The following is a 72,089-nucleotide window of genomic DNA, read 5'->3' as shown; positions in this document are numbered from 1 at the left end:
AACGCGCCGCTCTTCTTTGGATCTTCTCTATCTCCTCCGTCAACCCGATCTGGTACGGATCCCACACTGATGAGCAATACTCAAGTACAGGTCGAGCGAGTGTTTTGTAAGCCACTACTACTATCTACTAGGTCATTTATATATATTGTGAAAAGCAATGGTCCCATAACACTCCCCTGTGGCACGCCAGAGGTTACTTTAACGTCTGTAGACGTCTCTCCATTGATAACAACATGCTGTGTTCTGTTTGCTAAAAACTCTTCAATCCAGCCACACAGCTGGTCTGATATTCCGTAGGCTCTTACTTTGTTTATCAGGCGACAGTGCGGAACTGTATCGAACGCCTTCCGGAAGTTAAGAAAAATCGCATCTACCTGGGAGCCTGTATCTAATATTTTCTGGGTCTCATGAACAAATAAAGCGAGTTTGGTCTCACACGATCGCTATTTCCGGAATCCATGTTGATTCCTACATAGTAGATTCTGGGTTTCCAAAAACGACATGATACTCGAGCAAAAGACATGTTCTAAAATTCTACGACAGATCGACGTCAGAGATGTAGGTCTATAGTTTTGCGCATCTGCTCGGCGACCCTTCTTGAAGACTGGGACTACCTGTGCTCTTTTCCAATCATTTGGAACCTTCCGTTCCTCTAGAGACTTGCGGTACGCAGCTGTTAGAAGGGGGGCAAGTTCTTTCGCGTACTCTGTGTAGAATCGAATTGGTATGCCGTCAGGTCCAGTGGACTTTCCTCTGTTGAGTGATTCCAGTTGCTTTTCTATTCCTTGGACACTTATTTCGATGTCAGCCATTTTTTCGTTTGTGCGAGGATTTAGACAAGGAACTGCAGTGCGGTCTTCCTCTGTGAAACAGCTTTGGAAAAAGGTGTTTAGTATTTCAGCTTTACGCGTGTCATCCTCTGTTTCCATGCCATCATCATCCCGGAGTGTCTGGATATGCTGTTTCGAGCCACTTACTGATTTAACGTAAGACCAGAACTTCCTAGGATTTTCTGTCAAGTCGGTACATAGAATTTTACTTTCGAATTCACTGAACGCTTCACGCATATCCCTCCTTACGCTAACTTTGACATCGTTTAGCTTCTGTTTGTCTGAGAGGTTTTGGCTGCGTTTAAACTTAGAGTGAAGCTCTCTTTGCTTTCGCAGTAGTTTCCTAACTTTGTTGTTGTACCACGGTGGGTTTTTCCCGTCCCTCACAGTTTTACTCGGCACGTACCTGTCTAAAACGCATTTTACGATTGCCTTGAACTTTTTCCATAAACACTCAACTTTGTCAGTGTCGGAACAGAAATTTTCGTTTTGATCCGTTAGGTAGTCTGAAATCTGCCTTCTATTACTCTTGCTAAACAGATAAACATTACTCCCTTTTTTTTTGTTCCTACTAACTTCCATGTTCAGGGATGCTGCAACGGCCCTATGATCACTGATTCCCTGTTCTGTACATACAGAGTCGAAAAGTTGGGGTCTGTTTGTTATCAGTAGGTCCAAGATGTTATCTCCACGAGTCGGTTCTCTGTTTAATTGCTCGAGGTAATTTTCGGATAGTGCACTTGTATAATGTCACTCGATGCTCTGTCCCTATCACCCGTCCTAAACATCTGAGTGTCCCAGTCTATATCTGGTAAATTGAAATCTCCACCTAAGACTATAACATGCTGAGAAAATTTATATGAAATGTATTCCAAATTTTCTCTCAGTTGTTCTGCCACTAATGCTGCTGAGTCGGGAGGTCGGTAAAAGGAGCCAATTATTAACCTAGCTCGGTTGTTGAGCGTAACCTCCACCCATAATAATTCACAGGAAAGAAAAAAACAGGTAAGGCGACGGCTCGCGATAAGCGGTTAATCTGGGTTCGAGTCCCGGTATGGCACATATTTACACTGTCGTCATTCCATTCTACAGTTGACGGTTGTCGATACTCGCAATTGCAGATACATTTAATGTTTCTACTGTAATATCGCCAAATTTTTCCGATAAAGACCACTTGAAGCTAAGTGCAGTAATATCGTGGTCGGGTAATACTTCACGAACCAAACTAACAATATTTCGGATTCGTTGGAGGTTAGTCCCCAGTACAGTAAGAGGCCAAGAATTTGATGCCAGTTACAGGTCCGACATATTATTTCTCCGTTTGCTGAAAGTATCTTCCTACCGCTGACAACATCATATTCTGCGTAAGAAAATTCATTAGATCAAAATATAAATAAGCTAGGGCTCGAATTTAGAATTTATTAAATCTTCAGATTTTTATTCAGGAGAGCTAGATTCAAATTTCCACGTGGTCATTCCGCTTTATGTTTCTGCTACAATATATGACAATATTAGTAGGATAACTCAATCTGCATCAGTTCCTCCAACTAATTTCCCAATCATTGTTTTTCTAAATTCGGCTTCGTCACTACTGACATTGATGTTGATGGTACTCGCTATTCTCCGTGTCTGGAAATTCCAAGAACGAAATAAGGTTACATCTTGATTTATTATTTTCTGGGCATCGTTAACGTAGCTTCTGTAAATCACTTTAAATACCTACAAGCGATTATCAACGTCGACCACCAAGCAGAGAAAGCAACGGACAACAGAAACTTCCTTAAATGAAATGAAAACCCTTAGCTGCTTACAGGCGTTGACATACGTCAACGCGGACAAATGAAAATGTGTTCCCCGACCGGGATTCAGGCCGGCCGGGGTGGCCGAGTGGTTCTAGGCGCTACAGTCTGGAACCGCGCGACCGCTGCGGCCGCAGGTTCGAATCCTGCCTCGGGCATGGATGTGTGTGACGTCCTTAGGTTAGTTAGGTTTAAGTAGTTCTAAGTTCTAGGGGACTGATGACCTCAGAAGTTAAGTCGCATAGTGCTCAGAGCCATTTGAACCATTTGAACCGGGATTCAAACACGGGATCTCCTGCTTACATGCTCTATCCATCTGAGCCACCGTGGCGCGGGAGGCGTGCCAGAGATAAATCCCTGCAGTCGTAGTATCCTCTGTGTCCCCGGTGGCTCGGATGGATAGACCGTCTGACATGTAAGCAGGAGATCCTGGGTTCGAGTCCCGGTCGGGGCACACATTTTCATCTGTCCCTGTTGACGTATGTCAACTCCTGTAAGCAGCTAAGGGTTTCATTTCATTGTAATTTCATTCTAACGAACTGAATGGTCACCGAAGGTATCTGTTCTTTCGGACATGTCTTAGTATATATATGGAAACTTCCTTGTTAGGGGTGATCAACCATCTGACCACATTCTTGTGCTTAAAACCTGGGCACACAATGAACGGGAAAACAGTAGGGAAAAGCAGTACTATTTGTCGTATTTCTACTGTTTGTTTATTTGCATTCGCAACTCTGGTTTTCTACCTAAAAACAAAAGCAAACTATTCAAATGTTATTAGGTACTAGAGTCATAGGGTGTCCACCGAGCGAGGTGGCGCAGTGGTTAGCACACTAAACTCGCATTAGGGAGGACGACGGTTCAATCCCGCGTCCAGCCATTCTCATTTAGGTTTTCCGTGATTTCCCTAAAGCGTTCCAGGCAAATCCCGGGATGGTTCCTTTGAAAGTGCACGGCCGACTTCCCTCCCCGTCCTTCCCTAATCCGATGAGACTGATGACCTCGCTGTTTGATCTCTTCCCCCACAACAAGCCAGCCCACACAGGGTGTCCAGGGAAGAGTGGCAAACATTCACGGACATGACAGGAATGATCATTCGAAGTAAAAAAGTGTAGTAAACATGGGCTCTAAAATGGATACCTTAAAACCTATGAGCATTTCTCCATCATCGATACTGTGAAATAAATCTCTTCTTGTGCAGGCTCCTTGCTGCGTATATTTTAGGAGGAGGTAGTATGGGCCAAAACTGTCTGTTACGTGTGGGATATATAAGCACTTGTCCAATAGAGGAGATGTATTTCAGAAGAGGTAGCACAGTAGGAAGATGAAAAAATGCTCATAGATTTTCAGTTATGTACTAGAGCCAATCATAACTGGATATTTTTTCTTGTTCTGCTCCAAACTACCACCTCTCAAAATATTGAAAGCAAAGAGCTTGCAGTAGAAGAGATTTGTTTAACAGTGTCCAAAATCCGACACAGAGAAATAGTGATCAAAGTTTACAAAAGTTTATTGACCAAGGAAAAAAACATCGGCTTCAACAGTAGTAACAAAATCACAACTACTGTGTCTCACAGGTACGAAGACTTGAAAGTATGGTTATTCCAGAGCTTGGCAAAGTAACACAATCAGGATCTTCATAGATAAATGTATAGAAAATATTCATACCCCGATGAAGCTGTCCTGAAGTCGGATTGCACCAAGGGAAACAGCGATGAATGCTGAATAGAGCGGCGTCCGGTCCCTACGATGAACTTCGAGAGCGTCGTAAGACGATGGGGTGTGTAGCACCCTCCAGGAGGCTAGGAGGGTCTCTCGATACCAGAAGAAGTGACCGGTGCAGCTCTGACACCGAACTTCATGGCGGTCGTCGGCAGAATACTCGCGTCGCTATTTTGTAATCATGTGTATGGTGGACGCGAATTGTTCCATCGGAAATGGCGTTCTCTGCTAGCACTTCTATCGCCGCCTTGTGTCCGCCGATTACTACGACAGGGCGAGTTCGCGAAACTGAGTCGTACAGGGGCCATGTAGGCTGCACTCCTGCCTGACATCCCCGAGGAGTTGCCGGTCGCTTTTGTGGAGTTCTGCGGTATAGCAGTTACACTACTGGCCATTAAAATTGCTACACCACGAAGATGACGTCCTGCAGACGCGAAATTTAACCGACAGCAAGAATGTGCTGTGATATGCAAAATGATTAGCTTTTCAGAGCATTCACACAAGGTTGGCGCCGGTGGCGACACCTACAACGTGCTGACATGAGGAAATTTTCCAATCAATTTCTCATACACAAACAGTAGTTGACCGGCGTTGCCTGGTGAAACGTTGTTGTGATGCCTTGTGTAAGGAGGAGAAATGCGTAACATCACATTTCCGACTTTTATAAAGGTCGGATTGTAGCCTATTGCGATTGCGGTTTAGCGTATCGCGACATTGCTCCTCGCGTTGGTCGAGATCCAATGACTGTCATCACAATATGGAATCGGTGGGTTCAGGAGAGTAATACGGTACGCCGTGCTGGATCCCAACGGCCTGGTATCACTAGCAGTCGAGATGATAGGTATCTTATCCGCATGGCTGTAACGGATCGTGCAGCCACGTCTCGATCCCTGAGTCCACAGGTGGGGACGTTTGCAAGACACAAGACAAGAACTATCTGCGAGAACAGTTCGACGACGTGTGCAGCAGCATGGACTATCAGCTCGGAGACCATGGCTGCGGTTACCCTCGGCGCTGCATCACAGACAGGAGCGCCTGCGATGGTGTACTCAACGACGAACCTGGGTGCTCGAATGGCAAAACGTCATTTTTCGGATGAATCCAGGATCTGTTTACAGCATCATGATGGTCGCATTCGTGTTTGGAGACAACGCGGTGAACGCACATTGGAAGCGTGTATTCGCTATCGCCATACTGGCGTATCACCCGGCGTGATGGTATGGGGTGCCATTGGTTACACGTCTCGGTCACCTCTTGTTCGCATTGACGGCACTTTGAACAGTGGACGTTACATTTCAGATGTGTTACGACCCGTGGCTCTACCCTTCATTCGATCCCTGCGAAACCCCACATTTCAGCAGGATAATGCACGACTGCATGTTGTAGGTCCCTTACGGGCCTTTGTGGATACAGGAAATGTTCGGCTGCTGCCCTGGTCAGCACATTCTCCAGATCACTCGCCAATTGAAAACGTCAGGTCAATGGTGGCCGAACAGCTGGCTCGTCACAATACGCCAGTCACTACTCTTTATGAACTGTTGTATCGTGTTGAAGCTGCATGGGCAGCTGTACCTTTACACGCCATCCAAGCTCTGTTTGACTCAATGCCCAGGCGTATCAAGGCCGTTATTACGGCCAGAGGTGGTTGTTCTGGGTACTGATTTCTCAGGATGTATGCACCCAAATTGCGTGAAAATGTAATCACATGTCAGTTCTAGTATAATATATTTGTCCAATGAATGCCCGTTTATGATCTGCATTTCTTCTTGGTGTAGCAATTTAATGGCCAGTACTGTAACTTTATGTTAAAGGTTTCACACAATAAGTCAACCATTAAAGTTAGACACTGTGTGTATGGTGTCTGTGAGAAGAGTATGGAGACTGATTTTTTATCTACTGAAGATTTTTTTAAATTATTATTTTGAGCTTTTCCTCATTACAGAGGCTTATCTCCAACATAATAATTTACTTGGAAATTACAATACAAACAATAAACGTTCTTAAACTATAATCTCAAAATATTTCTCCAGGTGTTTCCATCTTGTGTGTCCTCTTCCTCTGCGCCCATTCTCCTCATTGTGTGCTGTACATTTTGGAGCCAGGTTGTCATAGGTCGTCCTCTTCTTCTTCTCCCCTCCGGTTCCCACTCCAGTGTCAATTTTGGTATTCTGGCTTCCTCCATTCGTCGTACATGCCCGTACCACTGTCATTTCTTCCTATCCATTACGTCATATATTCTTTCTTTTATTTCCAATCTCCTTATTACTTCGGTGTTCCTTATCTTTTCTTTCCTGGAGATTCTTGCCGATCTTCTCCAAAAGTCCATCTCTAGAGCTTGTAATTTTTTAATGTGCTTCATGTTAATTGTCCAGGTCTCCGTTCCATACAGAACCACACTCTCTAATATGGATTTGTATATTAATTTTTTAGTTCTGCTCATTACATTCCTGCTCCATAAGACTGAGTTAAGCATCCCAATGACCCTCCGTCCGCTACTAATTCTTTTATTGATTTCTGACTCTGATTTTCCCTCGATTTCTAAAACGGATCCCAAATAACAGAAAGTGTTTATCTTTTTGATTTTCTTTCCTTCAATTTATAGCTCATCTGAATCATTAGTCAAGTATTCTGTTTTTTGGTAATTAATATTCAAACCCCAAGTTTTGTATGCTACTGCTAGTTGATTGCACATATAGTTAGCATCCTCCCCATCTTGTGCTACGCCTACTTGATCATCAGCAAATAATAAATGATGTAGGTAAACACCATCTCTTATTTCTAATCCCATACTATTACATTTACGAGACCATGTTCTAAGGCTAATATCTATATAGATTTTAAATAATAATGGTGACATGGGACAGCCCTGTAAAAGGCCTTTGCTTGTTCTAAATTTCTGTGAAAGTTTATTACCAACTTTCACTTGGCAAATGTTATCTTTATACATCTGTTGTATTATTTTAATCAAGGAAGGGTTTATGTTTGCCATATGTAGTGCTCTCCAAAGTAATTTTCTTGGAACAGTATCATACGCTTTTTCTAGATCTATGAAAATTAATCCTATACTTTTTGATTTTTCCCTATGTTTCTCCAAAATCTGTCGTAATGTGAAAATATGGTCTGCACATGATCTCCCAGCCGTGAATCCACATTGTTCTTCTTGGGGTCTAAAATTTTTTTCCAGTTTGTTTTTAATTACTTTCGCAAAAATTCTCATTAATGTGTTTGTAACACAAATTCCTCGATAGTTTGAACAAATTTTGCGATCCCTTTTCTTAAATATTGTATTAATGTAACCTAGCTTCATTTCGTTGGGTATTGAATCTCCATGTATCATTTTGTTGAAGAGGTGTGTTATCAGTTTCACAATTTTGTCACCACCATATTTCAGACACTCCAGATTGATATTGCCTGGTCCCGGTGATTTACCATTCTTTCCTGTTCTCAACGCCTGAAGTACTTCACTTTCTAAAATATGGATCTCATCATCTTCATGTCCTTTATCTTCCCCTGTTACTTCTTCCAGATATTCTTCTCTGTCCTCATTTAATAATTTTTGGAAATACTCTTCCCATTCCTTTTGTGTTATGAGCTGGAGATTAGTTTTGCTTTTTGTATCCTGTCGAAGCCCTTTCAATACTGACCATGCTTCTTTTGCTCTCCCAAATCCTAATTTGCTATTCACTTTGGCACATGTTCTTTCCCATGCTTCATTTTTTGCCATCCTTATTTTTTTCATCACTTCATTCTTCTTTTCCTTGTATATTGACCTTGTTTCTTCTGATTTATCATTCAACAACTGAAGGAACGCATTTCGTTTTTCTCTAATGAGGACCTCTAGTTCCTCTGACCACCACTCTGCTGTACGGTTGTGGTTGCTATCTTTTTTACCCAACACCTCTGTTGCTATGATTTTCACATTAGCTTTTATATAGTCATATATTTCCTCTGTACTTCCTTCAAATGATTCAACCAGTTTCCTTTCCATCCTGGCCGCAAAGAGTGTTCTGATACTTTCGTCTTGTAGGCTGTCAATATTAAAAGGTAAATTTTCATCTTTCTCAGTCTGGTTCGTTTTATTTATGTTACTTGTATCACTCCTTGCATTCTTCCATGGCCAGAAAGACTTCATTTTAACTAGATAGTGGTCTGATCCACACTGGGCTCCTCTATAAGATCTGACGTCTACTGCCTTGAAACTACTTGTTTGCCTAATGATAATATAATCTATTATGGAACGAAGTTCTTTGGTGTTCTGTTGCCAAGTATATTTATGAATGTCCTTATGTTTGAAAAATGTGTTGGTAATTTTTAGATCAAATTGTTCACAAATTGCAATCAATCGTTCTCCATTGTCATTATATTCGTCCTCTCCATGTTTTCCTACTATTCTACAAGATTCTCTAATTCCTACCCTTCCATTCAGATCTCCCATGATAATTAGTTCCTTTCTTCTTGGGATTTTTTCAATAGTCTCCCTGAGGGTGTCCTAAAATGTATCTTTCTCCTTATCTTTTGTGTCGTTCGTGGGTGCATATACGCCAATAATCACAACTTCCCTAGCAAATAATGTCATTTCAACAGTTATTATACGTTGATTGATGAATGTCAAATCTGTGATTCTGTCTTTCCATGATTTTTTTATCATAATGGAGACTCCTGCTTTGGCTCTTACTGCTTTTGATACCCCTCTCCAGATATGTACATAATTATCCAGTTCTTCTTCTCCTTGGCCTTTCTTCTTTGTTTCAGAGAGTACGACAACATCCATGTTGAACATGTCAAGTTCTGCGGGGAGTAAATTTATTTTAGTGGAAATACCTTGCACATTCCAGCATCCAAACATAATTTTCCGGTTCTCATTGCCAGTTCGTCGTCCAAAGTTCCAATTTTTCCGAGGCATATTATTAGGTTTTTTAGCATTTTTATGTTTTTATGTGAGTGAGGAGCTGGCCCACTGCACAACCCCCAGCCTGGAGGACCAGGTAATTTTTACTCAAGGTTATCTTCCTTTAGCCTTTGATAAGCCAATATCATACTACAAGGCAGCAGTTGCTAGTTTTGGTCCACCCCGGGTATTTTATTTCCCCGATACCCACCATATCTGGTGAGCATTCCCCTATCCGCCACCTGGGGAGGCGCCCGATGGGAGACCAGCAAACTCCACACGGGAGATTTTTTTTTTTTCAAACAATAATATTGTCCTCTTCAAAGTAGTTTCATTCAGTATATATACACAGCCGGAGCACTGGAACTCTTAAAGTGGTAAGGCCTTTATCATTTCGGTAACATTCTTTTTAATGTTCTCCAGAGTCCCAAAACGACGTTCTTTCAAGATACGACGGTCACTCCAACGGAAATGCACATTATTTTTTTTTTAAATCCATCTTTTATTCTACATGTTTGAAAGTTTTACAGTGTGTAGATACATCCTTTAGGAACAATATTTTCATTTCTCCACATAATTTCCATCCCTCTCAACTGCCTTACGCCATCTTGGATCCAGCGCCTGTATACCCGCATGGTAAAATTCTGGACCAACCTGTTGGAGCCACTGTTTGGCAGCGTGCATAAGGGAGTCATCATCTTCAAACCTTTTTCAACGAAGAGAGTCTTTCAGTTTCCCAAAGAGATGATAGTCACATGGAGCCAGGTTAGGACTGTAAGGCGGGTGTTTCAGTGTTGTCCATCCGAGTTTTGTAATCGCTTCCACGGTTTTTTGACTGACATGTGGCCGTTCATTGTCGTGCAACAGCAAAACATCCTGCTTTTGCCGATGTGGTCCAGCACGACTCAGTCGATCTTGAAGTTTCTTCAGTGTCGACATATATGCATCAGAATTCATGGTGGTTCCACTTGGCATGATGTCCACAAGCAAGAGTCATTCGGAATCAAATGGCTCTGGGCACTATGGGACTTAACATCTATGGTCATCAGTCCACTAGAACTTAGAACTACTTAAACCTAACTAACCTAAGGACATCACACAACACCCAGTCATCAGGAGGCAGAGAAAATCCCTGACCCCGCCGGGAATCGAACCCGGGAACCAGGGCGCGGGAAGCGAGAACGCTACCGCACGACCATGAGCTGCGGACCGGAATCGAAAAACGCCGTAGCCATAACTTTTCTAGCAGAAGGTGTGGTTTTGAATATTTTTTTTCTTGGGTGAATTTGTATGGTGCCACTCCATTGATTGCCTCTTCGTCTCTGGTGCAAAATGATGGAGTCATGTTTCATCACTTGTCACAATTCTTCCAAGAAACTCATCTCCACCATTCTCGTACTGTTTCAAAAGTTTGCTGCATACCGTTTTTCTTGTTTCTTTGTGAGCCACTGTCAACATCCTGGGAACCCACCTGGCACAAACCTTTTTAACACCAACACTTTCAGTATTCTGCAAACACTTCCTTCCCCTATCCCAACTTAGCGTGACAATTCGTTCACTGTGATGCGTCAGTAAGCAGTCACTAATTCGTTAACACTCTGCACATTGTCTGGAGTGTGTGCAGTACGAGGCCTGTCGCTGCGAGGACAATCCTCAATATTGCCGTGCACGCTTTCATCACGTAACCCGCTTGCCCATGGACTAACTGTACTGCGATCGACAGCAGCATCACCAAACACCTTTTCCAACCTCTTGTGGATCTTTCCCACTGTCTCTTTTTCACAGCACAGGAATTCTATGACAGCACGTTGCTTCTGACGAACGTCAAGCGCAGCAGCCATCTAGAAGACATGCTGTGACGGCGCCACTCACGGGAATAGGTTGAACTAAGTTTGAAAACAAGCGGGAAGGATGTATCTACACACTGTAAAACTTTCACACATGCAGAATGAAAACTGTATTTTTACGAAAAAGTGTGCATTTATTTTGGAGTGACCCTCGTATAATTCGATTTCCGGAACAGAAAAATGTCACAAGGGCTCACATCAGTTGCGTATGGGGTTTGTGGGACAGTAGGAATGCGTTCCGGGGTCAAATCTTACCTGGTGGAACTTATCGTGTATCGTGGGGCGTTGACATCATGCAGCATCCACTTCTCTACAGTGTTCGCTCTCACTTAATTCATCCTTTTTCTGAGCCTTTAATGTACATCTTTGTAAAAAACTAGGTTGACAGTTCCTCCTGGAGGAAAAAATTCTTTGTACACGATGCCCCTACTGATCTGCAAATCCTCGGTCAAAATTTGATGTAAGGTCAAAATGTTTCACTTTGACAGGTCATCGATCATCTTTATTGTTAAATGTCGGTCTAACCTCACAAGGGCACGAATACGTTCTATGTTGTCGTCGATTTTGGAAGCTGAAGGTCTCTCTCAGCGAGTTTCATCTTCAATGTGTTCTCGGCCTCCGAAAACTGTTTTGTGCCAGCAAAAAAGTTGTGATCTTGAAAAGGAGTGTTCCCGATAAGCTTGTTTCAATTTTTCAAAGGCCAATGTTACTCCGAATTCCGCTGTGACGTTCTCGTTTTTTTTTTTTTAAAAAAAAAAACTTTACTGATGGTGCCCTGTGTGGAGCTGAAACTCTGACTGAGCATCTGGAAGGGATGAACACACCTCTCTACACAAGTGGAACAACACAGCGTTACCAGATTCCTAGCAGTGTTGTCAGTCTCATTCCTTTTCTCACAAGCCTCGTATGCCTCGAGGCATCGTAACCGATGGTGCGCAAATTTTCCTAGACTGTATTCATTCAGCATATGAGAACGAGAGCACTTAGCGGCTTCCGACGACTTCCAAAGAACACATAATTTCAAATATTTTCGAAACTTTTCTCATTGACATCCCACCCAAAATAATGAAAGGAAGAAAGTTTATCGCTTTCTTATTTTCGTTAATCTGGTGAAACTTCAGCATCAGACTTTCGCTCTCTTTGTTACTGCTCGCGTAACAACTAATATAATGATAAATGGATGAGATAAAAATGTTGCTACGAAAAGAGCCCCGAAGTACTTTTTAGGAATGCTGTGCTGTGACTTTCTTTGGATCATTAATTTTTAACAAAACAAAATATAATATGTTCTTTTTATTGTGGATCTGGCTTTCTACAAAACGAACATTGTTTCGTTACTGTAACCCGCTATGAAGTTCAACATATCTTTCTTACTTTGCAGTTATTGAAAAGGTTACTGAAAATTATTTCGTTATCAATACTGATGTTACAGTACGCAATGTTTGTTCAACATCAAAATGTTGCAGTGGATTTTGTTAACATTAAAACACCAATTAGTACCACGACTAACACGAGAACATGAGACTGTTGTCAGAGAGAAATATATTTTTACTATAATATTTGCCGGACCAGAACTACGCACAGCAAGATTTCTTGTATGTCACGAAGGCAAATTATCGTTTTGCACTGTTAATAATATAATATTATCCGCAGCCTTCGTCCACCTGTGAAACACATAATAAATTCTGCTGCTCTGCCCTACAATCCAGAAAGCTGAAAGAAATAATTTTAGTTCACTATTACCTGTCCCCTGCTTTGCGGTATGATTGGTTTCATTTAATGCAGTTTGAATGCGCCGCGGCAGCGGCTCGTTTGTTCGTAGCGCAGCTCTGCACCACGGATAGTATTTAAATAGCTGAAAGTGCCTTAAAAGGATGCGATAAAATACCAGGCAAACTTATTACTGATCATAATGCAAGTTTTCACTGGGTAACTCTACTCAAAATATTTAGACAGATTAAATTCTTACACACCTTTACAAATCGATGCCTAATGGCACCCTTCTCTCAATCTTGGCAAAGGAATGCTACACAAGCATACAATATAGCGTCACGGGCTCTTCTTACTCACGCAACTCCGAAAAGACGACAGAGAAATTAATGCTCGATCACTACTATTTATTATACAGGGTGATTCAAAAAGAATACCACAACTTTAAAAATGTGTATTTAGTGAAAGAAACATAATATAACCTTCCGTTATACATCATTACAAAGAGTATTTAAAAAGGTTTTTTTCACTCAAAAACAAGTTCAGAGATGTTCAATATGGCCCCCTCCAGACACACGAGCAATTTCAACCCGATACTCCAACTCGTTCCACACTCTCTGTAGCATATCAGGCGTAACAGTTTGGATAGCTGCTGTTATTTCTCGTTTCAAATCCTCAATGGTGGCTGGGAGAGGTGGCCGAAACACCATATCCTTAACATACCCCCATAATAAAAAATCGCAGGGGTTAAGATCAGGGCTTCTTGGAGGCCAGTGATGAAGTGCTCTGCCACGGGCTGCCTGGCGGCCGATCCATCGCCTCGGGTAGTTGACGTTCAGGTAGTTACGGACAGATAAGTGCCAATGTGGTGGCGCTCCATCCTGCTATCAGGAGGCTTAACACCATACTTCGTTCGAAATGCACGCTGAACAACTGTCGTCGATTCACTTCTGCCGTACTCAATAACACAAAAAGCTTTCTGTTGAGCGGTCGCCATCTTAGCATCAACTGACGCTGACGCCTAGTCAACAGCGCCTCAAGCGAACAAATGTACAACTAAATGAAACTTTATAGCTCCCTTAATTCGCCGACAGATAGTGCTTAGCTCTGCCTTTTGTCGTTGCAGAGTTTTAAATTCCTAAAGTTGTATTCTTTTTGAATCACCCTGTATATATTTATATCTTTGTTTGATATTTAATAAAGTATCGTCTGTGGCGGTTTCAGTACTCGCCGACACAGATATTATCTTTTAAAAATCGGTACGTAATTCCATACGAGTATAAAACATGAAACATAATGGTATCTCTCTATTTCATAAAGTACACACAATCATTGTCCACGCAGTTACAATCATACAAGTCAATTATTTTTTTCTTTTTCTTTTTACCACATATAATATGTGCTTTGCCAGGAGACGTTACAAGATATGACGTTTTAATTTATTACTTCTTCATCATTAACATACGAGGGTTGTCCAGAAAGTAAGTTCCGATCGGTCGCGAACTGTAACTACTGGGAGAATCCGGTAAAGCTGTGCACAGATGTGTTGTTCAGTGTCTGTAGTATGCCCATCGATCGTTTCGCGTAGCCCTCTTCAGTTTTCAGTGAACAGTGAGCACGTAAAGATGAGATGCGTAGGGAATAGCGTCTCCCACCAAGTATGAGGGCCTGGTTAGAGATTTCGCCTGTCTCATGCAGCCCACATAACACAACTGCCGAGCAGTTCCTCCTTCATGTCAATTCTCGGCCGCACACTGCAGAGGCAATGACGACGCTCCTGCAGCGTTTCCGATGATAGGTGTTTGATCACCCACAATACATTCCGTAACTGGCTCCCCTTGAGTCTCATCTCTGCTCACAAGAACCGCTGGCTATGAAGACAATATTTTTCCACAGACAACGAGCTGCAGACCAGTGCAGATAACTGGCTGAAAGCACAGGCGGCTGCTTTCTATGACGAGGGTATTGGAAAGTTGATACAACACTACGACAAAACTCCAAGTTGGAGCGGCGTCTATGTAGTGAAGTAGGTGGAAGGTGTACCTAACTGTTGCATCTAAAACGTTTCTGGTTTTTCTGTGGTTTCCATTTCGCGACCGATCGGTCCATACTTTCTGGACATCCCTCCTATTTTCCGGACTATATCCACTGAAGGTACCTCAGATTAATATCTTTTTATGACACACAGTTCGGTTGATACGTCAGAAACATTGAAATGAGTGAAGAATTAGCTTTTCGTAAAACAGAGCAGAAATTACCCACAGTCTGGTCATCCAATATTTGATAATGAGAGAACTCAGCAACTTCCAATAAACTTTACACATAACTTCGGCACATTGGAATTCGATTCTTTAAACAGTCGGAGTTGGGAAGGGGTTACCAGCTCACATTCTGGCCCTGATTGACAATCGGGGTCCGCAGCTCGTGGTCGTGCGGTAGCGTTCTCGCTTCCCACGCCCGGGTTCCCGGGTTCGATTCCCGGCGGGGTCAGGGATTTTCTCTGCCTCGTGATGACCGAGTGTTGTGTGATGTCCTTACGTTAGTTAGGTTTAAGTAGTTCTGAGTTCTAGGGGACTGATGACCATAGAAGTTAATTCCCATAGTGCTCAGAGCCATTTGACAATCGGGACCAACGACCGCCGTGTCATCCTTCGTCAGTGGCGTCACTCCATGCAGTGCGGAGCGACGAGGCGTCAGCGCACCGTTCTACTAGCCGATGTCGGCTGTCTTGACTTTGGAACCGCTATTTATCATTCAAGCAGCTCCTTAGCTGGCCTCAAGAAGCTGGGCACCCCTTATCAGTCCTTCCACCAAGGAAAAATCCATAGCAGTAAAGCGAATCGACCATTGGTCATCCGCATTGCACCCAGACACGCTGATCATTTATAACAGTGTTTCCCTAACAACACAACTAGTCCTGTCACGGGAAGAGCCTTGTATAACGCTACCGACTATTATTAAATTATTGTGAAAGGATTTTAATTTTTTTGATTGTGACTGTGTGCAATGGAAAGATCTCGGACTGCTTTTCCAACTCTGGAAATATTGGTAATGAGAGGAAACAATAGCAAGACAAATGGGAATCGTACCAAGGTTCTATTAGAAATCAAGTGAATTGTAACTACGTAAAAGGAAACGTTCACCAGTCTAATGACTCAAAGTTGCACCCAGTACTAGTATGGTTAATAAATAAAGTTAGTTACTGGAATTGAATTTACTTGTTACTAAATTTTTGATTTGCTGATAAGATACAGGACCGCTGCACAATTTAGTAAGTGATGCACCAGTGATTTGACTTGAACTACACAGAAAGATTATTAATACATTTAGTCAACAACTGGCTCTTCAATAACACTTACAATCTGCACATTACAAGCCGGCTGCGGCGGCCGAGCGGTTCTAGGCGCTTCAGTCCGGAACCGCGCTGCTGCTACGGTCGCAGGTTCGCATCCTGCCTCGGGCATGGATGTGTGTGATGTCCTTAGGTTAGTTAGGTTTAAGTAGTTCTAAGTTCTATGGGACTGATGACCTCCGATGTTAAGTCCCATAGTGCTCAGAGCCACTTTTTTGCACATTACAGTAGAAAGCAAATGATAATTAGGTAAATGATTACTAATGGTGGAGCACTACTGACTTGGAAAGGGGTTCTTTTGTCAGTTTAATTATAGGAAATTACTGCTATTGAAATAGTTGTAAAGTAGTTATATATTTTGTACTGACTATCATTTGCATTCTCAAGGAATGTTCACTTTTTTATACTACTTAGATCAAATGGGCCATGTGATACCTCGACCTACTCGTAGTACAGTTTGAATATTTGTAGCCAGTTGCTTATTCTTGATTTCTGTTGTTGTAACGTGATCTTTAAATCTGGCTCAACTATAAGCATGGGGACGCAGAAACTTATCTGTTGGTAGATTCAGATCGAGGCTGAGCATTTGTCGCAACACGATCTTGCAAACACTGTTAAATACATAACACATGAAATTTTAAACAGTGTTGTTTCAGTGAGAAAAGTCTTTGAACTGAATATTTTAAATCTTCTCTTAGTGATTGGACTTTGATGAAACTTGAACTGTTCATTTATGGAAACTATGAGGCGTATTTCAAAACTTCTCCTCACTAAACATATACTTTACAATTTCACGAAGTTTGTTGCGGAAGAGAAATGCTTTTCAGTTCAGTAAAATAGGATACTCGGATTCATCATAGCACTTGAGATGAGACCCTGTCTACATACATGACTAAGGATAAAATACGGCGGTGCAGCACCCAGTTTATAGAAAACAAAATTACTATTGGTACTGGTTCATGCACTTATACAGTACTCAAATCGCAAGTTGAGATGAAGTTGATAGCACACTCGAACTCCCGTGCTATTCAAAAAGGTGGCAAAATTTTCCATGGGTCTTCCTGTGTAACAAGCTCTGAAATTTCTCTTCTTGGCGTTGGATTTTCATAGTGCAGAGCTAACCAAAATATGTGATGAATAATGAGCCGAATTACTTCCGCATCCGAGGCTATGTTACATAATCTTGAAGTTCTCCTCTCCTCTTTCAGTTCACAAGATGCGCACCCTTTGCCTGCTAGCCACCGATTGACATGTGCCGTACATGAGCCTTGTAGCTTGACCTCTTTTTCTGTTCCCGGCTAGCCAATTCTCTGCGGAGGAGACTTCCTTCAAGTTTTACATGACTGCAAACCTACTTTCCCTATGCAAGAAACAGTATTGCAATTAAAGTTCTTTTACAACACAGTACTTTTGAAATTACATCCATAGATTATTCATAATTATACCAATTATCATAAATAATGATAAAACAATTACATCGATGTTACATCAAAGAACATGGTTATACAGAAGCCACATTAAGTAAAAAACGGCAAAGAACAGATTTTGGAACACGTACTATGTTCGACTATAATGACTTTTCTGGAGACTAGAAATCTACTCTCTAGGAATCAGCATGGGTTTCGAACAAGACGGTCGTGTGAAACCCAGCTCGCGCTATTCGTCCACGAGACTCAGAGGGCCATAGACACAGGTTCCCAGGTAGATGCCTTGTTTCTTGACTTCCGCAAGGCGTTTGATACAGGTCCCCACTGTCGTTTAATGAATAAAGTAAGAGCATATGGACTATCAGACCAATTGTGTGATTGGATTGAAGTGTTCCTAGATGACAGAACTCAGAATGTCATTCTCAATGGAGAGAAGTCTTCCGAAGTAAGAGTGATTTCAGGTGTACCGCAGGGGAGTGTGGTAGGACCATTGCTATTCACAATATATACAAATGACCTTGTGGATAACATCGGAAGTTCACTGAGGCTTTTTGCGGATGATTCTGTAGTATATCGAGACTTTGTAACAACGGAAAATTGTACTGAAATGCAGGAGGCTCTGTAACGAATTGACGCATGGTGCAGGGAATGGATACTGAATCTCGTTGTAGACAAGTGTAATGTGCTGCGAATACATAGAAAGAAAGATCCTTTATCATTTAGCTACAATATAGCAGGTCAGCAACTGGAAGCAATTAATTCCATAAATTATCTGGGAATAGGCATTAGGAGTGATTTAAAATGGAACGACCATATAAAATTAATCGTCGGTAAAGCAGATGCCAGACTGAGATTCATTGGAAGAATCCTAAGGATATGCAGTCCGAAAACAAAGGAAGTAGGTTGCAGTACACTTGTTCGCCCACTGCTTGAATACTGCTCAGCAGTGTGGGATCCGTACCAGATGTGGTTGATAGAAGAGATAGAGAAGATCCAACGGAGAGCAGCGCCCTTCGTTACAGGATCATTTAGTAATCGCGAAAGCGTTACGGAGATGATGGATAAACTCCAGTGGAAGACTCTGCAAGAGAGACTCTCAGTAGCTCGGTACGGGCTTTTGTCGAAGTTTCGAGAACATACCTTCACCGAAGAGTCAAGCAGTATATTGCTGCCTCCTATGTATACCTCGCGAAGAGACCATGAGGATAAAATCAGAGAGATTAGAGCCCACACAGAGGCATACCGACAATCTTTCTTTCACCGAACAATACGAGACTGGAACAGAAGGGAGAACCGATTGAGGTACTCAAAGTACCCTCCGCCACACACCGTCACGTGGCTTGTGGAGTGTGGATGTAGATGTTGACCCAGAAAGTATTTAGGTAATATTATTATAGATAATACTGATAATGGTTTTACGCATTCATCTATGGAGGCGGACTAAGTGAGAATAAGGGTGGAAATACGCCATAATTACATAACGAAATAAGAATTCATTGCCTTGCAAAGGCCTCAGATTGATCTAATTCTGAATGGAAACTATCATTTGATCTCAGTATCAGGTTACAATATGTTCCTTTTACCAAAGAACGATGCCCTGCTCTGATTCTCCGCTCACATACGTTCTTGCACCATAATATTCTTTTTGTTCTATGATGTATAGTGGAACGAGAAACATCGTAACGTTTGATTTGTACAGTACGTGGAGTGTCACATCTTGGTATCACCTCGTGCGTTCCTCCTATCAAGAGGCACCGCTATGGGTCTCTTTGTTCCCTGAAACTCTCCCAGGCTGCTTCCAGAAAGTGACATAATTCTCATGTTTGCCGTTTGCATCAGAAACACTTAGGGAGAGGTGACCTGGAGTGAAACCCTACATGTTCTCCTGTTATCTGCATCCACACAAACGCTGCGAATGTTGTGCCATTTATGCCATCTGTTGGACATATATTACATTCAACTTACATACTACTTTGTGCAATGTGCCTGTTGTTATCTACGACTTCTATAGTACAGTAGATTAAAGTTGATGGATTGGTCACATAAAATTGATGCTATTGAAGAGCATGTTTAAGCTCGTGGCAGTGTCTGTGAGTTTAGATATGTAATCCTTTTTGTTCTCGGACGGTATCTAATCGGTCCCAGATATTATTGACGCATGTACTATAAGATGTAACACCCACTGATTTTTATTTTCTTTGGGATCCTATCAAGAAATAATATCTCACTCTAGTTGCCATCAGAGCTGCAACCAAATTTCCCACCAAGGCTTATAGCAGCCTGAGAAATTATTTTCGGCTCTACATTGTGTAAATTTTTTGTTCTTTGTTCCTCGCGTTGGTTCCTCTCAGGCCAGTTTAGCGTATGGGTCACTTTTTATATAGTGTCGCTCACACGCTAATGATATGGTATACATGGGTTCACGACAAGCCTGTCCCACCAGTGAACGAAACAACAGCAGATTTTGCATCTCAGTGCAGTCGCAAACTCGGAGGACCTTTGTCGAAATACACAACTCCAATGAAAGCCTAGGCTCATATTGTTTATGGATCAAGTACCTTCTGAAATACCTTTTCATCAATACGTAAATAAAATAGCGCAATGTATCATTAATTATGTGCAATTAGTCTGGCACTTAACTTCACCACAGGAGCAGTATGGACAAATTCAAAGTACTTATCTTGTCAAAGGATGATCATGATGTTCTTCGATTCTTGCGTGAGTAGAGGATGCCGTATGTTTGTTACAAAAGCAATGAAACACTACCTTACTTCTCACGCTATTTTGTGTTGTCCTATTATCAAATACCGTGGCAAATATGCACCAAAACTGGTATGTAACTGATTCCTGAACGTTCCGGCTCTGCTCCTTTTATAAATCAATAACTTCAGAGACATTTCACGTATATTGTCATAATTACATTTGTAGAGTTACTATAAAAACTTAAATTTTCACAAATTTTTAAATATGTCACCAAGTTCTTTATAGATAACGAATGTTACACCCTATAATTCGGATCGGAGAGTATCGCAACTCGCGTCAGCGAAGGGGAAAAGTCGACCGAGTAATGTGCATGACTTTTAATACCTCAACCGCCCTTGTGAAGGAAACAAAAAATTTCCAATGCATTACTTTTCAGTACGCCCTTGTATGTATTTACAAGTAGTTGTCAGAGTACCAGATCTTGAAAGAGTTCTTTGCAGGAAGCTCTTGAATTAACCCTAGATTCTAATAATATGTATTTTATCCTAGAAATACTAGACTCGTAACTCGCATTTTTCCTAAAAGCCTCAGTAACTCACTAATAAATAGAAATATGAAAAATAAATTAGTTGCTTCGTTTTTAAATCGACTGTAGTAGTAATCATACGTACTTAAAACAGCTGAACCAAGGTGCTTCGTTAACTTTTGGCAGAGGGGTTTCTAATTGGGGTAGTAATCTATCTATAGTCTTAAAAACTTAACACTTCCTACTTTTTGTACTTCATTTTTTGAGAAACTCATTTTTATAGATTTATGGGTTCTGTAAGAACTATTGAACTGTATACACTGAGTCTTGTGAAAATCTATGATAATCAGTTTGCTTGAACCATCTGTTGGTTTCAAATATTTCATTGGCTATCTTTCCAATAAGGAGACTAGTACCAATTTTTATTACAATACTTGTATCACTTGCAAAAAAAATATAAAATTTGCATCTCCTGAAACTGGTTGTGGATCAACAGTGTGTATCAGAAACAAAAGAGGATCTAAAATCGAACCTTGTTGCGCGCCATGCCTGACTGCTCCAAATTATGAGTTACGATATTGGCACGTTACTGACGCACATTGTCTTTTGTCATTGAGACATGCATTTGTTCAGGACTAAATCAGTTAATTGTTTTTGGGGTTGTTGTAGTCTTCAGTCCTGATACTGGTTTGATGCAGCTCTCCATGCTACCCTATCCTGTGCAAGTTTCTTCATCTCCCAGTACCTACTGCAACCTACATCCTTCTGAATCTGTTTAGTTTATTCATCTCTTGGTCTCTCTCTACGATTTTTACCCTCCACGCTGCCCTCCAATGCTAAATTTGTGATCCCTTGATGCCTCAGAACATGTCCTACCAACCGGTCCCTTCTTCTTGTCAAGTTGTGCCACAAACACCTCTTCTCCCCAATTCTATTCAATACCTCCTCATTAGTTATGTGATCTACCCATCTAATCTTCAGCATTCTTTTGTAGCACCACATTTCGAAAGCTTCTATTCTCTTCCTGTCCAAACTATTTATCGTCCATGTTTCACTTCCATACATGGCTACACTCCATACAAATAGTTTGAGAAACGACTTCCTGACACTTAAATCTATACTCGATGCTAACAAATTTCTCTTCTTCAGAAACGCTTTCCTTGCTATTGCCAGTCTACATTTTATATCTTCTCTACTTCGACCATCATCAGTTATTTTGCTCCCCAAATAGCAAAACTCCTTTACCACTTTAAGTGTCCCATTTCCTAATCTAATTCCCTCAGCATCACCCGATTTAATTCTACTACATTCCATTATCCTCGTTTTTCAAAAATGGTTCAAATGGCTCTGAGCACTATGGGACTTAACATCTATGGTCATCAGTCCCCTAGAACTTAGAACTACTTAAACCTAACTAACCTAAGGACATCACACAACACCCAGCCATCACGAGGCAGAGAAAATCCCTAACCCCGCCGGGAATCGAACCCGGGAACCCGGGCGTGGGAAGCGAGAACGCTACCGCACGACCACGAGATGCGGGCTATCCTCGTTTTGCTTTTGTTGATGTTCATCTTATATCCTCTTTTCAAGACACTGTCCATTCCGTTCAACTGCTCTTCCAAGTCCTTTGCTGTGTCTGGCAGAATTACAATGTCATCGGCGAACCTCAAAGTTTTTATTTCTTCTCCATGGATTGTAATACCTACTCCGAACTTTTCTTTTGTTTCCTTTACTGCTTGCTCAATATATAGATTTAGTAGCATAGGGGAGAGGCTATAACCCTGTCTCACTCCCTTCCCAACCACTGCTTCCCATTCATGTCCCTCGACTCTTATAACTGCCATCTGGTTTCTGTACAAATTGTAAATAGCCTTTCGCTCCCTGTATTTTACCCCTGCCACCTTCAGAATTAGGAAATCAGTTAATAGCGGGGCATAATTAACTTTTCCCATAACAGCAGTTTCGTTTGTTACTTCAGTAAGCGGGCAGTATTATATGCGCCGTCGACGAGTCAACGCATCCAGGCACACTCCGGCTTGCTTTTGAGGGCGTGCAGCGCAACAAATGGCAGGACCGTGGGCGTCGAAGTTTAACAGTAAAGGCGCCATTCGGGGCGGTCCAGCGCTACCGCGGCAGGACTTTTAACAAGTTTTGCTGACGCAGTTGGAGCAGCAGTAAACACGGCGGGCGACGCTATCTGATGGCGCCGCCGGCGGGGGTGGTGCCCGCGGCGCGCCGCGACGCCTGGCGTCGGGACGACTGGCGTCTCAGCGCCGACTGACGCCACACCCGCCGACGCCGACGTCGACGCCGGCCGCCCTCTATCGATTGGGCGGCGGCGCGACGCACGTCGACTCCGGGCAGTCTTTGGTGCGCATGCGTACCGGACACGGTCTCGTGTACTATCCAATCAGAAAACATTTGGCTCTCTTGCCAGTAGATGCTTTCCTATCAACACACAGAGTAGGGACGTGTACGGAGTGAGCATCCGCACCTCGTAAAGCACCTCTTAGCCGAAAGCTACGTGATGGTTTCTTCATCAAAGGAAATGAAAAATCCCTGGTTCCATCTCAGATGCCGGCCGGGATGGACGAGCGGTTCTAGGCGCTACAGTCTGGAGCCGCGCGACCGCTACGGTCGCAGGTTCGAATCCTGCCTCCGGCATGGATGTGTGTGATGTCCTTAGGTTAGTTAGGTTTAAGTAGTTCTAAGTTCTAGGGGACTGATGACCTCCGATGTTAAGTCCCATAGTGCTCAGAGCCATTTGAACCATCTCAGGAGTACAGTGCAGTGACTAAAGTCATGGGATAATGATATTCATGTATACAGATGGCAGTATAAAAGGGCAGCGCATTGGCAGAGCTCTAATTTGTACTCAGGCGAACCATGTGGTTACGACCGTACTAAAGGAATTAACAGACTTTGAACGCGGAGTGGTATTCCATTTTGAAAATTGTTAGGGAATTCAATACTACGAAATCCACAATGTCAACAGTGTGCCGAGAATACCAAACAGTGCCTAACGGCCGAGATCAGCGCCGTTTGCCTAGAGGTATTAGTGCTGACAGACAAGAAACACTGCTTGAAATAACCGTAGAGTAAATATCTGTGGAGTGAGCATTCACATGCGCAGAACAGATTTTGTGCCGGCCGGAGTGGCCGTGCTGTTGTAGGCGCTGCAGTCTGGAGCCGAGCGACCGCTGTGGTCGCAGGTTCGAATCCTGCCTCGGGCATGAATCTGTGTGATGTCCTTAGGTTAGTTAGGTTTAATTAGCTCTTAGTTCTAGGCGACTGATGACCTCAGAAGTTAAGTCGCATAGTGCTCAGAGCCATTTGATTCATTTGAACAGATTTTGTGTTCTCAACATACATTGCCGGCCTGGTCACGTGTTCTCGGGACGTCGTGTGTTTTTGGCAGTATAGCGCCCTGTATATTCCGAATGGCACTACATCCCTAGTACAGACGGATTCTTTTCGTACGTGTCGTGGATTATTTACATATGTCGCGCAGACATTTTAACAGTATCCATTCGATACCGGGAATAAACCAGCTACATAAATTTTATGGGCGAGTGGTATTGCATTCTGCTTCTTTACGATAGGTGTCACAGTTCAGATCCACTAGACTTTTGGTAGTTTTCGGTATGATACGGCACTTTATAGTATTACAGAGCCTGACATACATTTTTGCAGTGATAGTCTTGCAAAACGACTTGACAGTACGCTAGTACTTTTGCAAGTGTCCGAAAACTCCGAATTTGCCTTACATTAGTGATTAAATCCCTGCTAACTCGTCCTTTTTTTCTGCTATTTCTGCTATTTCTGCGTATTTGTTTTCTCGTTTTTGCAACCTAAAGCAAAATTTTTCTTACTGGTGACTCTTTGAAGTGTTTATTTAACGCAGTTTGCGTACTTGCTCCCAGTTTATTAAATAAATAGTAGACTGAGTAAGAAGGGGGAAAAAAGGCGATCGGAGAATAAATGTACTGTAAAGCAAATACAGTTGGTCATGTAACGGTCAACCCATATAACACCATTAGGGGAAGTGGAAAGTGACACAAATGAAAGAGTTTGGGGACATGTTTACTAATATTTTACGCTTCTTAATCAGTCAACCCATATAACACCATTAAGGGAAGTGGAAAGTGACACAAATGAAAGAGTTTGGGGACATGTTTACTAATATTTTACGCTTCTTAATCAAATGGTGAAGAAAATAAATTGAAAGCAAAATAAACCAAAGAAGATGAATGTGTACTTTGATTAGCTACACTATTGTGTTTTTTATTTGATTTGTACAGAAAATGTATTTAAGCTGAATGCAGAAGTTGGTAGTAGGTGCTGTGGAAAATTAAAAATAGTTGGTATAGCATCTACCTTGAGCCACACACGTCCAAATTTTTCTCTTTCTAAACATTCCTCTTCAAAGTGTTTTGAACATACGTTGGAATATTTTGTGGGGACAAAATTACTCCTCCTTATTTTCTGAAGCCACACGTCTTTACTCATTGTTCACCCTTCGGGAAAGTAAAATATAAATCACACATAATCATTCTATATGTCCTAGACACACTTAACATGTTCTCCTACTGTTTTTATAGTAAGCAAAAGGTTTGGACACACATATTATACGAAGACAATTACAGACTCCCACTCTATTGAATTTATCTGTCTCCCGTCTTTCAAATCTATGTACATAATCGACAAGTCACTGATAATACATGGAGGATAGTATTTGCTGACACAACTAACCATTCCCTTCCCTGTTCCACTAGCAAATTTACGAGAGGAAGCGATTGTTTGTAAGCTTTTGTACGAGCCGTAATATCTATTATATAGTCATAAAATCGTAAAAAAATAGGTCTACAGAATCAAGCCTTAATTACAATGCATCTCGAAATTTTTAAACGTAGTTCCCATGAAAAGTTACTATCCCTGCTTTCGCATATTTTTTCTTTGCATCCGTAGCAACAGTAATTCCCCATTGCTATTACACTATCAACAAACTGTGAAAACACAACAAAAACTCTTGATATTATAAACTTCAAACTCTGAGGAAAGCACACACGCACAGAAACTGAAGGTAATTCCGTCCATTGAGTTTGTTTGGTAACGTGAAGGGGCCAATAAGATGGTCATCTAGTCCCACTAACCCCACATTAAGTGAGAAACTTCGCTGATGTGAAGACTCATGCACAGCATGTCGGCTGGGGTTAGATGGCTCTAGATATGACATTTGTGAATCCTACTCCAACTTTAAATAAAATTTTACTGTCAAACATAAGGTCGTCTATAGCCTGGTGTTGCATCCTCTGCCGGCCGGTGTGGCCGTGCGGTTCTAGGCGCTTCAGTCTGGAACCGCGTGACCGCTACGGTCGCAGGTTCGAATCCTGCCTCGGGCATGGATGTGTGTGATGTCCTTAGGTTAGTTAGGTTTAAGTAGTTCTAAGTTCTAGGGGACTGATGACCACAGATGTTAAGTCCCATAGTGCTCAGAGCCATTTGAACCATTTATTTGCATCCACTGTCAGAACTTTAGTCTATGACCAAAGTCCGCCTCACTAAGACACTGAACTCTTTGGAAGTGTCCGCAGCTCGTGTTCTCGCGGTCGCGTTCTCGCTTCCCGAGCACGGGGTCACGGGTTCGATTCCCGGCGTGGTCAAGGATATTCACCTGCCTCGAGATGACTGGGTCTTTGTGTTGTCATCATCATTTCATCGTCATTCATGAAAGTGTCGAGATTGGACCGCGCAAAGGTTGGGAATTTGTACGGGCGCTGATGACCGCGCAGTTGAGCGCCCTACAAACCAAACATCATCATCTTTGGAAGTGGTACGGGTACATCGCATGCTATGCGCTATCCTCCAGACACTACTTTGGCTCATTCCAAGAATTTGTGTGGCAGCTGTCCTGTTTTAGAAACCTGGGGAGATTTCGACTGTTCCCAGTACCGCATCTTTAAGCATAGGTGTGACTCATGCAGGTCTATTCTCTCCCGCAGCATGTGAAAAGCTCACAGTTTCTCGGAGGTGTTGACGAAACCTTGTAAACGTTAGACTTTCGGAGCGCCTTCGAGAGGGTACGCTTATCGGTACAAGCGTACAACCTCCCCTGCATTGCCGTTAGCCCTACCGTGTATGATATGCTCGCTTTCACGCTACTTGTTACTGTAATGTTCCATGTTAGCACCAACACTCGTACCTACAACGCAACTGAATTTCCGCAAACAATTGACAGGACAGGCACTATGACTCTCTACTGCACTGCTGTATCCATTCCGTTTGCAACTGGAACGCAAACAGATCCCACACCATGAACCGCCATGTCGTGCTTGGACAGAATCAAGTCAGTAATCTAGGCGCTCAGTCCGGAACCGCGTGACCGCTACGGTCGCATGTTCGAATCCTGCCTCGGGCATGGATGTGTGTGATGTCCTTAGGTTAGTTAGGTTTAAGTAGTTCTAAGCTCTAGGGGACTGATGACCACAGATGTTAAGTCCCATAGTGCTCAGAGCCATTTGAACCAGTCAGTAATGGCTGCTAACTACAAGTTCTCAATTATCTTCAACTGGTTCGTTCACGGGACATATTTACTAAGACTTTTTTTGCTTCTAGTGTCGTGTACTTCCAACTGTAAGCGTTTGCGCCAATAATTAAGATACACCCTATATTTTTGCTAGTATTTTACATCGCGTTTTCCATTACGGTCAATGCCCATTTCAGTCGATAGGTATCATGGTTAGTGGCATCTCAATTTAGGCGTCTTAAGCCCTATTTTCCCCCGCTGCCATGTGTTTCTTATTTCTGCTTTATATTAACGGTATTTCACCTGCTCTTAGTAGGGGAGACCGGCACGATGGCCATTTGATATTATTTCGTTAAACTGCCATTAGAATTAGCCACCGACCGAGGAGGTTGGTAGCAATACCGTTGTCATTCCAGAAACGCGTCAGTCCATTTAGATTGTCGAGTGGGAAGGGCACGCTCTTTATGTATTTTTGTTGGTGAAAATAATTTTGTTTGCACAGGATATTTTGCTGTATACTCCAAGACAACACTCTAACCAAACAAGTAAGTACGACGATTAAAAGCTTATTTTGACAAGGCATACAACGATAAATCTTTAAAGCGTTTTCGTAAACGAACTAAAATAATTCCAATATGGAGATGGGCACAGTGGCCCACATAAACAGGATCACGCCAGCCCACATGGGCAACCTTCTCCATTGTCTTTGTGGTATGTAGTCTTATTTAATAGTTCAATGTAGTCAAAGTCTAGATTTCATGCAAAGCAATTTTTACGTAAGCAAATTGTGTCCTGCATTGATTTTAAGCCGCTAACATCTATACGATGTTCCTTCTTTTTCTGTTTTATTTTTTTTTTTTTTTTCATCGATGTCTTCATGCTGTACATAACAGGTAGACCTGATGCTGTTGGTTGTGGTAACTACTCAATCTGACGCTTCAGCTACTCTAGAACATTATGTTAGTCCTACGCTGTCGGTAGCAACGGCTGTTAAGCTAAGCATCCGATCACCATGTTTCCCAGCAACTGAGTAAGACAAGTCATTTGAGAAATCAGCACTATCGACAGACATGCCAGAGAAAGATGCGGTACAACGTGAACAAGAAGCCTTCACAGGCAGAAAAGCAAATACTTTAAAGAGAAATATGAATGTTTTGCGTAAAAAACTATTTTTTAAAAAATTGGCCATGGTTAAGCTAAATGACATGATACAACTTCTCAGATAAAACACGGAAAGGAAACAGATATTCCCAAGAAGCCTTGATGGGCATAAGACGATAACGACGTTGATCTCGATTCCCCGCTGTCTCATTCTCCCTCGTGTGGTGATCCAGTTAACAATGTTGGCGTGCATTAGGTGATGAATATAGTGGACTGTGGGATGAAGATGTACGCTGTATGACACACAGAGGTTTGAGTCAGTCCAGTGAATGTGAACGGATAGCTGAAACGGTCAAGGCGACTGCTTGTGATAGCGAGAAACCAGTGTTCGAGTCCCGACCCAGCACAAATTTTCGTATCTCGGTAATAGGTAGTACATCTATACCTAATACAGCTGATCTCAGACAATATGCAGATGGAAAATAAATTTCGAATTAATTAGTAAAGCTGTGGATAAACAAGGTCTCGTCTTTCAGACATGAAAGTGAGTTTTACATTTATCTTAACTTCCAGCCAATTTAGTAATCCATACCTGCTAGATATGCTGCTACAATTTTGTATTTCTTGATATTGCTCCGATAAGATAAAGCACTTACTCAAATGAGGAATGTGATACCTCGCCGGCCGCGGTGGTCTCGCGGTTCTAGGCGCGCAGTCCGGAACCGCGCGACTGCTACGGTCGCAGGTTCGAATCCTGCCTCGGGCATGGATGTGTGTGATGTCCTTAGGTTAGTTAGGTTTAAGTAGTTCTAAGTTCTAGGGGACTGATGACCACAGCTGTTAAGTCCCATAGTGCTCAGAGCCATTTGAACCATTTGATACCTCGTTTCCCAAGTTGCTGGTAAGACTCTTGTGCTTTTTTCATGTCAGAATTATGTGCTTGAGGTGGGCTATTTCTATATCTTCCTGAGGTTGATAGGAGCGTCCGTAATTTGAGCTTACGGAGATGACGTGGACAGGCGCATCGTAACTATGGATGATGTACATAGTCTGCGGAGCTTCAGCTAATAAAATCGAGGCTTTAGTGGGATGACAAGGCGATCTTTGGTATAAAGCCCTCCGCTGCCCTCCGTGTGACGGGCCAGTGGTCTCTTCTGAACGTTTTGCGGTTTAATGGTGTCTTTTACAGTAAGGTACATAGAATAATTTAGATTATAAATAACTGCTTTTATAGGAAATACACTCCTGGAAATTGAAATAAGAACACCGTGAATTCATTGTCCCAGGAAGGGGAAACTTTATTGACACATTCCTGGGGTCAGATACATCACATGATCACACTGACAGAACCACAGGCACATAGACACAGGCAACAGAGCATGCACAATGTCGGTACTAGTACAGTGTATATCCACCTTTCGCAGCAATGCAGGCTGCTATTCTCCCATGGAGACGATCGTAGAGATGCTGGATGTAGTCCTGTGGAACGGCTTGCCATGCCATTTCCACCTGGCGCCTCAGTTGGACCAGCGTTCGTGCTGGACGTGCAGACCGCGTGAGACGACGCTTCATCCAGTCCCAAACATGCTCAATGGGGGACAGATCCGGAGATCTTGCTGGCCAGGGTAGTTGACTTACACCTTCTAGAGCACGTTGGGTGGCACGGGATATATGCGGACGTGCATTGTCCTGTTGGAACAGCAAGTTCCCTTGCCGGTCTAGGAATGGTAGAACGATGGGTTCGATGACGGTTTGGATGTACCGTGCACTATTCAGTGTCCCCTCGACGATCACCAGTGGTGTACGGCCAGTGTAGGAGATCGCTCCCCACACCATGATGCCGGGTGTTGGCCCTGTGTGCCTCGGTCGTATGCAGTCCTGATTGTGGCGCTCACCTGCACGGCGCCAAACACGCATACGACCATCATTGGCACCAAGGCAGAAGCGACTCTCATCGCTGAAGACGACACGTCTCCATTCGTCCCTCCATTCACGCCTGTCGCGACACCACTGGAGGCGGGCTGCACGATGTTGGGGCGTGAGCGGAAGACGGCCTAACGGTGTGCGGGACCGTAGCCCAGCTTCATGGAGACGGTTGCGAATGGTCCTCGCCGATACCCCAGGAGCAACAGTGTCCCTAATTTGCTGGGAAGTGGCGGTGCGGTCCCCTACGGCACTGCGTAGGATCCTACGGTCTTGCCGTGCATCCGTGCGTCGCTGCGGTCCGGTCCCAGGTCGACGGGCACGTGCACCTTCCGCCGACCACTGGCGACAACATCGATGTACTGTGGAGACCTCACGCCCCACGTGTTGAGCAATTCGGCGGTACGTCCACCCGGCCTCCCGCATGCCCACTATACGCCCTCGCTCAAAGTCCGTCAACTGCACATCGGTTCACGTCCACGCTGTCGCGGCATGCTACCAGTGTTAAAGACTGCGATGGAGCTCCGTATGCCACGGCAAACTGGCTGACACTGACGGCGGCGGTGCACAAATGCTGCGCAGCTAGCGCCATTCGACGGCCAACACCGCGGTTCCTGGTGTGTCCTCTGTGCCGTGCGTGTGATCATTGCTTGTACAGCCCTCTCGCAGTGTCCGGAGCAAGAATGGTGGGTCTGACACACCGGTGTCAATGTGTTCTTTTTTCCATTTCCAGGAGTGTATATTTACATTCCGTCTCTCGGCAGCTCTTCGTATTATCTCAAACTGGTCGGTTTGAGGCAGTGTTGGCCATCTTCAGATCTGTTCAAAAATATTAAAATGAATGGTCACTGGAGTACGTGTTGACAATATTAAAGAGCTAATAAATATTTCTATCTCATTACAATACAAACGTTGTATAAAAATTTGTTTCTCGTGATTAAAAAGTAAACAGTTTGTATGGGACACTATCGGTTTTGTTCTGATGACTAAAGCCAGACTTGTAACGAGTTACCTTATACTGGAATTTAAAACAAATTTGGTTGGTTTAAGAATCGTCCAGAAGTTCAGTGGAAAAGAAGAGAGGACGGAGCTTAAATTTTTTATATGTTTCTCCGTAATAAGATATGTTTATGAATCTAGGAAATCATCTCTAATGTTTTGTGTTTTGCAGATATATAATTTGTTTCAAGATTGTATTTTTAAATCCGTTAGTACGTGTGGAGGGCACTCACTAACACTAAAGACTTATCAAACCACTCAGATTTTTTTTAAACTTTGATATTAAACTACAGCATCCAAGTCTGGCTCTAGTACTGAAAAGTCTCTGCTCGACCTCTGTCATTAAAATCGTCGCTGTGGAGTTCTCTCGTGGCCACTCACTGCTTGTTTGAGACCGTCGGTAGTCCTGACGAAGGAAGGGACTCTTGATCTTTATTTCTACCTATTTCGAAGAGTGCCAGCAATTTCCGTGTTTGTCCTGTATGAGAAGCAGTGCTAATGACTACGTTGAATGAAGAGTCTTTACCACAGATTGTGGATATTAGCATATGCTGAACATATGTACCAAACTGTGAGCTGTAGAGGATGTCCAGAGAAGTTAGCTGTATTAGGAAAGCTACTGCTTTGATCGATGCAGAACGAACAGTTTGTCAAGTGGGTCGCTAGCCGTCTTTCGGTGAGCACGCCGCCCCTCCACCTTATGGGCGGGCGAATAACTGAACAAAGGCGTCAGTCATGATAATTCTTCCTCCGAGACTCAGGTAGAGGAGTCGTGGTTGCAGTTCTCTCTGCTGTGGTATAGCAAATATGGCCAGATTACTTTTAAGTGAGTTAATGTAGTAATAAACCGTTCTATTTTAGAAAAAGGATGACAGGAACGTGTGTAGTAATTAGTTTCGAGTGTGCCTATTGGCGTGTGACAGTTCATTAATATTTTCGTGTGATCTTTTACGTGAGGTTTAGACTCACACGTGCGAGCCCGGTAGTGCAAAGGAAACATTTCCTTGTTAATTGCTATCAATAGCAGATTCTCTCTCAGTGTTTAGTATTCCCTTCAGGAGAGTGGCGCAGAATTAAAGTTAATAATATTTATCGAGTCACTCTTTTGTCAAGTTCATGCTCGGACGCGCCTCCGAAGTACTACAAAGACGTCATGTATTTGCTCATTGTTTTTAATAGTAAACTGACAGTTACAGTTAAGCATTCCCTTCGGGAGAGTAACTCTGAATAACGCAGAATTAAGACCGTTATTACTTTTCGAGTGCGGAACTTGACAGGTTGGCTTTTGCATTGGTTTCATGTACCTTGAATATTGTTAAAGATTTCGGCGAGACCCCAAAAGCTTCGACACCTGTTTCCCAAACACACGCTGTAGCGACCGTATAGTTTTGATCGGTGGTCGGAAATCTTCTATGACTTCATTTATTGCACTTAAGTACAAATGTCTGATTCTCAGTTGCTTGTTAATACCTTTTATCACCGAGTTCAGTGAGATACTGCCAGAGTACTGATACGTCTTGGAATAAATGCTAGTTAGCCTCCAGGCTGTTGATACTATTGCAACTGGGGGCCCGTTTATTTTATAACAGTGAAGGATTGTGATCGTCCAATAAAAAATCATTTGAGGTAGTAAATCATAAATGTAAATTATTAGTAATCTATACTCACTAAATTTAGTATCCTAAACCAACTCCATCGTGATGTATGTTGCGTAGTCATAACCTTGCAATAACCAATTACGAGTGGTGATTCGAAAAGATGTTGACGAGACGTGTTACCGCAACGCTGTCCACTTCATTCATACCCTGGAATTCCCGACGACTTGTTCACCCTCACACCCATCTTAATTAATTGATTCAAAAACATGGACTTCAAGGTTTAATCTTGTCGTATATCATACGTATATTGTATAAAATCACTTATCCTATATCAACTGTATATTGTATAAAATCACTTATCCTATATCAACTGTATATTGTATAAAATCACCATACGATTAAATAAATAACCGCAAGGAGTACTCTATAACTGTCGCAGAACAGACATGGTAGTCTAAAAGTCATTAAAAGTAATAATTACTATTTCACGAAGCAGACTAGGAGGAGGGGGGGGGGGCGGGGGGGGGGGGGGCTATTTAAAAGCTGTTGCACACACCCAGCAGTACCAGAATTCTTTCACTTGTATTTCCTATCTGGGATTTACTTTCCATAATAATTCCATAGGATTGGAACCTTTCACTTGTCTACCCTGCCCGGGATAGAAGACCACCTTTCAGTATATGTCACTGAAACTGATAATTCCGTTAAGATTGGTTACTGTGCAACAGAGAGAATCGGTATGTTATACACCGTTTGTATTGTAATACGATAGAAAAATTCGTTAATTCTGCAATACTGTAAACACAGGATTACAACACAAGCTACATTCACTTCCATATTTTGTAACAGAACTTAAGATGAGCTACCATGCCGCAAACCAGTCAGTTTGAAGTGACAAAAGTAGACATAGAAAGAGGGGGAAAAGGTTTATCTTAAAAAATAAGATTTGCGGATAGCTACCTATGGACAAAAATTATTTAAGTTACCATGAGCGCCAGAAGGAACGCAGAACAATCAGTGTTTAAGGCCAACAGTTTAAAGAGGATAAAATATTGCATATCTCTCTTGTACCAAAATTTCCAGGCTCCCGGCCCTCCGTCGTATGGCTAAGCAGTAGACAACAATGATTTTGTATGATGGGAGCGCTTGTGAGTCAGCCAAATCCGCGTCTTCCGTGAAATAGAGTTGTCAGCGTAATCTCTTATGCTCTAGTTTTGGCTATATCGTTCTTGTCTCCCCGTTTTACTATTTCTCTCAACTCTCATACATTTTGCATTTGCGACAGAAAGAAATGGTTGAAGACACAGATCTGTTTTTAGTTTATTGCGTTTTCATAAGTACTACGTGGTTCTGCAGTAATCCTTTCGTATACTGCGGGAATTTTTATGAAATCCAGCCACTCGCCATTCAGACTTTATCACGAAATGTAAACCCTGTTTTTATTCTCGGAAACGTCTCTTCATGTTTTATGCAGCGAGGCACTCACTTTAATGAAACTATATCGTCTGTAAAAATCTCCAAGTCCCTTGCCATTCACGACTCAGAAACAGAAGGGTTCCCCCTCACTAAACCGGTTCCTTACAGTAATCGCTGTTGTTTACATTATGCTGACGTAGCAACGAAGCAGCTCAAGATGGCACCATGCGTTGTGATCTCATATTGTTGGATTAAATTTACTTGTACAATTTTCGTTAACATCAACAGGCTAATTTCATGTTTATTGTTCAACTAATAGTTTTACTTCGATACCTTTTCTCACTCAGCTCACCGATCTTTATTTTTTTATTTCTTTTATAAGTGATGACGGTCATAAGTCTTATTGGATTGACGCTACTTGTCAGGAAATATATACAAAATGTTTGACAGGCTTCTAGGAGCTCTAGAGGGAACTTAGTAGGAAAAGTTCCGATATGAAACCCATGTCCGGAAATGTTAGTTTTCTTTTTTAAACTGCACTTGACATATTCTTCAGACAGTTTTCACAGCATGTGTGTAGAGTCATCACTGTCTTCAATAGTAATCGCCTGTTCTTCATGTCTCAGGAGAATGTGTAATGCAAAACACAAGGGAATTAAAGACGTTAGCTGCCATTCGGCATTGATTTATATAAATGGGACAAGATAAAAATTTATGCTGCACTAGTATTCTAACCCGAAACCTCTGCTTACTAGGCAGATCGCTACCCACTACGCCATCTGGCTCGCAGTGCTCTAGCACGCATCCTATCAGACTCAAATTCTCAACTTATATCACACACTACTGATGTAGTAGTGCCTCTACTCGTAATTCCATTATTTGCAGTATCTCGCTGATACCCTGCACTGAGGAGATCATTGGCCGTCATCGCCGAATATTAATTCACTCATTCATATCGTTTTTGTCCTTATAGACAGTGTTAGAACTCAAATATTTCAAGATGACACAATTTTCACTCCTTTCCTTTCTTTCTTTTCTCTTCCCAAGATCTCTTCATCCTTTGACTATGCTCTTGTTTCCTTTGTTTCGTCCGTAATGCTCCCGTCTTCCTCTTCTCATTTACCATACATTTTGCGTTCCTAATGTTGTTCCTGAATTTCTTTCTGTCTTTTATCATTTGTTTCTTGATCCCCAGCTGCCTTATGTCTTCCTCTATTTCATGATACCGATTTGTTTTAAGGCTTGAATGTTTTACTACATCAATGATTCTCTTTGTAAGTCTGGTGTTGTCAATTCTCTCTGTGTGTCCGTAGAAATTTAGTCTGCGTTTTCTGATCATGTCTGTAAGTCTGTCAATGTGTTGGTATAACTCATTGGTAGGTCTTTACATCCATATGCCACCGGGCGCTAATGACCATAGAAGTTTTGCGCCCTAAAACCAAAACAAAAAAAAAATCCATATGCCATCTTTGTGTATTGGTCAGAATATTTTCCTGAGAAATTTGCGTTCTATTTTTCCTGTCTCTATAATGCCTGATGCCCCAATTGTGGTCGTTGCTGACGCATATAGTGCTTCCGGTAATACAACTGTTTTGTAGTGTTTAATTTTGGCCTGTCTTGAGATGCTTTTCTTATTATAATGTGACCGTGTGATTTTGTATGCTTTCTGGAGTCTTTCTGTTCGTTCTATTTTGGATGTCTTGTTTGATCCATCTATTTGTACTTACTCCCCTAAATATTTAAATTTCTCAACTCTTTTTACTGATCCATACATCGTTTACATGATGTGTACATTGTTGGTTTGTCGTTCCATGTATTGAGTCTTCTCATATGATATCTGTAGACCTTGGCAGCTATTTCATGTAGGTGTTCCAGTGCTTCCTTTGCCTCCTGCGTGTTATTACTAAGAATGGGTATGTCATCTGCAAATGCCAGACGTTTTATGATTGTTCTTGTTTCACGTGTTCTTCCTTGCTGTATTCCTTTAACTTCTTCTTCCCATTGTATGACAATTTTGTCTAAGACTATGTTAAACAGGATTGGTGATAGCCCATCTCCTTGTCGATCACCTGTATATATGTGTGTGTGTGTGTGTGTGTGTGTGTGTGTGTGTGTGTGTGTGTGTGTGTGTGTGTGGTGTGTTCTTAAGTCGATGTCGGGCAGTGATCCCTTCAGCGCAGACGTACACCAAGCTCGAACTCTTACGGGTATTGGTGAGATGCCGTGAGTAATGAGGTTAATGAGCAGAGACACTAATTCAGTAGTGCGTGCGGTATTAGTTGGGAATTTGGGTCTGACGGGAGGCGAGCTAAGTAGTTCGTGCAGCTGTGGTGGCCACTGTGTCCAGAAGCTTTGTAGTCATCGCATTTGTCTAGTGAGCAGGAGACTCGGGTTCGAATCCCAGTCCAGCTCAAATTTTCAACTTGTCCAGTTGATATCAATCAATGAACAATGCCAGCTAATGTCTCTCATTCCTCTGCGTCTTGATTCATAGCGGCTGCACGATCAGACAATATATGGTGGTTCATTGATAGTGGCCGGGCCAAATATCTCACGAAATAAGCATCAAGCGAAAAACTAGAAAGAACGAAACTCGTCTAGCTTGAAGAGGGAAACCAGATGGCGCTATGGTTGGCCCGCTAGATGGTGCTGCCACAGGTCAAACGGGTATCAACTGCGTTTTTTTTTTTTTTTTTTTTTTTTTTTTAGTAGGAACCCCCATTTTTATTACATATTCGTGTAGTACGTAAAGAAATATGGATGTTTTAGTTGGACCACTTTGTGATAGATGGCGCTGTAATTGTCACAAACATATGGCTCACAATTTTAAACGAATAGTTGGTAACAGGTAGGTTTTTCAAATTAAAATACAGAACGTAGGTACGTTTGAATATTCTTGAATATTCTATTTCGGTTGTTCCAATGTGATACATGTACGTTTGTGAACTTATCATTTCTGAGAACGCATGCTGTTACAGCGTGATTACCTGTAAATACCACGTTAATGCATCAAACTGATGTCCGCCAACCTCAACCCTGTGGGGCTGTATTAAAGACGAGGTGTACATCAATAACCTCAAAACCATTGCTGAGCTGAAAACAGCCATTCAGGAGATCATCGACAGCTTCGATGTTCGTTTGCTGTTCGTTTGCGCCACATCAACGCCATGATGGCAGACATATCGAATATGTCGTAACCCAAATCCGAATATCTATAGTGACCACTCTGTAGAACTAGTATACTGAAACCAGGAGGGGGTGGAGGATGTACATGCGTTTATGAAAATAAAGTAGCTTTGATATTACAGCTGCAGTAACAACTTTGTATATCCCACTAACAATATATTACCAGATCTACCTACTGTTCAAATCAAATGGCTCTAAGCACTATGAGACTTAACATCTGACGTCATCAGTCCCCTAGAACTTAGAACTACTTAAACCTAACTAACCTAAGGACATCACACAAATCCATGCCCGAGACAGGATTCGAACCTGTGACAGTAGCACCAGCGCGGTTCCGGACTGAAGCGCCTAGAACCGTTCGGCCACAGCGGCCGGCTTTTACCTAGTGTACATTACTGTTTTGCAAGGAAGTAATTGAATAATGTTAAAAGACTAGTTTCCCACTACCAGCCACTGCGCGCACTAGACCCGCGTTGTTTCGTTACATAACACTGCAGGTGCTAATAGCCGTTACCAGGACCATATCGACGATCTCTGGTTTTCCTTTTGTGTACCACAACATTCTATTTAATAGTCTGAAAACCTCTGTCTATCTCTCTATCTCATTACTAGGATATCGTGTTAGTGGTGTTGGTGTTATGCGTCACAGAGATTTGAAGGTAAGGTTTTGCAGAAAAAAGCGCAGTCTGAATGTATTAGGTGAAATGATACATGTTTTGTTGTAATGATTATAATGACTGTTATTATTATTTACTTGCGTTGCAATTTTTACCAAACACCTATTCTGTATTACCCAATAAATCCTTCTCTGTACAGAAGATATTGCTTAGTACACCCTTTTTAATTCAGTTATTAAGTAAGTGTGTCCTCGTAATATCTTTCATCATCTTGGGCAGTTCTTTTAGTCAAGTCATGCCTCGGGCATGGGTGTGTGTGATGTCCTTAGGTTAGTTACGTTTAAGTAGTTCTAAGTTCTAGGGGACTGATGACCTCAGAAGTTAAGTCCCACAACGCTCAGAGCCAGCAAGTTCTTTTAGTCATCAGGATTGTGGATGGTGTGATAGACCCGCGACGAATTCCTCTCTTGTTCAAACCTTTTCATTTCAGAAAATCAATTTCTACCTTCGACCCCTACAGTTTTTACCCTCTACAGCTGTCTCTAGTGGTGGTGGTGGTTAGTGTTTAACGTCCCGTCGACAACGAGGTCATTAGAGACGGAGCACAAGCTCGGGTTAGGGAAGGATTGGGAAGGAAATCGGCCGTGCCCTTTCAAAGGAACCATCTCGGCATTCGCCTGAAACGATTTAGGGAAATCACGGAAAACCTAAATCAGGATGGCCGGAGACGGGATTGAACCGTCGTCCTCCCGAATGCGAGTCCAGTGTGCTAACCACTGCGCCACCTCGCTCGGTGTCTCTAGTACCGTGGAAGTTATTCCCTGATGTCTTAGCAGATGTCCTGCCACCCTGTCCATTTTTCTTGTCAGTGTTTTCCAGATATTCCTTTCCTCTTCGCTCTAGCGGAAAATCTTCTCATTCTTTACCTTATCAGTCCACCTAATTTTCTACATTCTCCTGTAACACCACATCTCAGATGCTTCGATTCTCGTTTGTTCCGGTTTTCTCATAGTCCATTGGTAGTTCACTATACTGTTTTATTTATTAACAGGAAATGCTGCTTTCAGTTTTATATTTATTCATTCTTGGTAAAAGTAAGATCAATCTAGGTCATGTGCCATCGTCATCGACAGAGCTATTGGTGCAGTAATTATCAACGCTGTTTTTGATGTTCACAACTGTACCCATATGGTGCGATTAGAATTGCTAAAGACTTCAACAGATCTTCACAACGAGCTGATATACAATTTTCGATTATTGTTATTACAGACTTTTCCTATAGTTTGAGAGCCACTGCGCCGTAGACAACGGCACTCAGGTTGATGCCGCGTTCCTTGACTTCAGGAGGGCCTCGACACCGTTCTGCACTGCCGCTTAAGGAAAACATACTAGCTTACCGAGTACAGGACCAGATTCACAACTGCATTTAAGATTTCCTTGCAGACAGAACTCAATACATCGCTCTTACAGGAACAAAATTGGCTTTCCGGAGTACCCCTAGAAAGAATGATACGACCGTTACTGTTTAGACGTATATAAATGAACTAATAGACTGCGTCGGAATCTCAGTAAGACTATTCGCAGATCGTGCAGTTGTCTATAAGCAGATATCAACGCCAGGAGACGCTAACGATTCACAGAAACACTTGCAGATGAATCTTTCAGAGACTGGTAGTTGTTCGTGAACTACACTCATGCTCATAAATTAAGGATAATGCTGATACATGGTGAAACAACGCTCTGGTGGGCAGTTTGCGGGTTTAAATCACCTCGGCGTGTGACCATGCGGTGCATTTGACCTGTGGTCGTCGCACGGTGGCGCTGACAGCAGTCCACATTCGCAGAGGTGTGTTGGTGCATGTCAGAGTACGGTGCAGCGACTAAGTGTGCAGACGTTTTCAGAAGTACTAATGGTGACTGTGTGTTGAAAATGGCTCAAGGAACACATATTGATGACAATGTGAGGGGTAGAATACTAGGGCGACTGGAGGCTGGTCAAACACAGCAGGTCGTAGCATGGGAACTCCGTGTGCCGCAAAGTGTGATCTCAAGATTATGGCAACGATTCCAACAGACAGGAAACGAGTCCAGGCGCTGCAGTACGGGACGTCCACATTGTACAACACCACAAGACGACCGATATCTCACTATCAGTGTCCGCAGACGGCCACAGAGAACTGTAGGTAGCCTTGCTCGGGACCTTACTGCAGCCACTGGAACAGTTGTTTCCAGACACACAGTCTACAGACGACTGAACAGACACGGTTTATTCGCTCGGAGACCTGTAAGGTGCATTCCACTGATCCCTGGACACAGAAGAGCCCGTAAATCCTGGTGTCAAGAACACAGTACATGGTCATTGGAACAGTGGTCCCAGGTTATGTTCACGGACGAGTCCAGGTATAGTCTGTACAGTGATTTTCGCCGGGTTTTCATCTGGCGTGAACCAGGAACCAGATACCAGCCCCTTAATGTCCTTGAAAGGGACCTGTATGGAGATTGCGATTTGATGGTGTGGGGTGGGATTATGATTGGTGCACGTACACCCCTACATGTCTTTGACAGAAAAACTGTAACAGGTCAGGCGTATCGGGACGTCATTTTGCACCAGTATGTCCGCCTTTTCAGGGGTGCATTGGGTTCCACCTACGTCCTGATCGATGATAACGCACGGCCCCACCGAGCTGCCGTCGTGGAGGAGTACCTTGAAACAGAACATATTAGGCGAATGAAGTGGTCTGCCTGTTCTCTAGACCTAAACCCCATCGAGCACGTCTGGGATGCTCTCGGTCGACGTATCGCTGCACGTCTTCAAACCCCTAGGACACTTCAGGAGCTCCGACAGACACTGGTGCAAGAATGGGAGAATATATCCCAGCAGCTGCTCGACCACCTGATCCAGAGTATGCCAAGCCGTCGTGCAGCCTGTGTACGTGTGCATGGTGATCATATCCCATATTGATGTCGGGGTGCATGCGCAGGAAGCAGTGGCGTTTTGTAGCACATGCCTTTCGAGACTGTTTTCTCTACTTATCACCAATACCGTAGACTTACAGATCTGTGTTGTGTATGTACCCTATGTGCCTATGCTATTACCTCCAGTTTTATGTAGTGCCACGTTCTCTGGCACCACATTCTGCAATTATCCTTAATTTATGAGCATGAGTGTAAAATAAATATAACGTGTTACGCATAAATACGAAAAGCAACCACCGCTGTACAACAAAACTGTCGATGATACATTTCTGTTAACAGTAACCACCGTAGTATGATTACGAGTATGTAACCCGGAGCGACGTTAAGTGGAATGACCACAAAAACAAGTAATAGGAAAAGCAGCTGCCAGGCTAACATTCGTAGGAAGAATCTCAAGGAAGCGCAATCCATCCACTAATGATGTGGCGTACAAGATGCTTCTTCTCCCGATTCTTCAGTACTGTTCCCCAATCTGGGGCCCGTACAATGTAGGACTTAAAGGAGAGATAGAGAAGATCGAACGAAGAGCGGCGCGTTTCGTCACGGGATCGTTTAGTCGGCGCAAAAGCTTTAGAGAGGTGCTCAACAAAGTCCACAGGCAGACGTTGCAAGAGAGGCGATGTGTACCACGGATAGGTTAGTACTGAATTTCTAGAGAGTACTTTCTGGGGAGAATCGGAGAAGATATTACACTACTGGTCATTAAAATTGCTACACCAAGAAGAAATGCAGATGATAAACGGGTATTCATTGGACAAATATATTATACTAGAACTGACATGTGATTACATTTTCACGCAATTTGGGTGCATAGATCCTGACAAATCAGTACCCAGAACAATCACCTCTGGCCGTAATAACGGCCTTTATACGCCTGGGCATTGAGTCGAACAGAGCTTGGATGGCGTGTACAGGTACAGCTGCCCATGCAGCTTAAACACGATACAACAGTTCATCAAGAGTAGTGGCTGGCGTATTTTGACGAGCCAGTTGCTCGGCCACCATTGACCAGACGTTTTCATTTGGTGAGAGATCTGGAGAATGTGCTGGCCAGGCCCGTACAGAAAGGCCCGTAAGGGCCTGCAACATGCGGTCGTTTATTATCCTGCTGAAATGTGGGGTTTCGCAGGGATCGAATGAAGGGTATAGCCACGGGTCATAACACGTCTGAAATGTAACGTCCACTGTTCAAAGTGCCGTCAATGCGAACAAGAGGTGACCGAGACGTGTAATTAATGCCACCCCATACCATCACGCCTGGTGATACGCCAGTATGGCGATGACGAATACACGCTTCCAATGTGCGTTCACCGCGATATCGCCAAACACGGATGCGACCATCGTGATGCTGTAAACAGAACCTGGATTCATCCGAAAAAATGACGTTTTGCCATTCGAGCACCCACGTTCGTCGTTGAGTATACCATCGCAGGCGCTCCTGTCTGTGATGCAGCGTCAAGGGTCTCCGAGCTGATAGTCCATGTTGCTGCAAACGTCGTCGAACCGTTCGTGCAGATGGTTTGTGTTGCAAACGTCCCCATTTCTTGACTCAGGGATCGAGACGTGGCTGCACGATCCGTTACAGCCACGCGGATAAGATGCCTGTCATCTCGACTGCTAGTGATACCAGGCCGTTGGGATCCAGCACGGCGTTCTGTATTACCCTCCTTAACCCACCGATTCCATTGGATCTCGACCAACGAGGCCAACAATGTCGCGATACGATAAACCGCAATCGCGATAAGCTACAATCCGACCTTCATCAAAGTCGGAAACGTGATGGTACGCTTTTCTCCTCCTTACACGAGGCATCACGACAATGTTTCACCAGGCAACGCCGGTCAACTGCTGTTTGTGTATGAGAAATGGGTTGGAAACTTTCCTCATGTCAGCACGTTGTAGGTGTCGCCACCGGCGCCAACTTGTGTGACTGCTCTGAAAAGCTAATCATTAACATATATCAGCATCTTCTTCCTGTCGGTTAAATTTCGCGTCTGTAGCACGTCATCTTCGTGGTGTAGCAGTTTTGATGGCCAGTAGTGTACTTCCTCCCACATACGTCTCGCGACATGACTACAACGACAGAATTCTAGAAATTAGAGCACTACGGAGGCTTACCGGCAATAATTCTTCCCACGCGGCTTTCGCGAATTTGAGAGGGAAGGGGAAATGTCTTGCCGAGTATTGATGTAGATGATGTAAAAAACTGTGTTCGTATTTTGTGCGTTTGTTCCCCAAGAAAGAATTCCATACCTGAAAATTGACTTTACATATGAATACTACGTAAGAGACACTGGCTGTTACTCACTGCCGTTAAGCCCAGATTTCCTTCCTCTGCGTCGCTGCGGCCCTGTGGGACCCCGCCCTCTGACGTCACAAGACACTTGGCCGCTGGTGGCGCCGTCAGCGCTCCTTTGTGCTTTTCCGTGGCTTACAATGCACTCTCGGGCCTCTTTTATGCTTCGTTGTCGCCTCAGACGGCACACTGCCTGTACGAAACTCCGCCTCCCCTTCGGGCGTTGGGGTTAAACGTATCACCTTTCGAGTTGACGAGTATGAAACAAACATCTTATGTGACGACAATATGGCCTCGCATAAAGCAAAATTGTATCAGTTGCTTCGAGTCGAAAACTCTTAATAGCGGCGGTGACTCGTACGTAAGCAACATTGCGTCGCCTGTTTTAGGAAACAAATATGGCGCAATCAAATTTAACTCAGCAGGTTCGTGTATATATGGATGTGTTTTTTTGTATCTTTTTTGAAGATGATACTGTATTTCATACCGGCATCCGAACCGGGCTTGGGAAGTCGCTCCGGACCCACCTTATTCACCTTCTCACTATCAACTACCCTTCCAGACACTTCCTGTCCGGTTGAAAATGCCCTCCGAACATGGTTCTACGAGTCCTTCGCCTCAAAACCACCTGATTTCTACAGTCGCGGAATGAAGAAGTTACCTCAGCGTTGGCAGATTGGTGTGAATAGTGAAGGAGAATATACAGGGTGTTACAAAAAGGTACGGCCAAACTTTCAGGAAACATTCCTCACACACAAAGAAAGAAAATATGTTATGTGGACATGTGTCCAGAAACGCTTACTTTTCATGTTAGAGCTCATTTTATTACTTCTCTTCATATCACATTAATCATGGAATGGAAACACACGGCAACAGAACGTACCAGCGTGACATCGAACACTTTGTTACAGGAAATGTTCAAAATGTCCTCCCTTAGCGAGGATACATGCTTCCACCCTCCGTCCCATGGAATCCCTGATGCGCTGATGCAGGCCTGGAGAATGGCATATTGTATCACAGCCGTCCACAATACGAGCACGAAGAGTCTCTACATTTGGTTCAAAATGGCTCTAGGCACTATGGGACTTAACATCAGAGGTCATCAGTCCCCTAGACTTAGAACTACTTAAACCTAAAGACATCACACACATCCATGCCCGAGGCAGGATTCGAACCTGCGACCGCAGCAGCCGCGAGGTTCCAGACTGAAGCGCATAGAACCGCTCGGCTACCGCGGCCGGCCTCTACATTTGGTACCGGGGTTGCGTAGACAAGAGCTTTCAAATGCCCCGTAAATGAAAGACAAGAGGTTTGAGGTCAGGAGAGCGTGGAGGCCATGGAACTGGTCCGCCTCTACCAATCCATCGGTCACTGAATCTGTTGTTGAGAAGCGTACGAACACTTCGACCGAAATGTGCAGGAGCTCCATCGTGCATGAACCACATGTTGTGTCGTACTTGTAAAGGCACATGTTCTGGCAGCACAGGTAGAGTATCCCGTATGAAATCATGATAACGTGCTCCATTGAGCGTAGGTGGAAGAACATGGGGCCCAATCAAGACATCACCAACAATGCCTGCCCAAACGTTCACAGAAAATCTGTGTTGATGACGTGATTGCACAATTGCGTGCGGATTCTCGTCAGCCCACACATGTTGATTGTGAAAATTTACAATTTGATCCAGTTGGAATGAAGCCTCATCCGTAAAGAGAACATTTGCACTGAAATGAGGATTGACACATTGTTGGATGAACCATTCGCAGATGTGTACCCGTGGAGGCCAATCAGCTGTTGATAGTGCCTGCACACGCTGTACATGGTACGGAAACAACTGGTTCTCCCGTAGCACTCTCCATACAGTGACGTGGTCAACGTTACCTTGTACAGCAGCAACTTCTCTGACGCTGACGAGGAAGTACCGTACATACTGACGAAACTAAAATGAGCTCTAACATGGAAATTAAGCGTTTCCGGACACATGTCCACATAACATCTTTTCTTTATTTATGTGTGAGGAATGTTTCCTGAAAGTTTCGCCGTACCTTTTTGTAACACCCTGTATAATTGTCTAATGCATCTGTTACGTGCATTTGTTGTGTTTATTAAATTTATGGAAAAACGGTACGAACTCACGCACCAAACCAATACTTAAACATCTTTCAGACAGTTTTCAAGTGTATCTGTAGCGAATTTCATCCTGCAGTTTCGATTTTACACAGGCCAGTCTCTATGACGTCGTCTCTACTGAGCAATATGCCGTACTATGATGTAACTTTCCAGGTACATTCAGTGGTCTATTTTTATACTGTCTGCTAAATGTCTTGTGAATGGAGTTTGTAGTAAAGACGTAATAAATTAAAACGTCCCGCGTGATGCGGTATTTATCCACCAATTTCAAGGATGCCACAGCTCATGAAGTATGTGTGTTAAGACGATATAATTTTGTATGCACATTCAGCAGCATATATGTATCTGTCTGAGAAATTTGTCGTGAATAGAGTTAGTAGCGGCGAGGTACTAAATTTAAATGTCATGCATGATGCAGCAGCTTTTCATGCATGTCAGTGTTAGTGACGTCATATCAACAATAACTATATGTCGTAGAACGATCTTGGTGTTTGGCACAGTAAAACGTCATGGCTCACAAGGTGAGGAAAAGTGTTATAAAGGTTTGAAATTATATATAATATTTGTTGCAGATTCTCAAAAACTGGATGAACAAAATCTGTGAGTTGGCACATTGTGAGCTGTACTATGTTTTCACCAGCGTTACTGCGCCTTTAACAGGCACGTGGTTCTTATCACCACAGAGATTTTTTCCAGGCAGCAGCAAATGGCATGTGTAGGAAGTAGGGTTTAAATCGATTCAATGGTGTAGGAGGAGATGTGGAACATACATAAATAGATACGTGCGTACATACGTATACACACGTTATACATACATCCATTTTCAAGAAATGAGATTGAGAGCGGAATCTAAGAAGATCCTTTACCCCCTTATGTGTTTTTCTCACAACAGGAGTCAAATTAGTCCATAATACCAGGCACCAAGATGTATAAACTATCATTCTTCTTACACTACAGCCATGAATGACAGGGAAAGAAACAATCACATATCATACACTGAAAAACGCCCTGTGTCTCTCACTTTCTAAAAAATGGCTCTCAGCACTATGGGACTTAACATCTGAGGTCATCAGTCACCTATACTTAGAACTACTTAAACCTAACTAAGCTAAAGACATCACACATATCTATATCGAGGCAGGATTCGAACCTGCGACCGTAGCGGTCACGCGGCTCCAGACTGTAGCCCCTCGAACCGCTCGGCCACCCGGCCGGCTCTTACTTTCTAGGCTATAGATAATTTGGCTGAATTGTTGTTGTTTGAGCTCCAATAAATTGATGGTGATCTCCGAGCTGTTTCTTCTAATATTGTTTTGAAGGATAATGAGTTGATTATTTACTCAAAAGAACTTTTCAAAATCATGTTCTTCAGATTTACGTCCGATGATCAGTTGGATTTATATTCTCCGATAAAAAACGAAAATATGTAGAAGTTGTCTAAGGGTTGGGACACTCCTTTAGTGCGATGCGATAAAAATTATTACACACATTTCGTAGACAGTTTTTATTTTACTCACCTAACCGTCACCACAAAGAGAATTAACAATTTTCATTATTGGCTCATTCTTTTAATTTGCAAATCATATTGTACATGAGTCCTCTGAACATTGGAGATTTGATAAAAAAAATACCAATAGCAAATAGCGATGCACATTGCTTTGATTTAACATAGTTTAATTGTAGCATTGATCTCGTCAACCAGTAGTTGCAGATTCCTGTGGTTAATGGAAGGGATTTTTCACATAGCGATAGTAATGCTGCCTATCTCCTTGCTTTGCTGATTGCAGTTAAAGGTAACTACACATAGTAATTATGAATTGCATTCTGTTAAAGAATGCAGTTTAATGTACGGTAATTGTGTTTTTACAAAATTTTACTTCCTTATCGGTGACGATTTGTCCTTCAGCGTGAAGCCCCAATCTCCGTTAAATTAAAGTTTACACAGAGAACTAAATAGGATAAGCGCCTATCAGGAGGTAAATTGGGAAAAGGAAGGAGGCGAAAACACAATTTCCGTAAGCGCAGGCAGTAACGAGAACGAAAGAAGTGAAGGAACAGTAATTAAATATTAGCGGGAGTAAGGAAACTGAATTTGGACGTAGACAGTGGTAGACGTGACGTCCCACTGGGGACTGGGTGACGAACGTTGCTAGGCAACGAGTGCGTGGTGTGGGGGTGGAGATGGGAGGAGAGAGGATTCCGAAAATCAGTCTAGGAATGGTTTAATTTGGCGCGCCTTGTTTATGACAATGGCGCACAGATGGCCGAGTAATTGAGCAGAGCGGGCCGTGGGGCGCAGCGGTGGTAGGTAATTGGTTTCTGCCGCCGCTAGCAGAGGGCTCTGCCGGCGATCGACCGGTAGCGGTGTGGGCACTGTGGCCTGCTAGCGACGTAGCAGGGATTCTGAGCGAAAGGAACAGAGGATCTAGCCAGCGTGGAACATGATTCGATGTAATGTTAATCATTCCGATAGAGAAAGCTTGCGTCTGTACCAGTCACACATGTAAGTTTGGAGGCATTCGTGGCCTTTGTCATTGAAGGTAAAATCTTCTATGTTGTTATTTATTAGCAATACTTTTTCATATAAGCGATGGATGAATTGGCGCACTCTTTCCCCGACGTATAATCGTTGCCTTTCCTTGGTCTCCTGCTAGAAACTTTCAAAAATACCGGGTGATCGAAAAGTCAGTATAAATCTGAAAACTTAATAAACCACGGAATAATGTAGATAGAGAGATAAAAATTGACACACATGCTTGGAATGACGTGGGTTTTATTAGAACCAAAAAAAAGTTCACAAAACGTCCGGCAGATGGCGCTGGACAGCAAATCGTCAGTGCCTGAGCATGGCAATCGTGTATAGGAGGAGCTGTAATGAGAGAGAGAATCAGATGCGCCAGCAGTCGCAACATGTTGACGTTACCTGAAAAGACGCTTTTAGTGAAGCTGTATTATCGGAAAGGGGAATGTGCTAGTTCAGCGTTACGATCCTATCGCCATAGGAAGGGGATTCGAACGGGTAAAGGTCCGTTGACAAATGCAGCTGTGGCGAGAATGATTTCGAAGTTCGAAGCCACGGGTTGTTTAGACGATAGACCCCGTAGTGGCCGACCGAGCACAAGACGTAATGCTGCTGAGACTGTTCAGGCAGAAATGGAGACTGTAGCGGGTTCGTCTATGCACGGGGAAGTCAGCGCTCGTGCAGTCGCACGTCGCCCCGGCATTCTACACTACTGTTTGGTTGGCATTTAGGCGTACCCTCCGATGATATCCGTACAAAATCCATCGGCATCATGAACTGTTATCTGGCGATTTAGTGAAGCGGAGGGCATTTGCGGTGTGGACGTTTCAAAAGATGGCGGAAGATGACGATTGGTTGAGTAATGTGTTGTGGACCGACGAAGCTCATTTCACGCCCGAGGGTCTGTCAACCCCCACAACTGCAGAATTTGGGCTAGCGAAAATCCTAGAACTGTCATGGAAACTCCAATGCACGACGAGAAAGTCACGGTATGGGTTGGATTTACCACATCTACCGTTATCGGGCCTTTTTTCTTCGAGGAAATGCGTGATTCTGGTTTTGTAACTGGTACCGTGACGGGTGAGAGGTACGCCGATATGTTTCAGAATCGCATCATCCCCAGCCTGGCTGATAAACATCTGCTGGAACGTACGATGTTTATGCAGGACGGCACTCCACCCCATATTGCTAGACGCCTGGAAGATCTCTTGCGCGCGTCGTTTGGAGACGATCGTGTGCTCAGCCGTCACTTTCGTCATGCTTGGCCTCCCAGGTCCCCAGGCCTCAGTCCGTGCGATTATTGGCTTTGGGGTTACCTGAAGTCGCAAGTGTATCGTGATCGACCGACATCTCTAGGGATGCTGAAACACAACATCCGACGCTAGTGCCTCACCATAACTCCGGACATGCTTTACAGCGCTGTTCACAACATTATTCCTTAACTACAGCTATTGTTGAGGAATGATGGTGGACGTATTGAGCATTTTCTGTAAAGAACATCATCTTTGCTTTGTCTTACTTTGTTATGCTAATTGTTGCTGTTCTGATCAGATGAAGCGCCATCTGTCGGACATTTTTTGGTTGTAATAAACCCCCATGTCATTCCAAGCATCTGTGTCAATTTGTACCTCTCTATTCTTCCGCGATTTATTCAGTTTTTAAATTTATACTGACTTTTTGATCACCCGGTAAATTAAATACGCTGACAGTGGTAATGGGTTCCTTTTCTCTTAACCCATTGACTTCTTTCATCACTGCAAGAAGTGGCCGCTCGTCAAAGTCGTTTTCCGCTTTCACGTGTGAGTGTCTGTAGTGCAGCAGTAAGTTGTTCGTACCAGTTCCTCACTTCTGTTAACAGATGGCTTGAAGTGTTATACACCAATGAAAATAGAAAAGATCGATCTTTCACTCTGTCATTAGATCATTCGATTCCGTCGAATAGTTCAGCCGGAAGGTCGAAATAAAGGTGAGTGAGTTCCCACCTGTTTCGACTGTACAGTAGTCAAAGTGAAAACTGCGTAACGTAACCAAAATTTTCCGCAGCTGTGCATTTTACGGACAAGAAAATTAGTGATACTCTGAACACAGGTGAAAATATGAGTGCATTTTCAGAATATTATGTTTCTAGCTGTAATTCCACTTCTGAAGATAAATTATGTAACGGGAGTGTTACTGAAAGTGCGCAACCGGCGGAATATGGTTGTGCAGATGACGGTATGGATGAAGCAGTGCTTGGTCCAAGTACGCAGCAGACAAAGAAGAATAAAGAGGAGAGATGAAAATGGGGCAAACATTCAGCAAACCATCAAAATTTAAATTTTTTGGAAACACAGACATTATTCTTAGGGTACTGAGGCAGCTTCTTCCCCATCCTCGCCCTTCTGATATTGCTTCTAAATTCAGATAAGTAGATTTGTGAAACCACGTAACAAGAGAAACAAATAAATATGCAATTCCGAATTCTAAATATAAAAATAAATTATTTGAAGCTACTGCGGATGAACAGAAACATTTTTTTCTTCGTGTATCGTAGTGGGCAACGTTTTGAAACATTCTCTTCAGTCCATTTGATCCACAAAAAGATCCATTATGCCTTATAAAAGATTTCTTATCCTATTCAAATTCCTCCACTACACTAATAAGGAGAATCATGACCCTCTAAAATAAAAGTTGTATTTCAGCATCTCCAGACAAATTTGAGACAATCTATTATCCAAAAGAGAATATTGCTGTAGATGAGGGCCTTGTAAAATCCTGCAGTGGGCTCTGTTACTTATAATCCAGAAAAGGGGGCAAGATTTGATATGAAAATATCGACACAATGCTTTGATTTAACATAGTTTAATTATAACATTAATTTTGTCAACCAGTAGTTGCAAATTCCTTTGGTTACTGGAAGGGATTTTTCACATAGCGATAGCAATGCTGCCTATATCCTTGCTTTGCTGAGTGCAGTTAAAAGCAACTATACATAGTAATTATAAACTACATTCTGTTACAGAATGCAGTTTAATGTACGGTAATTGTGCTTTTGCAAAATTTTACTTCCTTATCGGTGACGATTTGTCCTTCAGCGTGAAACCCCAATCTCCGTTAAATTAAAGTTTACATAGAGAACTAAATAGGATAAATGTTTATTGTTAAGGTTTTCAAATCGGCACTGTAAAAATCCAGATGATGCTACTGGAGACATACCCTCTAGCGAACCTGTAGTGATGTGTTTTGTGGGTTCTTATCTTGACAAGAGTCATATAGTTTTCTTAGATAATTGGGATTCCACGACAATGTGTTCACTATGCTGTTCATAGCAGGTTACCCTCATCAGTATTTTCTTGTCATTCGTGGGCCTACTCCTGCATTACCCCTATTTGATTTTATATTCGTAGCCCTCTACTCACCCGACCAGAAGTCCTGTTCTTTAAGCCGTCGAACTTCAGTAATTCCCACTATATCTGCCTTCAACCTATCCATTTCCATTTTTATACACTCCTGGAAATTGAAATAAGAACACCGTGAATTCATTGTCCCAGGAAGGGGGAAACTTCATTGACACATTCCTGGGGTCAGATACATCACATGATCACACTGACAGAACCACAGGCACATAGACACAGGCAACAGAGCATGCACAATGTCGGCACTAGTACAGTGTATATCCACCTTTCGCAGCAATGCAGGCTGCTATTGTCCCATGGAGACGATCGTAGAGATGCTGGATGTAGTCCTGTGGAACGGCTTGCCGTGCCATTTCCACCTGGCGCCTCAGTTGGACCAGCGTTCGTGCTGGACGTGCAGACCGCGTGAGACGACGCTTCATCCAGTCCCAAACATGCTCAATGGGGGACAGATCCGGAGATCTTGCTGGCCAGGGTAGTTGACTTACACCTTCTAGAGCACGTTGGGTGGCACGGGATACATGCGGACGTGCATTGTCCTGTTGGAACAGCAAGTTCCCTTGCTGGTCTAGGAATGGTAGAACGATGGGTTCGATGACGGTTTGGATGTACCGTGCACTATTCAGTGTCCCCTCGACGATCACCAGTGGTGTACGGCCTGTGTAGGAGATCGCTCCCCACACCATGATGCCGGGTGTTGGCCCTGTGTGCCTCGGTCGTATGCAGTCCTGATTGTGGCGCTCACCTGCACGGCGCCAAACACGCATACGACCATCATTGGCACCAAGGCAGAAGCGACTCTCATCGCTGAAGACGACACGTCTCCATTCGTCCCTCCATTCACGCCTGTCGCGACACCACTGGAGGCGGGCTGCACGATGTTGGGGCGTGAGCGGAAGACGGCCTAACGGTGTGCGGGACCGTAGCCCAGCTTCATCGAGACGGTTGCGAATGGTCCTCGCCGATACCCCAGGAGCAACAGTGTCCCTAATTTGCTGGGAAGTGGCGGTGCGGTCCCCTACGGCACTGCGTAGGATCCTACGGTATTGGCGTGCATTCGTGCGTCGCTGCGGTCCGGTCCCAGGTCGACGGGCACGTGCACCTTCCGCCGACCACTGGCGACAACATCGATGTACTGTGGAGACCTCACGCCCCACGTGTTGAGCAATTCGGCGGTACGTCCACCCGGCCTCCCGCATGCCCACTATACGCCCTCGCTCAAAGTCCGTCAACTGCACATACGGTTCACGTCCACGCTGTCGCGGCATGCTACCAGTGTTAAAGACTGCGATGGAGCTCCGTATGCCACGGCAAACTGGCTGACACTGACGGCGGCGGTGCACAAATGCTGCGCAGCTAGCGCCATTCGACGGCCAACACCGCGGTTCCTGGTGTGTCCGCTGTGCCGTGCGTGTGATCATTGCTTGTACAGCCCTCTCGCAGTGTCCGGAGCAAGTATGGTGGGTCTGACACACCGGTGTCAATGTGTTCTTTTTTCCATTTCCAGGAGTGTATTTTCTAACCTACATACCCGATTAAGGGATCTACCGTTCCACGCTCCGATCCATAGAACGCCAGTTTTGTTTTCCTAAGGGGCGACATACTCTTGTCTAGACCCCGCCTGACGAGCCCAATGGGGGGACTATTTTATCACCGGAATCTTTTACCCAAGATGATGTCATCATCATTTAACAATACAGTAGATCTCCACACATAACGACTGCAGTTACCTCATGATTTCATCCTACCGCAGTACCAGCACAGCAACGCTATGATGGTTGACTGTTATAAAGCTAGATCTACCAGTTATGCAGACTGTTGCCCACGCAACTACCCAAAAGGCTGCTGCGTCTTTTCAGGAACAGCATGTCTTTTGGTCTCTCAACAGATATTCCTCTTTGTGATTGTACCTAAGGTGCGGCTACCTGTATCGTTGAGGGATGCAAGTCAACTCCCCACGGAAGGTACACGATTCATGGAGTGGAGCTATTAGGAGATATTTTCTCGACTACTGTTAGCGGGCCACCGCCAGTGGATGGGTAGCGAGACAGGCAAAGAAGGAGAAGGGGAATTATTGTGCTGCAGATCTGGCTCCCTAGTCTCTGTTTATATTCGTCACACACCGTGGCTAGGTATTCCCTTCCTTGATTGTGGAAATTTACGAAGCTGGAAGTCTATAAGTGTTATCTCTATTGAAATTACTATCATTCTTAGAAAGCTCAACCGCTTCTCAGAGTTTCATTCTATAAATGTTGTATGCCTTGTCTAACAAAGGTACGATTTTGAAATTTATTTCGCCGGCGGTTCTAGGCGCTTCAGTCTGGAACCGCGCGACCGCTATGGTGGCAGGTTCGAATCCTGCCTCGGGCATGGATGTGTGTGATGTCCTTAGGTCAGTTAGGTTTAAGTAGTTCAAAGTTCTAGGGGACTGATGACCTCAGAAGTTAAGCACCATAGTGCTCAGAGCCATTTGAACCATTTTTTGAAATTTATTTCCTGGACGCAGATCTACTGACATCCGTCTACAGCACATTTCGCACTATATTCTAAACATGTGTGTCGTTCGTGGACTTCAGTGCTCTCCTTTACTGTTCTGCCAGTTTCGCCTGTGTACTGGGTCGATATAATGGATGTGCAGCTCAAAAAATGGTTCAAATGGCTCTGAGCACTATGGGACTCAACTGCTGAGGTCATTAGTCCCCTAGAACTTAGAACTAGTTAAACCTAACTAACCTGAGGACATCACAAACATCCATGCCCGAGGCAGGATTCGAACCTGCGACCGTAGCGGTCTTGCGGTTCCAGACTGCAGCGCCTTTAACCGCACGGCCACTTCGGCCGGCGATGTGCAGCTGCTCACTGAAGTCCAATGTCGGCTGTGTTGTATGGCAACGAAATTTGATAAATAAGCTACACTGGATGAAAATTAGTTCCAATTTTTGACACCGGACGGCCGTTGTGGCCGAGCGCTTCTAGGCGCTTCAGTCCGGAACCGCGCTGCTGCTGTGGTCGCAGGTTCGAACCCTGCCTCGGGCATGGATGAGTGTGCTGTCCTTAGGTTAGTTAAGTTTAAGTTGTTCTAACGTCTATGGGACTGATGACCTCAGATGTTAATTCCCATAGTGCTCAGAGCCATTTGAACCATTTTTTTTTTTTTTTTTTTTTTTTTTTTTTGCCACCAGGTTCAAATTTGGCTCTGTACACTGTTTTTATAACGATATGACATTTACACTGTCATTTGTCAAGCCATAACGTGAGTGAACAGTGTGGCTCTCGAGCAGGCCGTGCGCTGTTAGTGAAACTGTCTTATGTGAACTGTAGCAATTACTGTTCTGCATTGAGAGAGCATCACCGACTGAGAGGTGTGAGGAGAGGCAGGACGTCATTAAATGATTCAAAGACGATGACAATGAAATTCGAACACATTGGTGAGCTTGGTATGGCATGTGCAAGAGAAAAGTGAACTATCCCGGTGGAAGTTACCGACGAGGTTGCTTTTGCTGTAACTTGCCACACAGCACGTGACCCGGGTAGTGTTATCGCTTGTGCAGAAATGTTCATCCCATGGTAGGCAGTACGAAAAGTTTTGAGGTCTATTTTACGCTGGTATCCGTACAAGATACAGACGACGCAGCAGTTGAAACCTCATGATCCCCCGCAAAGTTATGAATTTGTACTTCGATTTCTAGCATGGATCGAAGTTCTTGACATATGGCCGGGCAATATTTTATGGAGTGAAGAGGCGCATTTTACACTACAGGGTGTAGTGAATACAGAGAATTGCTGACTTTGGGGGTATTCTTAAACCGCGTGTTGCGCACGAAGAGCCATTGCACTTACAGTATGTGACAGTATGATGTGGATTCAGAAGCACCTTCATTCTACGTCTTCTTTGAAGACAATGCATTCAGAGGGCCTGTCAGGTGTACTGGGACGTTAGCACGTTATCGAGACCTCCTTGCATAGCATGTGAGTCCTGCTGTGGAAGAGCGCAACTATTGTGTGGAAACCACTGTTTTCATGCGAGATGGAGCAACACCTCACGTTGCTCGCCCAGTGAAAGATCTGCTTAATGTAACCTTCCACGAACGTGTTACCTCCAGAGGTTTTCCAGATGCATGGCCCTCAAGATCACCTGATCTGAATGCATATGGCTTTTCGCTCTGGGGATATCTAAAAGAACCAGGGACGTGTTCGGTCTCTATCTGATCGGAAAGCTACATTGGAACACGTTCCTGAGATTCCACCGGAACTTCTACAAGCATCTGTTGATCAGGTCGTTTTACGGCAGCAACATCTCGTCGACGACTCTGATGCTCATATTGAACAAATTGTGTAAGCGTAAATTCATAATAACATCAACATTACACCTTTCTCAGTTGTTTGAGTTTTATAAACACTTCCCGATCCAAATCCGTTACATAAGGAAATAGTTCTATACGTATTTCTTGCATTAAAAGCCGCAGATTTGCACCTGGTAGCCAAAAATGCAACTATTTTTTTTCCGGCATTCATCGATATTAACGCATTAATATATCTACCAAGTTTCTGTGCCGTACGGTAATTACGGCCCACACTGGCCCTCTGCGAATAGCTGCACTTAAATTATAACCACCTGGTATAATTTTCCACAGCCACGACTGGCTTCCTAGACTCCAGCAGCATATGTGTGATAAGGCGAATCTGTTTTGCGACGGAAAAAGTATTTTGTTTTGTTCTGTCTGAAAAATATGGCGTTTACGCTTCTTCCGAAAAATTCTGCTTCTGCGGGCAATAACTCTGTAAATGACAGGTAATTTGAAAGAGTGAGAAGACACTTGTTATCAGCAAAAATATTACAGTATCTGCTGGCGAATGTAATTTTTAGTTGTTTCTCTGCAAATATTTGCCACTGTTCTCTTCTATGTATGTGATTATCAAAGTTGTGATCTGACTATTCGATATGTAATCGAATCCTGTTTTCTATGCATGAATCATTTCACGTTTCGCGTGCGAGTTCTAATATTATTCATTTGATTTTTTTTTCGCTTTTTTAATTCTTCCTCTATGTATCAATAGGAGTGAACACAATACCCCGATATATTTTTCATCTGAAATATGAAAGAGAACGGGCGTATGTTCCTGAAATTATTTACCATTTCGACTCTTACCTGCAGAATCAGTGTTCATATTGCAAGGAAACGAAGCATGTAGTATTAATCCTTATCTTGCCACGTTTTTCTGCTCTTCCATAGCATGAAATATCTTCCTCTATATGTATAGTTTTTAGCAATTTACTTGTATTTTTCGTACTCTTAAGCTATGAGGAACCGATCACTGTATCGAAAAGCAGTATACCTACAATGTAAGTTAATAAATGGAACATTTTTGCCTATATCCTCAAGACCATTACATGTAAGGAAGTTAAGCACTCACAATAACTTAGAATCTTGTTTGAAAATCGGTATAAAAAGCGTTGTTAATAGCGTGTTGCGTTTCTGGGAATTCTAAGCAAGGAAAGCTTAGGGTGAGTCAAATGAAAACCTTAAATATTTTTAAGTATTATTTATTGTGCAGAAGTGCCACTTTTAAATATAATCTCCCCCACGCTCAATGCAAGTCCTCCAGCGCTTACACAGTGCATAAATTCCTTTAGAAAAAAATTCTTTTGGTAGTCCGAGCAACCACTCATGCAGGGCGTGGCGTACCTCTTCCTCAGAACGGAACTTCTTTCCTCCCATTGCTTCTTTCAGTGGTCCAAACATATGGAAATCACTTGGGGCAGGGTCTGGTGTGTATGGTGGATGAGGAAGACACTCAAAATACAGGTCTGTAATTGTTGCAACTGTTATATGGGCAGTGTGCGGCCTTGCATTGTCATGTTGCAAAAGGACACCCGCTGAGAGCAGTCCACGTCGCTTTGATTTGATTGCACGCCGCAGATGACTTTTTAGGAGATCTCTGTATGATGAAATGTTCTGTGGAGTCACAACACGTTGTGCCTGACCTGAACGAGGAGCATCTTCCACTCTAGTCACACCATTTGCGAACTTCCTACTCCATTCGTAGACTGTGTGTGACAAACATGCATCGCCGTACTGAACCTTCACCCGTCGATGAATTTCAATAGGTTTCACACCTTCACTACGCAAAAACCGAATAACAGAACGCTGTTCCTGCCTGGTGCAAGTCGCAAGTGGGGCGGCCATCTTCATACTGATATTGCGACGGTATGTGTGCATCTGCACTATGCTGCCACCTACAGGCCATTCTACACGCTGTTTGTAGCATGCTTACCAACTTACAGGATAACGGGGCGAAATTTCGATTTGTTACTACAAATTTAAGGTTTTCATTTGACTCACCCTCGTAGAAAGACCCAAATTACGATAAAATTAGATTTCTCACTAATATTTCTTATGTTAATAGTTACACTAATCTTCAGGTGGTGGTACGAATTTGAAGGTGGCTTCGATGAAATGCCAAACCCTACTGTCACTGCTGCAATTTTCGAAAAGCACTTTAAAATAAACTGCCGGGGAAAAGTCGTAACACCAAGAAGGAGTTACGCGACATAGAAGAAAGTTGCTGACGTGTTTATACATGTGGAAGATGTCTACTCCAGTTTCGCGCCAGTCGCATAAGAGTGGCGGTAGTGGAGGATGCAAATCGGCATTGCTTAAAATACACGCTGCAACGTTCGTGAGCGGCAGTTACCTTTTAGATTGGACATGGTGAGTTGATGTTAGTGAAGAATGCTTTTAAGGCGACAAAGACTCCATGATCAACACATCACTTAGTTTGAACGAGGTCGTGTAATACGGTTACGAAAAGCTGGATGTTCCTTTTGCGTTACTGCATAAAGCCTTGGCAGGAATGTAGCCACTGTACCTGGTTGCTGGCAGCGGTGCTCGCGAGAATGTACGGTTGCAAGAGGAGCGGTCTCCGGACGGCAACGTGGCTGTACCGAGAGGGAAGACATCGTTTTCGGCGTATGGCTATGGCAAATCGTACTGCATCTGCAGCACTAATTCGAGCAGCAGTTGGTACCAAAGTGACACAAAGAACTGCAGCAAATTGGGCAGCACCGATCCAGACGCCCTGTACCGTGCATTCCGCTGACCTCAACCCACCGCCAATTGCAACTTCCATGGTATCAAGAGAGAACTCATTGAAGGGTAAGGTGTAGATGTGTTTCGTTTTCTGATGAAAGCTGGTTCATCCTCGTCGTCACTGATGGTCGCTTGTTGGTTAGAAGGTGCCCGGTTGAGGGCCTGCAAAGGAACTGTCTGCATGATAGACACACTGGTCCTACACGTGGAGTTGTGGTCTGGGGCGCGATTTCGTATGACAGCAGAAGCACTCTTGTGGTTTCTCACGCACCCTGACTGCAAATTTGTGCATCAGTCTTGTGATTCGGCCTGTTGTGCTGCCATTCATGAACAGCATTCCAGGGGATGTTTTCCAACAGGATAACGGTCGGCCACATACCGCTGTTGTAACCCAACGTGCTCTACAGAGTGTTGACTTGTTGCTTTGCCCTGTTCGATCACCAGATCTGTCTCCAATCGATCACATGTTAGACAACTAGACATAATTGGACGATCAATTCAGCGTCATTCACGAACAGCATTAAATCATCCCAGACGTAGTAACTGATTGAGTTGTTAGTTCAGGGATGATATATTTTCATATCACACCTTTGATGCCTTGTCTTCACTAGGGACAGTTTGTGTGGTAACTAAAGGGGTAACCTATAACATTTACTTTCGAGCACTGCTTGTCAGTTTAGCAAGTACGGCGTTACTGACCTGTTTATTTCATTATCTCGTAATTCTTTCAGATCGTACTAGCTCATCGGCTTATAAAGGCTCCTTCTACCCTAAAGTGGCAGTTCAGAATCAGAATCGTACTAGTAACTACCCTCAATGGAGGCACATCTCGGACCCACAGAGTAACTAGGCTCACTGATTGCACAACTTTAACGACGCCTGGCTTTGTGCGAGCCTGGTACATACAGACGCGTGTAGGGAAGCTTGTGGAAAAATCCAAATTACAGCTTTATGGTAAATTCAAAAATAATCTAAAAGACATGGATAACAGTTAACGCATGTATCCATTAGAGAAGATAGTTGTTCTGTTTAACTGAAAACTGTAGAATTCAAAATAAGAAAAATTACTGTTGTTGTTGTGGTCTTCAGTCCAGAGACTGATTTGATGCGGCTCTCCACGCCACTCTATCCTGTGCAAGCTTCTTCATCTCCCTGTACCTACTGCAACTTACATCCTTCTGAATCTGCTTAGTGTATTCATCTCTTGGTCTCCCTCTACGATTTTTACCTTCCACGCTGCCCTCCAATACTAAATTGGTGATTCCTTGATGCCTCACAACATATCCTGCCAACCGATCCCTTCTTCTAGTCAAGTTGTGCAACAAACTTCCCTTCTCCCCAATTCTGCTCAATACCTCCTCATTAGTTATGTGGTCTACCCATCTAATCTTCTGCATTCTTCTGTAACACCACATTTCGAAAGCTTCTATTCTCTTCTTGTCCAAACTATTTATCGTCCACGTTTCACTTCCATACATGGCTACACTCCATACAAATACTTTCAGAAACGACTTCCTGACACTTAAATCAATACTGGATGTTAACAAATTTCTCTTCTTCAGAAACGCTTTCCTTGCCATTGCCAGTCTACATTTTATATCCTCCCTACTTCCCCCATCATCAGTTATTTTGTTCCCCAAATATCAAAACCCATTTACTACTTTATGTGTCTAATTTCCTAATCTAATTTCCTCAGCATCACCCGGTTTAATTCGACTACATTTCATTATCCTCGTTTTGGTTTTGTTGATGTTCATCGTACATCCTCCCTTCAAGACACTGTCCATTCCGTTCAACTGCTCTTTCAGGTCCTATCTAGTCTCTGACAGAATTACAATGTCATCGGCGATCCTCAAAGTTTTTGTTTCTTGTCCATGGGTTTTAATTCATACTGCGAATTTTTCTTTTGTTTCCTTTACTGCTTGCTCAATATACAGATTGAATAACATCGGGGATATGCTACAACCCTGTTTCACTCCCTTCCCAACCACTGCTTCCCTTTCATGCCCCTCGACTCTTATAACTGCCATCTGGTTTCTGTACAAATTGTAAATAGCTTTTCGCTTCCTGTATTTTATCCCTCCACCTTCAGAATTTGAAAGAGAGCATTCCAGTCGACATTATCAAAAGCTTTCTGTAAGTCTACAAATGCTAAATAAATAAATGTCGTGTGACTCGGGCCCTCCGTCGGGTAGACCGATAGCCGGGTGCAAGTCTTTCTATTTGACGCCACTTCGGCTACTTGCGCGTTGATGGGGATGAATTGATGATGATTAGGACAACACAACACCCAGTCTCCGAGCGGAGAAAAATCACCAACCAAGTTGGGAATCGAACCCGGGCGCTTAGGACTGACATTCTGTCGCGCTGACCACTTTCTTTTTATCTCATTTTGTTCTATATTGTTAGTTGAATTTGTTCGTGGCGGACGTCCGTTGACACCCGTTCAGGTTGTTCGTTGATCCGTTCACTCAGTTTTTTAATTACAGAGGGTAGCTTAACCCTATGACCGAACACGCTGAGCTACCGTGCCGGCAGCAACTCAGCTATCTGGGGCGGACTACAAATGCTAGAAATATAGGTTTGCCTTTCTTTAATCTATCTTCTAAGATAAGTCGTAGGGTCAGTATTGCCTTACGTGTTCCAACATTTTTACGGAATCCAAACTGGTCCTCCACGACGTAGGCTTCTACCAGTTTTTCCATTCATCTGTAAAGAATTATTGTTAGTATTTTGCAGCCTTGACTTATTAAACTGATAGTTCGGTAATTTTCACATCTGTCAACACCTGCTTTCTTTGGGATTGGAATTATTATATTCTTCTTGAAGTCTGAGGGTATTTCACCTGTCTCATACATCGTGCTCACCAGATGGTATAGTTTGGTCAGGGCTGGCTCTCCCAAGGCTATCAGTAGTTCTAATAGAATGTTGTCTACTCCCGGGGCCTTTTTTTGACTTAGGTCTTTCAGTGCTCTGTCAAACTCTTCACGCCGTATCATATCTCCCACTTCTTCTTCATCTACATCCTCTTCCGTTTCCATAATATTGTCCTCAAGTACATCGCCCTTGAATAGATCCTCTATATACTCCTTCCACCTTTCTGCTTTCTCTTCTGTGCTTAGAACTGGGTTCCCATCTGTGCCCTTGATATTCGTGCAAGTGGTTCTCCTTTCTCCAAAGACCTCTTTAATTTTCCTGTAGGCAGTATCCATCTTACCTCTAGTGATATGTGCATCTACAGCCGTACATTTGTCCTCTAACCATCCCTGCTAATCCATTTTTCACTTTCTGTCGATCTCATTTTTGAGACGTTTGTATTTCTTTTTGCCAGCTTCATTTACTGCATTTGTATATTTTCTCCTTTCATCAATTAAAATCAATGTTTCTTCTGTTACCCAAGGATTTCTACTAGCCCTCGTCTTTTTACCCACTCGATCCTCTGCTGCCTTTACTATTTCATCTCTCAAAGCTACCCATTCTTCATCGACTGTATTTCTTTCCCCCATTCTTGTCAATCGTTCCCTAATGCTCTCCCTGAAACTCTCTACAACCTCGGGTTCTGTCAGTTTATCCAGGTCCCATCTCCTTAAATTCCCACCTTTTTGCAGTCTCTTCAGTTTTAATCTACAGTTCATAATCAATAGATTGTGGTCAGAGTCCACATCTGTATATTATTGAATATATAAAAAAAATGCAACAAAAAAGTAGTGAATTTTCATTACAATAAAAAATTAATCTCTAACAACGGAATTCAAACTTCTAAGAATCCCTGTGGTAACATGTATCCAATATGCAAATAAATAACGTGTAAAAATTTCAACTTCGTAGCTCAAATAATTTGTGAGAAAACATGTAATTTATAAGCGCTATTTTAACATTGGAAAGGTAGGGCTTTGCAGAGTCCCTTAAAGCAATTGGAGTTTTGTACTTCAATTGTACTTCACTTCGTAAAATACACCCAGAAACGTGGTGATACAATCGTATGATACGTGTAACGTCCGATGACGACAGCGAGAAACTAATAAACAGACCAGATGCGGAAGTCTTGCACGCTCACACGTATCGCTCAATAAGCTACGCCACATCATTGCCTCAGTAGTGCCGTACCAGTTCTTGTGTCATGTGCGTGTTGTTACTTTCTGTCGACATCGTCAATGAAATAGTACAGATCACTTTTCCCATTTCCTATAATAACACAATGTTTAAGAGCAATGGAAATTTTACGAATAAAAATTATACCTTTCTTACAAAAGGTTTATTCCAATACCAAAACTTTTAGCACTGCTGCTATGGATATTATAGATTTAGATAATATGTATTTAGATTTTTACCCTGTTATTAGTAAAAAATAAAAACACCTGTCAGAACCGAGACCAAATAAATTCCGGTATCGGTTTTAAATGACTGGTTTTTCCTATCCCTACCTTTCACTACACACCTAAGACTCATCAAAATCCGTGATTAACAGGTCCCCTTGTCAGACGAAGATCCAGTCATTCCAGCTGTAGCGCAACATCCTTCCTAAATACAAAGAGTCTACCGAGCGAGGTGGCGCAGTGGTTAGACATTGGACTCGCATTCGGGAGGACGACGGTTCAATCCCGCGTCCGGCCATCCTGATTTAGGTTTTCCGTGATTTCCCTAAATCATTCCAGGCAAATGCCAGGATGGTTCCTCTGAAAGGGCACGGCCGACTTCCTTCCCTATCCTTCCCTAATCCGATGAGACCGATGACCACGCTGTCTGGCCTCCTTCCCCAAACAACCAACCAACCTACAAAGAGTCTTATCGGCATCGTATGCAAACGTAATTACAGCAGCAGTCCAGGCCAGGGGACAGTGCGACTACCTCCGCCACTAACACTCGCCGCGAAACCCGGCGCCTTGGCTCGCGGGCCATTACTGCGGACCACAACGGACGACCGCAGTGACGGCGCAAACAGTTTACGTCGGAACAAGCGGGCGTGCCTAGGCGTGCCGTCTGCTTACTGTACCCACTCCGGTAAACACTCTCGGGTTGCAGTGCTGTAAACGATAGCGACTATTTCTGACGCCTGAGTCGGCCTCGCCGGACAATGGACTCTCCCGGGCGCCGCCCTGCACCCGAACAGCGGAAGAACGCACCCAGACAGCAGCACCGCACCGACAAAGGATGTCCCAGTAACTTCTTCTTACAGAGAGACGGGAGACACTCTGGGAGCACTTCGCTCCACCCCCTGCCAATGCACTCTTGGTTGAATCATACGAACCTCTTATCAATCAAAACTGGCGGCATCTCTGCTTCAGCTTTCGTCTTAAAAGGATCAATACGAACCCAACAACATGAAATCAGTTTACTTACAAGGGCGCCTCCCCATCGCACTCCCCTCAGATTTAGTTATAAGTTGCCATAGTGGATAGGCCTTGAAAAACTGAACACAGATCAATGGAGAAAACAGGAAGAAGTTGTGTGGAACTATGAAAAAATAAGCAAAATATACAAACTGAGTAGTCCATGAGCAAGATAGGCAATATCAAGGATAGTGCAACCGTAGGAGCGCCGTGGTCCCGTGGTTAGCGTGAACAGCTGCGTAACGAGAGGTCCATGGTTCAAATCTTCCCTCGAGTGAAAAATTTACATCCTTTATTTTGACAAAGTTATGATGTGTCCGTTCGTTCATTCGCGTCTCTGTTCACTGTAACAAGTTTAGTGTCTGTGTTTTGCGAGCGCACTGCAAAACCGTGCGATTAGTAGACGAAAGGACGTGCCTCTCCAATGGGAACCGAAAACATTTGATCGCATGGTCATAGGTCAACCGATTCCTCCACAAGAAAACACGTCTGGTATATTCTATACGACACTGGTGACAGCATGTGCGTCACATGACAGGAATATGTTGTCGACCCACCTAACTTGTTCACTTGGCGAATGGGTAAAAAGATTCTTCTACCTTGCCCGATTTAGGTTTTCTTGTGGATGTGATAATCACTCCCAAAAAAAGTGATGAAAACATAAGAGTTTGTCACATAAACTGAAAATAAAAAGTTAAAATTTTCACTCGAGGGAAGACTTGAACCACTAACCTCTCATTCCGCAGCTGCTTACGCTAACCACAGCACCACGGCGCTCCTACGGTTGTATTATCCTTGATATTGCATATCTTGCTCATGGACTACTCAGTTTGTATATTTTGCTTACTTTTTCATAGTTCCACACAACTTCTTCCTGTTTTCTCTATTGATCTGTGTTCAGTTTTTCAAGGCCTATCCACTGTGCCAACTTATAACAAAATCCGAGGGGGGTGCGATGGGGAGGTTCCCTTGTTAGACCGAACCTTGCAGTGCTTAACTGGACGCCTCTGGAACACCAAATGGAGCACCACCGCTCTCGCATCTGTATTTCTTATGGGGGAGTTCCACGAAAAACACACACTATTTAAAAGACGCAAAAAATTTTGAAGATACAACACTGCAATTTTGTAACAAGTTTTACATTAAATCAACACATTTTCTGTTAACTTTCTTGGATCACGTACACTGAAACGCCAAAGGAAGTGGCATAACCATGCGTATTCAAATGGTTCAAATGGCTCTGAGCACTATGGACTTAACATCTGAGGTCATCAGTCCCCTACAACTTAGAACTACTTAAACCTAACTAACCTAAGGACATCACACACATCCATGTCCGAGGCAGGATTCGAACCTGCGACCGTAGCGGTCGCGCGGTCCCAGACTGAAGCGCCTAGAACCGCTCGTTCACATCGGCCGGCGCGTATTAAAATGAAGAGATATGTAAACAGGCAGAAGATGGCGCTGCGATGGGCAACGTCTATATAATACAACAAGTGTCTGGTGCAGATAGTACATCGATTATTGCTACTACAATGGCAGATTATCGAGATCCAAGTGTGTTTGAACATGGTGTTATAGTCGGTGCACGAGCGATGTGACAAAGCATCTCCGAGGTAGCGATGAAGTGAGTATTTTCCAGTACGACTATTTCACGAATGTATCGTGAATAACAGGAATATGGTAAAACGTCAAATCTCCGACATCGCTGAAGCTGGAAAAAGATCTTGCAAGAACGGGACCAACGACGACTGAAGAGAATCGTTCAACGTGAGAGAAGTGCAACCCCCCCGGAAATTGCTGCAGATTTCAATGCTGGGCCATCAACAAGTGTGAGAACAATTCAACGAGACATAATCGATATGGGCTTTTGCAGCCGACGGCCCAGTCGTGTACCCTTAATGACCACACGACACAAAGCTTTACGCCTTGCCTGGGCCCGTCCACGCCGACGCTGTACTGTGGGTGACTGGGAACGTATTGCCTGGTCGGACGAGTCTCGTTTCAAATTGTATCACGCGGATGGACGTGTACGGGTATCTACATCTACATCTACATTGATACTCCGCAAGCCACCCAACGGCGTGTGGCGGAGGGCACTTTACGTGCCACTGTCATTACCTCCCTTTCCTGTTCCAGTCGCGTATGGTTCGCGGGAAGAACGACTGTCTGAAAGCCTCCGTGCGCGCTCTAATCTCTCTAATTTTACATTCGTGATCTCCTCGGGAGGTATAAGTAGGGGGAAGCAATATATATGAAGACAACCTTATGAATCAATGGACCCTTCATGACAGCAGGGGACTGTTCAAATTGGTGGAGGCTCTGTAATGGTGCGGGGTGTGTGCAGTTGGAGTAATAGGGGTACGTCTAGATACAACTGTGACAGGTGACAATTACGTAAGCATACTGTCTTATCACTTGCATCCATTCATGTCCATTGTGCATTCCGACGGACTTGAGCAGTTCCAACTGGACAATGCGACACCCCACACGTTCAGAATTGCTACGGAGTGGCTCCAGGAACACTCTACTGAGTTTAAACACTTCAGATGGCCACCTAACTCCCCAGACATGAACGTTATTGAGCATATCTGGAATGTCTTGCAACTTGCTGTTCAGAAGAGATCTCCATCTGCTTATACTCTTACGGATTTATGGTCAGCCCTCCAGGATTCATGGTGTCAGTTTTCTCCAGCACTGTTTCAGACGTTAGCGGCGTCCACGCCACGTCGTGTTCAGCACTTCTGTGTGCTCGCGGGGCCCTACGAGACATTAGGCAGGTGTACCAGTTTCTTCGGCTCTTCAGTGTATGTGTAACTTCTTTATGGAGTATAAAAAATTTATTTTCAAAAAATCATATAGCTACCTTCTTCTCAGAAAGTATACAAGAGATTTCTACAGTATTTTCCCTGTTTAATCACTTTCCACATAATAAGCTTATCCCCCAATTTGTCCCATAGCTCAGCTTACACTCAGAATATCAAATTTGCTTCTGAGACAACGGTTACTGTGTTTGTAGGAATAAATGTGCAAAGTTTCATAGTTTTAGCCTTCATAGATGATGAGAAAAAGGTACAAAAACCTTAAAAAATCAATTTTCAGGAAATGCAATTTAAAGTACAACCTAGCGTTTTTTTCTTAAGTCAACTCTTCCTGACGCCCCAGTCTTGTACTCACGGTCCTCTTTTCCTTCAAGGTTTTCTTGTTTTGCACCTTCCTTCCTTTGCCGGAGTTTCAACTAACTTTCTGTTTACAGAGCGGCAATGTAAATTTATTTTTCTCAAGATTTATAAAATGAAATCTCCAATCTTAAAGCCCATTTTCTCTGGTACATTCATCCTCCTTACGCTCCTTACCTTCCCATTATTGAATACCAGAACTGGCTCATGAGTTGCAATTCTGACAACTATAGCAGATGAAAATGTTGTTTTAGGGTGTTGTTTCCAGCTCTGTGACTTTACAGACTCATTTGGATTCTGTGTTTTGCCATGAACATACCTTTTTAGAAGGTCAGGCTAGGCCAGAGACCAGTAAATGGGCTTTAAACATCCATAATACAATCTGGAAGCTTCTCTTTGTGAATGTAGGCATTGTTATCGCTCTGAACTTGTAGATATTGAAATGTTGCTTCAAAAAATGGACATGGCTTAAAGGTCGCTTCCCACATTTAACTATTTTGCAGGCACTTCGGATGCGATTTCATCATTGAAACTTTGGGAACTTACTGTCCATGAGTGTTATTCAAATGGCTCTAAGCACTATGGGACTTAACATCTGAGGTCATTAGTCCCCTAGACTTAAAACTACTTAACTAACCTAAGGACATCACACACATCCATGCCCGAAGCAGGATTCGAACCTGCGACCGTAGCAGCAGCGCTGTTCCAGACTGAAGCGCCTAGAACCGCTCGGCCACAACGGCCGGCTGTGTTTTATTAATATATAAAAAATAAACTGACAGTTGACATTTTCGGTATATTTCATGAACCTTTACCCTTAAAATACGACTTGCTCAAAGATGTATCGGTAGCGATGGGCGTACCGATCTCATAATGTACCACTGGCATCCCAGATCGCCTTATCTGACAGTTTGTGATTGTGAAAGACAGCGTCTATGTGCCTCGTCTTCTAATAGTTTCTGTTGACCTGCTACGTCGCATAGCAACAGCAACGAAATCAGTATCTCCTGACATGTTCGCAAAAATATGTGACGAGTTTGACTACCGTCTGCTTTTTTGTCGTTCGTTCGGTAGAGACTACTTTGACATTAAAAAAGGCAAAGTGACGCTTTCTCGCCCAAAACGGGCCAATCGCCTCCGACCGACCGCCATGTCACCCTTCGCCACTGGCGTCCTTGAATGCGGTATGGAGGGGCAAGTGTTCAACACGTCGCTTTCCCGGTCGTTGTCGGGTTTCTGGACCTTGAGAATCACTACTAAACTATCGAGTAGCTCCTAGTAAGCCTCACGAGGTCATTCCTCCCACCAAGGAATAATGCCTCGCATTTTCGGGAATGGAACCCGGGTCCCCTGCATGGCAGTCAGTTGTGCAGACCACCCAGCGACGGAGGCGGACACAATGAATATTACCTACAGGTAAATGAACACTTTGATCCTAAAAGTAGTTATAAAATCATATAAAATCATCCTAAGGTTGTGTGTGTGTGTGTGTGTGTGTGTGTGTGTGTGTACACGTGCAAAAGATTATTAGCTGGGATATTTGTTTAAAGACATAAACTTTATACTGGTATTGAGTTAAAATTTACGCTACGTTTCTCTGTTGGCTGATATGAAAGACAAACGCTTGTGAAATCGGATGACCCTGTTTCGAACACCCTGTTTTTAATTCTTGTCAGCTATTTATTAATCCCAGGCGAATACCGACGGACAATACAAGACCACCAACTGCAAAGACGTATATGATTCTCTAGTTATTAAAGCAAAAATATTCGCGAGTCACTATAAAGACTCATCCCTGTTTAAAAAGAATTACTTCTGGAACGGCTGGCAATGAGTGTTCGCAGGCGGCTAAGAAATACCGGATTTCTCCGTCGGAGCGACACTCTAGGATGAGATAAATGGTCGTGGACGAATCTTCTTGCTACACTTTGAAAACGCCGTGCTAACAGTTGCTATTTCACAGGCCGTAGTGTGTGCAACAGAACTGAAAGACATCCGATTCCTTACATGAGTGCTCCGTTGGCCCTTGCAAGAGCAGCTTTGGGTAAAATTGCGAACTATCTTCCACAGGACATTCTCGTACCTCTTACTGCTCTACAGATCTCCATAAATCCATGTGTTTCCAGTGCGCCACATCGTCATAAAAGACAGTTAGCGTTCTGATCAGCTTAGTAAAAACGTGCAATACCTAGCACCCATAATAATGTCGGATCCACACTAGGATTACTGTCGAAGACTTGCTGTTAAGTCTATGTAACGAGGACATTACCTTCAAACGAACTTGGCGCTAGTTCATCAAACAGCGCATACATCACAACGCGTGACTTTTTAATTTTGATCTTAAGCGGAGGAAACAGTAGCTATTAATAGATTAAGAGGGTGTCACATTACTAGCGAGAGAACGAGACGCCTTTTTACGTTAATACTCTCTCCATTTGACGATGATGTCCTGCATATTTCCAAGACTGAGTAAAATATTTTAAAAAAAAAAGTGAGAGAACGCAAAACAAAGAGCTCAGAATTGTTGATTACTTCCCACCCTGATTAGTTGTAGGTTCCTTGAATTATAAACCTTTAGAGGTCTTTATAATTTCTCCCGATTTTAGAAAGGGGTCTTTCATTAATCTTTCTTGCGACCCAACGTCTGAGTGCCCTTTGCTGCTCATTACCATATGTTTCTCCCCTTATTGCGTACATCAGTCGTTCATTGCACCAAGGGAATTCAGGTACCGTCTCTTATTTCTTGTTAAACTATAGTCACGCGTATGAATTTCAGTGGCTTCCCTGAACATATCTTGTGGTGGCTCTTACAGGGGGAACCTGAGTGTCAACGAGTTTTATTCCGCGATCGGTCTCACACAGGGCATCCTCCAGCACAGCCAGTTTCTCCACCTGTCCCAATCTGCAATTCCGTCCATGTTCGATGATGCTGGTATTGACGAATTATTCGGTCATTTCATCATAGACCTTTCCACATGTACACGGAGAGCGGTAAGCTCTCAAAACTGCGAGTGGTTCTTTTTTGCCCCTTGCCGATCCCAGCCACCCTCTCGTATTCTTTGCTGTCTTATTGTGGCCTTAATGCTGTGTTTGCGCGATATTTTCTCGGTCACACTAGAGATGTATTTGGTTAGTTCTTTATTTTTGAAGTCTAACTCTCAGTAACACAATTTTAAAAGCTTTTATATTCGTATAAGCAAAGGACACAAATACGAATTTTTAAAATTTTTACTATATTCAAATTTTAATGTTCCTGCTGTCGAAAGAGACATAAAAATTTAGTGTAAAGTTCCAATTACAGACTGCATTTCCCTCGACAACTACTTGAGGAGTGTGTGCTAACATATCCGTTTTGCAGCAGGAATGCTACTTTTACAATGGTTATTTATTTTGAAGACGTAGAGAATGAAATTCATTGTCTTTCATGTTCGTTCGCAGTAGATGTCTTCGTTTTATTGCTTTTTTGGATAATCCTGAATTCTTTAACGGTTCCTGTAGGTTAACATTTTTAAATAAAAATATCCAACACTGATACACTGATAAATATTCTTCATTTATTCCCTCCAACTAACTGCAACTCTGCAGCTGACTAACACATGTACTACCATTAACAACTAACAAGAAATAACAGGAATCCACTAACTAACAACTAACTGCTTTGGCCTAACACCGGTCCTTATACAGAAACGTAATCATTGATGGCGACAAATACTTTATTAGCAAAGATACTTTTACAAGTTTTCATGAAAAATTACGTATTCACGAAAAGTTAAATGTAACATTATATTATGCAATAATTAGGGAAATGTTGACACAGATTGTTATCTTGCACAACTTCCTTTTAAACAAAATTTCGTAAAAACATGAATCATGAATAACTAGTTGTAGTTACACAAATTTCCACTGAATTACTGTATTTTTTGTTAAAAATCAGTTTTTTCGTCCGACAAATTACTTTTTACATTAAATTGTAAATTGTTAGTCTCGATTTTTCCAAACTTTTTCTTAACTTTCTACGATGATTTGATACTAAAAAATGCCAACGTTATGTAACTGAGCTTTTACTCTTTTAAATTTGATTTTACTTCACATAAACACGTCAGTAAGTCACTTCATATTATTGAGATACATAATTGTCTGCATCACGCGATGTGTTATACATTTAATCTTAAGTTGTTCGAAATAATATTAAATGATGTATTACAAATGCGAAATGTAATCATATACACAATGTATTATACACTCTGACGGTCAATGCGGCCGTGCGGTTCTAGGCGCTACAGTCTGGAACCGCGCGATCGCTACGGTCGCAGGTTCGAATCCTGCCTTGGGCATGGATGTGTGTGATGTCCTTAGGTTAGTTAGGTTTAAGTAGTTCAGACGTTAAGTCCCACAGTGCGCAGAGCCATTTGAACCATTTTATTATACAGTCCTCTTCTTCTTTGTCCTTGCGTTATCAAGTTTCTTCAAGTGGTCGGCTTTCTAGGGTGGATTTGGCAATCTCAGAGGTAGAAAATGGCTCGATGCGCTTCCTGGCACCATCACTTCCTCCCTGGAGCTCAATTTGTGTAACCAACCTGTTTGCATCTAGTGCTATCCCGCGTGAAAGTGTGAGTACCTCTTTTGATTGTTTGCGAGTGATACAACGGAAGCAGTGCGTGGCCAACAGCTCTGTATTCACCTTCTCAGCTGCGAAAAACCACCTAAAAAGCACAGCAAGGCTGACTGCACACCGGCCCTGTTCTTTAATACGCCGGGCGAATTAGAATCCGGGAAGCTGTATGCCATACGGCAGTCCAGTTCGGTACAATAAGCGATACAGCATATCGAATAACACGCTAAAATCCGCGTATCGCATACTCCTACACGAAATCTTAGGCTGTTACATTACAATTTCCTATGTGTAAATTAATTACAATTTTGCCTCATGTTTCTGAATATTTGGCTGCATAGACCATTGGCCAAAGCAATCTCGAACAAAAGAATCGGGGAAAGGAAAG

The sequence above is a fragment of the Schistocerca piceifrons genome, chromosome 2 (assembly GCF_021461385.2).
Source record: "Schistocerca piceifrons isolate TAMUIC-IGC-003096 chromosome 2, iqSchPice1.1, whole genome shotgun sequence".
NCBI classification, from domain to species: Eukaryota; Metazoa; Arthropoda; class Insecta; order Orthoptera; family Acrididae; genus Schistocerca; species Schistocerca piceifrons.
Note: the sequence above shows the minus strand (reverse complement) of the source record.